Here is a 72,089-nt window from a genome sequence, read left to right as displayed (position 1 = left end):
ACACAGTGTCCATACCATATCTTAGATCTGACCTCTTGCTCTTAAAGAAAACAGTGTGAAACTGACCCCTTCCTCTTTAAGAAAAACACCGTGAAACATTTGAAACATGTGAAACGTGAACATGCAGTTAAATCTTAGTCCTGATCAGATGTAATACTCAACACAATGTTGAAGTGGAAACGTGAACATGCAGTTAAATCTTAGTCCTGATCAGATGTAATACTCAACACAATGTTGAAGTGGAAACGTGAACATGCAGTTAAATCTTAGTCCTGATCAGATGTAATACTCAACACAATGTTGAAGTGGAAAAATGTACAGCAAGGGGACTTTGCTTGGGCACAGCTGCTAGTGGAGTGTGTGTGTATACGGGACATATGCTAGCAGAGTGTGTGTGAGTGTGTGTGTGTGTGTGGGCCATGTGCTACTAGTGGTGAGTGTGTGTGTGTGTGTGTGTGTGTGTGTATTGAGTGAATATATCTGATATGCTGAAAAATGTCTATTAACTGTTCTTTTGTTTTAACATTTTACATTCATGTTTTAACCATATTTTGGCATTTCTTGAATGCTCCCAACACACCCCACACACAGAGATCAGGTATATCATACATTGAATTAAATTCAGGAAAGAATAACACAATTGCAAACAGTCAAGCCACAATATGTGTGTATGTAGTTGTAAAAAATAAAGAGTTTGATGTCCTTTGTGTGACTTTGGCCAGTGTTACATTTTGCACTAATGTGAGCTCCTGGGTTTCAGAGTGACCTACTTTTCATATGCCTGTCCAAAAGTCTCAGTCAGGCCTCTGATCTGGAACTGCCTCACCACATCAGCATAGGTTTTAGCTGCCAGCGGGTCTATTTATGTACTTCCTTTCTATCTGTTACTGACGCTTGCTTGCTTTGGGACTTTATCAGCCTTAGGAATCAGAGTGTGAAGTTGCATACATGCAGTTAGTTATACAACAGTAAAACAAACAAACAACTTACATGCATAAATAAACTTGAGGCACTTTGGAGCAGCCGTGGCCTACTGGTTAGCGCTTCGGACCTGTAACCTGAGGGTTGCTGGTTCGAACCCCGACCATAGGCACGGCTGAAGTGCCCTAACCCTCACTGCTCCCCGAGCGCTGCTGTTGATGCAGGCAGCTCACTGCGCCGGGATTAGTGTGTGCTTCACCTCACTGTGTGCTGTGTGTGTTTCACTATTTCACGGATTGGGATAAGTGCAGAGACCAAATTTCTCTCACGGGATCAATAGAGTATATATACTTATACTTACTTACACTGATCCCCCACTACATATGAGATACATGTTCGTCGCATGTGAGATCTTGCTCTTCATATTGTACACACTCTAACTTTACATACAAGATATTGGGCATTGTTCAGACTCCTGATTAGTGAATACTAATTAAACACTGACAGAGGGACACCCAACCACACACTGTTCTCCCCTCCAGGAAGCGCTACAAGTCTCTCCACACCCAGACTAGCAGGTTTAGAGGAAGCTGCAGCCTTGGTAAAAACCAACCAACTACCCCCCACCACCACCATGGACCACTTGATAGGGGCAACAAGGAGGTGACATTACCCTATCCCACTCATAGCATTCTATTAATATTTACAGAATGTACATATACTGTGCCTATACGTATGCAAACTAACATACTGCTCTACATTCTCTCTGCTATCACACTGTAGACTGCACTGGCTTACTTTTTATTACTAATTTTACTGTTTATACTCTGCTCATATCTGTACATACCGTACATCTTTCTATATTGTTCCTACGGCATATCCATATTTATTCTGATCTTATAATGTTACTTTTAATACACTGCACATATTATCCCTTGCCACTTGCGTAACTATGTACTACCACCAGATGGAGGCGGTTACATTGAAGAGGTAGTATGTACTGACACAAAGAGCAGAATATCAGTGCAATATAATATTTTATGATAATGATGGCTACTCACTCATGCCAATGCCATTCAGTTAATATCTAAAATCTGAAGTGAATTCTCTGTCAGCACTTAGCCACGTATAACAGATACTGAATGATTTATTTTTCTGTGACCACGTTTAGAGGGGTTTTTTTCCCCATCTGAATCAAAATAAAATTATATTCAAACACAATAGGGTAGGGGGTTTATGATGGATTTGAATAAGGTTTGAATTGAAAATAAGCAGAGACATCCTGTGTCCATGACACAGTGTCCATACCATATCTTAGATCTGACCTCTTCCTCTTAAAGAAAACAGTGTGAAACTGACCCCTTCCTCTTTAAGAAAACACCGTGAAACATTTGAAACATGTAGGGTAGTGGGTTTATGATGGATTGGTATTAAAAAAACAGTCCACTGCAGTGCTTATACAGTATGTGAATTTGAACAGTTAATTCAAACATATACCGCAACATGGCAGAGATATGTTATTCATCAGCTTCTCACAGAGCAGTTACAGAAACTCTTCTCAGAGGGAAATAAAAGCAAGGCATGCAGACAGTTTACTTGGTGCACACAAGACAGTAAATTGAAACTGTGAAGAACTTAAACAATTGTACCCCATGTGGTAACACTTTATAATAACTACACACAATTCATCATTTATTAAGCCTCTGTTACTTATTAGTTAATTGTTTGTTCATCATTAGTCATTTCTAATTTATCATCAGTAAAGCATTTGTTCACACATTTATAAATAGTTTGTTCATAGTAAATAAGTTTATATCTTAAATATGTTTATACATTGTTAATACTTAATAAATGATGCAATAATATGTTTTTGATTAAGTAATATTTCCATTATTTAACAGTTGTTACATACACATGCACTAATGATTAGTTAGAGTGAGGATATAATTTTTATAAACCACTTCCTAATACTATAACTAATAATTAACTCAGAAGTTACAAGTGGTTAGTTAATGATATTTTGTGAGCTCATCTAAAGTGAGGACGTTTTATGCCTTGCAACACATTTACAAATGAGTAATAAAGTTTACACTTGCATTTATTCATTTAGCCGACACTTTCACCCAAAAGCAACTTACCGTATTTTCCGGACTATAAGTCGCACTGGAGTATAAGTCCCACCAGTCAAAAAATGTTTCATGAAGAGGAAAAAACCATATATATAAATATATATATGTTGCACCTGAGTCGCAGGACCGGCCAAACTATGAAAAAAAGTGTGACTTATAGTCCGGAAAATACGGTACACATGTCAATGAAATTAAAGGGCAAGGCCACATTGGTGAACGCCAGGGTTTGAACCCCCAACTTTATGGGTTACTGCATGTTAACCCAGCTCCCTATCCACTACACTACCTCTGTCCAGTGATATTACAACCATCAATTCAAAAATATAATATAGATATGCGTGTTTACTATGAACAAACCATTTTTAACTGTGTGTAAACATGATTTACAGATGAGAATTAATGTAGGAATAATGCTTTACAAATGAAGAATACAGCATTTAATAATAGTTTACTGATGTTTAATAACAGTGTGTAGTAGAAGAAAACAGAAACTCTTGCATTGTTGTAGGGTTTTCTATCTGGGCCAAGGTAGTGTAGTGGATAAGGAGCTGGACTAGCATGCAGTAGCCTGAAAAGGTGGGGGTTCGATTCCCGGCTTTCACTGTTATGTCAATGGCCTTCAATTTAATTGACATGTGTACGTCGCTTGTCTGCTAAATCAATGAATGGGAATGTAATCTTTACAACTCATTTGAAAATGTGTTGCAAGGCATAGAAAGTCCTCACTTTAGATAAGCTCACAAAATATCATTAACTAACCACTTGTAACCCCTGAGTTAATCATGAATTATTACACGGCTCTTCATAGTGCTGCAGAATGCTCCATTCACTTCCCAACATTCGGCGGTCTGCTAATTCTGAATAACAGACCGTTGCTAAGTATAACAGACCGCTGTCAAGGAAAATGGGCTTTGTGCTTCTAAGTCAATTATTTCATATCACTACGCAAGGATTGGAACTTCATTCAAAAGTGAAAGCAGACGGTTGATCAGCTGTGTTCTAAAGAATGTTTGATTCAAGTTCAGCGTGTGTTGCGAACTATTTATTTCTCAGCAAAAGCCATGATGAAACGGTAACAAATAGGCTATAGCCTAGGCTATGTAGGCTAAAGAATCATATCGTGGGGAGTTTATTGTGTCGTTTTGGTAAGTAGCCGTGTAATAAGCGGGATAATGTATAGAACGCCGGTCATTGTCGGGAGATAGGTCCCTTCAGGGCGGAACAAGACCCCTCCGCTGCGCGTCGGAGTCCGGTTCGCCCTGTCGGGACCTATCTCCCAACAATGACCCGCGTTCTATACATTATCCCTTACTTATAGTATTAGGAAGTGGTTTATAAAATATATCCTCAGCCTAACTAATCATTAGTGCATGTGTATATTGCATAATTTATTAAGTATTAACAATAATTCATAAACATATTTGGTAACGCTTTAGAATAACATGTGCTTATTCGGTATTAACAGTGCATAATAAGCAGTTAACAATTCATTACTAACAGTTAGTTAACTGTTGTTATCCTTTAATAACATTAACTAACTGTTAACATGCAGCTTGTAAGTGATAATAAGCAGCCTTTTAAGTTACTTACAAGCATATTTGTTAACAGTTGTAAGTGTTAACAGGCAGCTTGTTAATGCTTGTTAATGGTGTATAAGACAAAGAGGTGGATAACTAATAGGCTTATAAGACCTTTCTTACCTATTTGTAGTAAATGTTGCAGCCCCCCAATCTAAAGCGAGGACCATGTAGCCTAAAGTTCCACAAGCCCAACCTTCTATCTCTCTATACTGTATCTCTCTATCTAGCTTGGTTTAGCTGTGAGAAATACAACTTCAAAATTGTTGCAGTGAGCAGGAACCACTCTCTGATGCAGGAGACCGGGGTTCGATTCCTGCTCACTGCAACAATTTTAAAGGTGCATTTCTCACAGCTAAACCAAGCTAGATAGAGAGATAGAAGGTTGGGCTTGTGGAACGATAGGCTACATGGTCCTCGCTTTAGATTGGGGGGCTGCAAAATTTACTACAAATAGGTAAGAAAGGTCTTATAAGCGTATTAGTTATCCACCTTTTTGTCTTATACACCATTAACAAGCATTAACAAGCTGCTTGTTAACACTTACAACTGTTAACAAATATGCTTGTAAGTAACCTAAAAGGCTGCTTATTAACACTTACAAGCTGCATGTTAACAGTTAGTTAATGTTATTAAAGGATAACAACAGTTAACTAACTGTTAGTAATGAATTGTTAACTGCTTATTATGCACTGTTAATACCTAATAAGCACATGTTATTCTAAAGCGTTACCACATATTTTAGATATAGGCTTATTTACTATGAACAATCCATTCATAACTGTGTGTACAAATACTTTATTTATGAGAATTAACATAGGAACAATGCTTTACAAATGATGAACAAAGCATTTTGTAATAGTTTGCAACTGGTTTATAATAAGAAAATTATTTCATTATAAGTGGTTGTTTCATTACTTATTAAGTATAAATCATGTACTTACAAAGATATTTTTTGGATAGGCTTATTTACTATGAACAAACCATTTATAATTGTGTGAACAAATGCTTTACTGATGATAAATTATGTATGAACAAGAAATTACTAATGATGAACAAACCATTAACTAATAAGTAACAAAGGCTTAATAAATGATTAATTGTGTGTAATAATAATAATAATAATAATAAGCTTTATTTGTATAGCACCTTTCATACACAGAATGCAGCTCAAAGTGCTTTACATTTGAAGCATGTAACAAAATAATAGTCAGTCAGTCATTATCAATCACATTTCTTCATTGCTGGGGCCGTTTATGATCCACTCAGCAACATATCAAAAATATAGAAAATGACATGTCATAAGACTGGCAGCCTTAACCCTCTTACCCCCCACAAGCACGCCATATGGCATATGTAGTTATTATAAAGTGTTACCAACCAGGTTTACAAGCATTTGAAATAATGTTTAACCTCTGAACAGTATTAAGATGCAATATGAGAACAAAAACCATGGCAGGCAAATTAATTAAATTCTCAAAAATCAAAACTCATCACATCACGTACAGATATGCAGATATAATATTCATACAACTTGTACAGCATAAGGATCAAAACAGAAGAACAAGTGCAGAATAACTGGATACAATAAATACTCAACAAAAATGTATAAGATGCAATTTGCCACTGAACAGATTCACACTGTTATGCCAATACACTTAGGGTGTGGATTGAAGTTCTGATAAACACCATCAGGTTGAGTGGTGTTGGGGTTTAGGCTCTGATAGACTGCATCAGGTTGGGAGGTGTTGGGGTTCAGGCTCTGATAGACTACATCAGGTTGGATGGTGTTGGGGTTCAGGCTCTCGTCATCCTATAAGACAGAAATAGATCAATATCAATAAGACACTAACAATTGCCAATCACAAAATGTCCCAAAGCATTTTACAGAGTAGTGTTACAGTAATGTGCACATTATCTGCCATCCACACTTTCCCTTGGTATCTCAGACTCACACATCCTCTTTTCTGTCTGCAAGCCTGCAGTATGACCCTATAATGTCTGAAATGACCATAGCAGATGTAAGACTTGCTGACTCCTCAGACATAATCAAACGCATTCACCTGTCTGTTTGTGTCTGTGTTGCCCGACTCCAAGCTGGTGATTCTGACCTTCCTCCTGTGGGAATTAAACAACAAAAGTAATCAATGTAAACAACATGTCGTCTATGTTAGCCCTCAACTATGACAGAGCCATTATATAGTGATGACATCAGTTAGGTAACTATTCAAGTGTCTGTCTGCAGAATTATTATTATTATTATTATTATTATTATTATTTGTTTAATTTATCAAGGACCATGTTCAATTTTAATTGAATTGAATTGTACTAGTGTTAGCCTCAGGCTAATTGTCAGGCTAATTTACATCTGCAGTCCCCTTCATGTACTCAGTCAGTGTGTCTGTTATTTACCTCCTCCAACACACAAAGCTAAGTCCAAGTATTAGAGCCACAGCAGGCACTTTCAGAGCAAAGAGAGCAGCTCTATGCCATCCAAAGCCTTACAAATCAGAACAAAACAATATGAAGTTGTAATTCTGTCTGACAGTATATTTATGAATGATTTGAGAGCACATTTTAAGACTCTAATTGTGTTATCGATCTAGTAGTAAACAACCCATACTGTACCGGGAAAATATATTTTAACTGCATGGGAGTTCTGACGGGATATTCTGTTTTTGGCCTCACAGTGGTAAAGTCCAGCAGTGGTGGTGGTCAGAGTGAAGGTGATGGTCTCCCCTGAGCCTACTTCAGTAGTTTCATCTCCAGTCTGCCTGTACCATCTGTAGCTCTCCACTGGTGGGTTGGCATCACTGCTGCAGCTCAGTCACTGAACTTCCTTCTTTTAAATCACCAGTGTGATAGAGGGATGCTGACGTCCCTTTTGGTGGGTCTAATAGAGAAACAAAAGAAACATAGATTTGTTCCTCCATTTGCAGTATCAAATTCAATCGATGTATTTTCACAGTTTACTCACAGAGAACATCCAGATGAATAGCTGTTGAATCAGAGTGGCCATGCGTGTTCTGAGCCTGACAGTAGTAATATCCAGTGTGTTCAGAGCTGACTGCACTGATGCTGTAAACCTGCTGTGCTGCTATCTTTGACTCGGCTGTGCCATTGTTCCTGTACCAGCTGCAGCTCTGAACTGGTGGGTTGGCATCACTGATGCAGGTCAGAGTCACTGAACTGCCCTCCACTATTTCACCAGAGGGGATGACTGATGCTGAGATGGTACTGGGAGCATCTACAAAAGTCCACAAAAGAAAATATCTGTATCAAACTAATGAATGAAAAAAAAAATGCCCAGGAATTAAATATTTCTGCTGACCGTAGCTGTCCACTGGTGGATTGGCATCACTGCTGCAGCTCACAGTTACTGAAATGCCCTCAAGTATCTCTCCAGCAGAACTGACAGCAACTGAGCTGTTCTTTGGAGGATCTATGGAAAATGAAAAGACATTTAACAGTGTACAGTTAACGGAGTGTTTAGAGACGGAGTACCTGGTGAGATGCCCAGAGTGTGTGCCAGAATCGTCAACCTCTCCCAATGCTGATTGGTCCATCCCTTTAATAAACATTGTGATGTTTTATTTGCTTACTATCTATGGTGTACCAGATAATTACAGCAAACCATGCCATTAACAGTGCTTAGCGATGTTATCACAGGGGTAAGAGGTGTTATTATACCTAATATGTACCTTGTTGTTGTGAATATTTTAATGTTGAGTAATTACTGTTGAATACTATTTAAATAATATTTGGTATAATGCACAGCCTTTCAGTTTGTGAAAAAGAGGACACTTGAGCGTTGGAAGTGGGTTAGTGTGTCACATGTGGCACCCTCTGCCCAAGCAATTACTAGGCAGCCTGCAGAGAGGACGTACTGAACTTGGCAGCCTGGTGTTCAGAGAACAACCTGGCTCAAATCAGCAAGAAAACCCAGGAGATCATTGTCGACTTCAGAAAGCACAGCACGGACCTAGCCCCAATTTACATCAACGGCGAGTGTGTGGAGATGGTCCACACCTTCCGGATTCTCAGCGTACTTATCTCCGCTGACATCTCCTGGAAAGGCAACATCACAGCGGTCATCAAGAAGGCTACACTTCCTGAGCAAAAAACATCATCATCATCAGCTCCCACCTTGGCTTTGATCTGTGTAACCTGTTGCCCTCAGGGAGGCACTACAGGTGCCTCAGAACAAGGACTGTCAGATTTAACAACAGCCCCCCCCCCCCCCGAAAAAAAAGCCATAACCACTCTGAACTCACACATACACTGACTTCACAGTCTAACCCCCAACCCCTGGACTTTCTTCTACCCACCTACTGTGCAATATGTAATATGTAATACTATTGATGATACTGTGCAATTTTACTACTGTGCAATATCTGTGTACTGGCAATATCATTAATCTCATTAATCTCATTGTCCAATATCCATTACTCATTGAATATGATCACAACTACCGGGCAATGCTCAGATAATTTGCAATAACCCACACTGCATATCACACTGTATTTCATGTTGTTATATTTATTTTACATACATCCGGAAATGTACATCCGGAAACCCATGCTAAAATAAAACTCGGTAGCCACAAATTTGATCGTGTTGGTATGAATATATGTTGTAGTATGCGATTACTACAGTGTAAAAAATATACTAATGTCTTGGAAATGTTATATTAAAGGGCCGATAGTTATTTTTCCGGTTCCAACTGGTCCGAGCCACTCGTTATTTTCCATAGACAGTAAATAAAAAGATTTTTCCGCTATTCAGAGTAGCATATAAGAAATTGGTCATTATACTACTTATTTACTTGCTTCCTAAAATCCTATATTTCACAGAGGCCTGGACGTTATTAGATCATTAGATATGTTAAGATAAAGTATCTTTAGACATTTCTCTCAAATCCCATCAAATATACTTACCTCCTCTTATAATGGTGAATGTGAGAGGTAGAACTAGACAGTGCCACATTGCAACCATAATTGTCCCCAATGCTGCTACCGGTAGCCTGCAAAATATAATGCATTATACAATATAATCTTTGGGGTTTTTGTTTGTCTGTTTGCCCCATGATTCACACTAACTCAGCAGGTACCACTTAACAGCCAGAATTACTTGTTCTCTCACACCAACTATGAGACTATGAGTCCTTCCCATATGCTAAGAGCCTGTCAAACTAAACCAACGAGCAGGAATCACAGACCTAGTCTCAACCAGACTCAAATGTGTCGAACGATGAAATGAGGGGGGCAATATCCAAGACATATTAAAAGCACTCCCAATGTATCTAGATTAAATCAGATTAGATTAGATTGGATTAGATGAACTTTATTGTCCCAGAAGGGAAATTTGTCTTGGGCATGCAGTGCTCCAGTTGCTTACAATACAAAACATACACATAGTCCAATGCCCCATACCACATAGAAGGCAACAGGAATGGAGTAAGCACAGCAGACATTGGAATCAGTACCTCAATCTCTAAGCAGAAAAACACACCCTTGATATAGCATAGTCCCTTTATCTCCCCAGATATTGGCATGGCGCATATTCTGATATTGCACATTTCCCAATATTGCACATGTCCCAAGGTATTGCACATTTCCCAAAAATGCTTAAGACCCCCTATAGTCAAAAATAAAATAACTTTTAAGTTCATCACAATTTTAAATTTTAAGTTCATCACAATGCCTGAGTCAATTTTCAGCAGTGAAACCATACTTATAAAAAATATTGCACAAGATTTACAACATTATAAAATACATACCAATTTCCAGTAAACTAACTATAGTGGCATCATCAGAGAATTTTATAATGTGAATTTTTGGCTGATTGCTTCGCCACTCTACCCTATTAGTATATAGGGTAAACAAAATAGGCGAGCACACAGCACCTGGTGGTACCCCAGTACTGCGTGATCTGGCATATGAGAGTGCATTGTTGACCTTCACTTGTTGCACCCTATTTGTAAGGAGAGAGTAAAACCAGATAATACTTGATGTACTAACTTGCATATTAGTAAGTTTCTGAACCAGTAGATTAGGACAAACAGTGTCGAAACCAGCATGGCTGGCCCCCACTAGGATGACCAGGGGAACCAAACCAAACCGGATAAAACCTAAGGACGACCCATATGTCAGTGATGGAGTTACAACGTTGATACCAGCCTATGCAAAGCGCACCGATGCAGCCAGCACATGTTCAGCAAACAGCAGCTCTGCCTCAGAGTGGGATGTTCTAGCACCTGCCCCACTTCTCAGTTCACAATATGTTCATATCTGGGTTAAATGCAATGCAACTGTTTCCTGTTGCTCAGCCCTGCCACAAGCACCCGGACAGAGTTCAACACAGCCATGGTGGATGCTAAATGGCTAATCAGAGTTCAACACAGCCACGGTGGATGCTAAATGGCTAATCAGAGTTCAACACAGCCACGTTGGATGCTAAATGGCTAATTAGAGTTCAACACAGCCACGGTGGATGCCAAATGGTTAATCAGAGTTCAACACAGCCACTGTGGATGCTAAATGGCTAATCAGAGTTCAACACAGCCACGGTGGATGCTAAATGGCTAATCAGCTTAGCCCTCATGTTGTGTTTGTTTCATGTTCACTATAGTTTTGTGTTCCCGGTCAAAAATGACCACTGCATTATTTGTTATAAATCCATAGTAACACACATATTATCAGCTAATGTTGTGATAGACCTTTGTATAAACTTGTGTTCTATTAGCTATAACCAGACTTGAATTTCCATTTGCTATTTATGGCCTCCAGGCCTCTTTGACCTGAACTCATGACGCATAAAGGCCTACCCTTTGTACACAGGCACCAACATGACTCTGCTTTCGACATTCGATCACATTAAATTCCATTATTTTCCAAAATGCATTTTTTCCAATCTTTTCAACTCCACACCCGCATCAAACTCTGCCGCTGACACCTTGTTTACAATTCAGTTCCATATTTGTCTGCTCCACTTAATGAAGTCCACTACTGTGCAATATCTGTGTGCAATATCATTAATCTCATTGTCCAATATCCATTACTTATTGAATATGCTGAACTGGGCAAAATTCAGATAATTTGCAATAACCCACACTGCATATCACACTGTGTTTTCCGAATGCTTGTCAATTCAAAATTCCGGTAATATAAAACAAGTAGTTATAATTATAATGAAAATGCCTCAAGAACTTTATGAACTTAATGCCTGTACATTTCAGTCATGAGAAACGCTCATATCATATGTATTGTCAGCAGAATGACAAACAATACATTGTCTTCCTGTATCTTGTAATTAATAAGCAGTGTGGTCATGAGGAGATCAAATAAAACAATGCCTTGTTGGATGATGAGACTACTTATCAGTGTGACAGATCATTTTTTAAATACACCAGTGGCATGCTCTGCTAATTGGATTTGATGACCAATATCTATTATGTTGTAAATAATATCATATCAGTCACTTGTTGTCCTACCTTATGAACTTGAAGATGAATCTTAGTCCTGGTAAGACGTGCAGAACATGTCTTTCTCAACACGACGTTGAAGTGAAACGAGGTTCTTATATAGGCACTGTTGTTTTGCTGCAAAAAAACAAAACAAAAACAAACAAAAAATGCAGCCAATGAAAAACAAGAGCACTGTGTTTGAATCCTCCCAACACGCACACACACACACACACGCAGTCACGCACACACACGCACTCACGCACACACACACACGCACACACTCACGCACTCATGCACACACACACACACACAGGCACACACACACACACACACACACACACACACACACACACACACACACACACACACACACATATCAGGTAAGGTATCCATTGAATTAATAGAAGGGGGACGCTGTGGCACAACTGGTTACAGCACCCATACCATGTTTGTGTACACAGGCACATAACAGAGACTAAGAGACTTGCTTTCTAATGAGACACTCAAACAAATCCTCCCTAGAAATGCATGGGGTTAGTTTGTTGTCTACACATATACCGCCACTTCCGTGTCAAAAATGTCAACATGAATACATTGTGCCAATCATGTGGTGTGTTGTGAATACATTTGTGTCCATTTGTGTCCATATTTCACGATCCCATACCATCTCTCTCTCCCACTCGTTTCCTGTCATTCAATTCACTGTCCAAATTAAAGGCATACAAGCTCAACATGTACATGTATGTATGTATATATATATATATAAAACAAGCTATAGACCCTTTCAAGAGAGTTCCATTATCAGCATCATAGTTGGCCCCACAAGGCTTCCGTTTTAACATTCCGTTATCTTAATGCAGAGGAAGTAGATTGGGAACCAAATAGAACGTTCAAGCATTGTTTTTGTTTTTATTGTTGTAAGGGTCTATAACATGTACATGTGACTTCGACCATTGTGTTACATTTTGCACGACTGTGCACTCGCAAGTCTTTTTTAGGGTCAGAGTTTAATGTTCAAGTTGAAGTCAGGTCTATGATCTGAAACTGCCGCAACACAGCTGTGGTTTTAGATGCTAGTGGGTCTATTTATCTACTTCCTCTCTATCTGTTACTGTGGCTAGTGGATTGCTTAGAGGCCTTATATTATCAGACTGTGATATTAGCCTGCCATTCACTGAGTAAACACAGCCAGTTATACAACAAAAACAGGCAAATAACTTTTAAATAAAATGTGCTTGATCCCCTACATTCCCCTACAACACGAGATGCATGTTAGCTTGATCACCTACTACACGTTTTCGGACATTGATTTGACTCCTGATTGGCGGCCTGCTACATCATAGTATGAAGGAAGAGACATTTTGCAAGAGAGGCAGAGTGGGAGAAGCAATGGAGTTTGTGTCATTCGGCAGAGATGTAAAAGTCCAGCTTCCAAAAGTAAAAGTCCTGCCATGGTTCTACCTGTGAGCTTAACACAGGTGATTTCACTGATTAGCTGATCTACCTGGCTTAAGAGCTACTTAAAATTAAAATGATTAAGTGAATGTTTAGAACAGAAATGTGGCAGGACTTTTACTTTCTGAAGCAAACTTTCACATCATCTGTCATTCGGTTGCATGACATAAACAGAAACTTCTGCTGGTTGTGAGGTGCACAGTAATAGGCTTCTAGCATTTGACCACCAGATGGAGGTAGAGGGCTACATTGAAGAGTAGTAGGATGCTGACACAAAGAGCAGGGAATTATTACAATCAGTGCAATAAAAAATACTGTTACTCATTCATGCAAAATGTGATCCATTTCATATCTATAGTGTGAAATCAATTCTCTATCAGCACTTAGTCACAGACCAAATATACTGAACTATAACATCTTTGTTAGCCTTACTTTAGGTCATTATGTTTGGGAGATCATACCATTCAATTCACATTTAAACACAGATCCCCATTCATTTGTATAGGAGCCTGATCTTGTTACTGTGAAATAACTGACCAAGGACATTACCAATATGACTACTGGTTATATTCACATTAGAAATTGGTAGTGGGTTTATACTTGATGAAATAAGTAGATCAATAAAACAGACCAATGTAATGCTTTGTGAATTTGTGAATAAAACAAAAAAAAAAATGTATGCAGCAACATAGCAAAGCCGTATAAAGCATCAGCCTCTCACAGAACTGTTAAAGAAAACACATGCCAAAAGTGGCTAAAAGTAAGAATGTAAGATAATGAACTTCATGAGAAAGACTCATTTCACTTTTATTGTCCAGTAGAATGACAAGCAATACAAATGTATTCATGCAGTCTGTATTTATTCCAGTGTGGTCATTAACAGACTTGGATTGGATGGTCAACAAGATGCTAATAACGCTGGAACAATGCTCTTACAGAAACTGTGGTTTTAAAGTGAAAAATACAGCCAATGACCAGCAACAGCACAGTCACTGTCTCTCACATGATTGAGGATGTTGTTTGCTCTTTTTGTATTATTTTAATTCTTATAGTAGTATCTCACAGTCATAATTCAAAACATATTAAGCTATAACAATATAATGATGTTATATTTTTTGTCACTCGTCCCTCAGTGGCAGTGGAAATGTTTCGGGCTGTTTTTTGATGTCCTTCATGAACAGTGCATTTGGCCAGTGCTATGCTGATGTGGGTGTCTGAAGGAGTGTCTAATCAAGGCCTATAAGAGCCCGTGCAGCAGCGTATGTGTTTGTAGCAGCTAGTGTGTCTATTTCTGTACTTCCTCTATCTCTCTCTCTCTCTCTCTCTCTCTCTCTGTTCTTAAGGCCCATTCACACCAAGAACGATAACTATAACTATAACCATAACGATAAAAGCGTTCACACTGAACAACGATAAACAAAGTCTCTCCTTGTGTTAATAAATGTGACGGCTAAAATTCGATGGGTTCTGATTGGCTATTAGCATTTTATCGTTATGAAAATCGCTCTGAAAGTGATCCCCAACGATATCGTTCTTCATGTCGTTATCGTTATAGTTTATGTGTGAACGTCGTCATTCATATTAACGAGAACGATATTTATTTATAGTTATCGTTATCGTTATCGTTATCGTTCTTGGTGTGAATGGGCCTTTAGATTGCTATCGCGCAGTGATCATAGCTCTCACACTCAGTGGGACAAACGTGGGTGGGGGGAATGACTGAACAGCACTCTCCCACATCCACGGATGGTGTGCCCTTGAGCAAGGCACCTAACCCTCAACCTCTCCCTGAGTGCCAGGACTAAATAGATAGATAGATAGATAGATAGATAGATTAATGTCATGTTTGTATGTGGCGTCCCTGGCTACTGGTTAGGGAATCTGACTTGTGACCAAAGGGTGGCTGGTTTGATCCCTGACTGGTGGGACAAACGTGGGTGGGGGGAATGACTGAGCAGCACTCTCCCACATCCACGGATGATGTGCCCTTCAGCAAGGCACCTAACCCTCAACCTCTCCCTGAGTGCCAGGACTAAGCCTGTCCACTGCTCCGGGTGTGTATGTGTGCTCCTAGTGTGCTCACTGCTCTGAGAGTGTGTTTGAATGGGTGTACACTGTGTGTGTGGGTGTGTTTTAAACTACCCCCGAATGGGTAAAATACAGACAACAAATTCCTTGTATATGCAACTATACTTGGGCAATAAACCTGATTCAAATATAGGCCTACATGTATCAAAAGGCATTATGTTAACTGTTTGTCATTGACACATATGCTGCTATAAAAAAAGACTTCCTGTAAGCACAAGCGGTAGGAGGCTCTTTTCAGTCAGCCTCCTGACCACAAACCACAGAGTAAGGGGGTTTTCGCACTTGGTCCCTTTCAGCCTTTTAAACAAACTCAGATATGTGAACACGCCAAACAAACTCAGAGCCCTCTAATGCAAACCAAACTGAGACCATCTCAGGAGGTAGTCTCAATAGGTTTTTTTTTTGAAGTCCACAGCACGGATCTCATTACCTGTGCATTGTGAACACATATCGCTCTGGGTTCTACAGTTCTCACCAGAGGAGGCCCTCAATCTGGAGAAATTTTGGCAAAGATAGTCCAGATGATTCCACAGCAAATAGCCCCCTTGCCAAATGCAAATGTAAATCAAGTTTCTAGGCCTACACTCACGTATACAGTACAAGGAATTTGGTCTCTGCATTTATCCCATCCGTGAATTAGATACACACAGAGCACACAGTGAACACACAGTGCTCACCATTTTTCATGATCTGCATGGGTTGAGCTCTGCACAAGTTTCAATGGCTCTGTGGGGATCAAGGACTAGCGTGTGAACAATCTAAAAGCCTGCTGGAAAAACCTGAAAGCAAAGGCGAAAAAGACACTGCCAGGAAAGAAGGGACAATTTTCTCACAAAAAACACACATAGAGCAACACACATCAAGGAACAAAGGTGAGTGCCTAAAATTGTCGCTCGCTGTTTATGTACACTGATGCATCATGGTGGACTATTAAATTTAATCACTGGTCAAGGTTTTTATCGTAGGTTAAAGTTTTAATCGTGGATTGTTAGGCCTAAACCATGCTTAAAACATAGCAACATAGCTCAAATTAAATTTAAATCTAGATATAAATCCTTGATTAGGCCTAAACCATGATTAATTTAATCCTTGTTGGTGCAACCCATTAAATACTGTTCATGGTTTGATGGTGATATCTGGAGTCTTACTTTGGATTAAAATTGTAATGTTTCTCCACCCCCTCCATTTCTGCTGGTTGTTATGAGATACAAAGGTCTCCTTACTCAGCTTGTAATTGGTCAGATGTAAGATGTCTTTGTGGTTATCCTCTCAGACCACAAACTGGTGTAACTGGACTTCCCTTATGGTTGTTTTTCCACACTGCTCTAGATCATAGAGTGCTCCCCCTCTGGCTGCACAGGGGAACTGCAGGAAGATATCAGTACAATAACAGAGGAATCTGCTGAATTCATGTAGAGAGATAATCTTTATTTGAATTATTTCATGGCTTGACAGAAAGCATTCAAGTATAGCATCCAGTATTGTAGAAGTAACAACCACAAAATAAAAGCAATCATGTAGACTCTTATACCAAGTTTTACCAGTTTTGAATATATTTCATATTTTTATATATGAAACAAATCTACAATTTTAAATCATGTTTATCCCATATTAAAATGGAACAGCTATATGAGAACAAAACCCAATGTAAGCATATTAATGCTAACCTGACCCTCGCCAGATGAATTTCGCTCCGCCTAGCTCCACTCATCCATCTGGAACCGATCCATTGGAATGGTGTTTCAGAAGGCTGGGCCTAATCAAAAAATGCTTGCATATGATTGAATAAGCCACTTGTCCATCATCTATTGACGTGCTACTTCAACCACTCACATCGACAGTCTCATGGTCGCTTCTCCACTACGTCACATCTATGAAACTCCCGCCCTGCGTCCTGATTGGCTGAACCATAAAGTCGGTTGCAGAAATCACTCTCAATGGAAGAGGTCCCAGATGGATGTGAGTGAAGCTAGGCGGAGCTAAGCAGAACGAAATTCATCTGGCGAGGGTCAGGTTATATTAATGCAACAGTCATCAAAACAACTAAAGTACAGTAGTTGTAATAATCATACATCACACTTGCATAGCATAAAGATCTTAAGTAATGACTGCAGAATAACCCTCCTGGAATTAGAATACATTAAATATTCAACATAAATCTGACATTCAATGCCATTTGCCATAGAACAGTTAAAATTGATTAATGTTGCTGTGAGGGACCGAGGCGACCACCCCACGTTTAGGGAGGTGCGCCACTGGATTAGGTGGTGTTTAGGGAAGGCAGGAGACAGCAGTTCCGTACAAAAATATAATTTATTTAGTCCATCAACCAACAGGCAGATCCAGGAGCACAATAGGGGTCCAAAACATGAAATTCAGGGTTCTTCAGTCGACAAACAAACATGTACCATGCCATTAAACTAGGCACCTGGAACCTACTCTTTTTTTAGGCTCCCTGTCCAGACAAGGCAACCTTGCATAACTCTGGACCTCACATTCCAACCTTGCCTCACAACAAGCAAGGTTAACTTAATATTAAACAAACAAATAAACTCTATGACTTCCCTGATTTCTGGACCTCAAGCTTATCCGCATGTCTCCCTGGTTCTCCTGTGTATCCAGTCTATTGTATCTCTCCCGTGTGAAATAAGCCTGCCATTAAATAGGCTAGGCAATTACCCAATTAGGTCTGGGCTAAACCATTATAGGGAATGCAGGGGTGGTGGTGGTCTGTACCATTAACCCAATCACAGTTAAAATCTCCCAGTATAAAGACATGCATACACCTACATACACAAGACATAAACAGCAATAAAACAAACTGAGTGCAGGTGAGTGTTTGGCTGCAGTCCATGCAGGTGTGGCACAAGGCAGTTTTTCAAATGTTTGTCGTGGGGAAAAAGAGAGGATTCCCTTTTTCACAGTTGCGATTAATGTTCTGGGAAACATCATCGTTTTTGGCCCGAGTGGTCCACTACAATTGGTCAGGCACACTCACTAATATGCAATCCTGGCACTCTAGCTCTGTGACTCATTGGTGGTCCGAGCTGGCTGGAGTAAACAATCTCCATATTTAAGTATAAATACAAGCACTTGTCAAAGAGGAGGCTCGAAAAGAGACCTACAGTATGTGACCTTGGCTACAGTATTCCATAGTACGCACTATGCACGGCCCAGGGCGCATTAATTCAATCAAGACATTACACGTTATTGTATTGTTGTAGGCCTAATATTGAATGATTTCACGAATAAGGCCATGAAAAAATGTATGCACAGTGCATACAGGATTACGACTGCCGGCGGCCAATGTATCCCCTTTTTTCGCCAAAAGCGTAAAGTAAAATAATTAATGTAAGTAACCAATGTCAATATCAGACCATTGAAGACACGGCTGCCCAATTTGGGGCCCGCAGACAAAAGTTGGCCCACCATCAATTTGTTTTTGGCCTGCGATCTTGTCAGAATTTTATTCTGTCACAACATTCTATTGACTCAAAGACTGGTTGCAGTTCACTACCTGGCCACAGCACAGTTTAACATTGTTTTAGCTGGTGTGATAGAGGGGCGCTACTGAGCCTCTGTCAGCGCACATCCATAGTGAGGAGGGCCGAGGAGAAGTTAGTAGCTAAACTGAATTGTCCAATTGCCATTGCTCAAAATCAAATCCATTTGTATTAATATTTTGTTTATTACTTGTATTATGTGTATGGTCTGAATATTTATTTTATTATTCCTAAATATGTGTTCATCTTCAAATTTATGGAAACACATTGTGTTACACAAAATGTTTTTTGGTAAAAATATGGTTTCCATTTAAATTCCATTACTGGATAAAAAATGTTCTGGAAAATGTATCAATGCTGTGTTTTATATTAACAATTATTACCGGCTATTCATATTGATGGAAATAACTTTCTTCCAAGGGATAGAATTGCTCCATATGCTTTTCTTCAAAGATTTTGATTGCTTCAGATACACCATATATTTCAACGACTTAAAAAACATTAAAATGCTAGTTTACTTGGGTTGGTTGGTGGAATTGAAGTTCTGGTAAACATAATCAGGTTGGGTGGTGTTGGGGTTCAAACTCTGATAAACTGCATCAGGTTGGATGGTGTTGGGGTTCAGGCTCTGGTAAACTGCATCAGGTTGGATGGTGTTGGGGTTCAGGCTCTGGTAAACTGCATCAGGTTGGGTGGTGTTGGGGTTCAGGCTCTGATCAATTGCATCAGGTTGGGTGGTGTTGGGGTTAAGGCTTTCATAGACTAATTTCATCTGAAAGGCACCAGGCTTTTCTTCCTGACGATCATTCTCATCATCCATATCATCCTAAGACAAAGATAAAAAAAAAAATGCATCAATATGACACTATTGAAATACAGTGGATCAAAAGCCACCTCTATCCAAAGCAATTTACAGCACACTGCAGATGTGCATTTTCGTTCTGTTGTAGGATGCTGCACTGATTGCATGTATATAGCTATTTGAATTTACTATACAAATTGAAACCATCCAGAATATGGACCCCTAGAGGCTTAAAAAACACAACATATGTACGGCTTGCAGTCTTCCCCTTTGCGCACATGCAAACACGCACGCACAAACACACACACACAGACACACACACACACACACATTAACCTGTATGTTGTTGTCTGTGTTCCCAGAGTCACAGCTGACAGTTGTTGTTGTTGTTGTTGTTCTCATCCTGGGGGAAACACACAACACACACGCACGCACACACACACACACACACACACACACACACACACACACACACACACACGGTAGGAGGTGGAATAATAAAAGGACTATCTGGTTTGGATGACTGTCCATTATGGCAATATACAGTACTAATGCCATTATATTGCTGTTTTGTAAAAATATTCACAAATAATAAAATATTATTTCAGCTGATAAGAGCTGCAAGCACACAAAACAGCCAATAGGGGCATAAACGCTCTTGAAGATGAGTTCTGTTTGTGCGCTTTGATTTTGTTTTCTTGACCCCAAGTTTTGCTCGCTCGTGTTGATTGTGACTTTTGACTGTTTGGGGGAGGGGGTCAAGGGAGGCGCTGGCCCTATTGTGATTGATCATTTTCCACACAGGCCTCTGTGGACTTTGATTGACAGCCATTAGGAAAGCCCTGGAAGTAAGTAGATCTTCAGCTCACAGCTCCATAGAAATAAATTGATTCTGAATAATGACTTTCAATCTTGTATGTTCTGTTTTTAACATGTATGCAAGCCAAAGTTTGATATTAGTGAATTAGGATCAAGGTTGTTGGTGTCAGAAGGCTATGATGAAATGAAAAATGACCAATCACAAGAGGGGCAGTGGTTCCCTCCCCCAAACTGTCAAAATTCAACTTGTGCAAGCAAAAGCTTTTGCTTTATTCAGGAGAGTGAGCAGAACTCACCTGTGAGAGTGTTCAGTAGGGCCTCCAGTGTTTTTTTTTTTTTTGCCAGTGAAGCTGCCAGTACTGCTCTTGGCTGTTTGTAATTTGTACGCACAGTTAGTATCTGCACATGTGGAATAATATAATTTGCTCACAAGGATGGATTTATTAAACTCAGGACATTTTCCATCATTGCATCACCATAGTCCATATTCAGCTTTCAATTTTCAGAGATAGAAATTTGTGGCCCCAGCTGTGGCGCAACTGGCTGGGGCACCTGCACCGTAACGCCGGCGACCTGGGTTTGATTCCCGCCCCGTGGTCCTTTCCGGATCCCACCCCTGCTCTCTCTCCCATTCGCTTCCTGTCACTCTCCACTGTCACTATCATTAAAGCCATAAAAAGGCCAAAAAAATATATACTAAAACAAAAAGAGACAGAAATTGTTTAATCTTTTTCTCAGACTAAATTTGCTTCCTTTCAAGGTTGAATTTTCCCTAATTGTTTTCATTGTGAGATTACAAAAGATCAGCAAAATATTCTTTTTTTATACCTGTTTTTATTCAACTTGACAAAACCTGACCAAATAAGGCAATAATTCTGGACGCTACTGTATTACTGCATGAAACGGCAAAGTGAATCAGTACCTCAGTGATGATCAGTACTGACCTGATCCAGACCAGCACACAGATCAGAGCTGCAGCTCCACAGACTGAGACTCCTGCTACTATGTACAATACTCGCTTCTTTGGAGAGACTAGAGGAATGGAATTAGAATAAAACAACACCCAGTGAGTAATATCATTATGTAGATTCAATTATTTCACATACTGTACATCTGTAATTCCTAAGTAACTCACGTATGACATTGAGTTTCACTGGAGTAGATGGATGTCCCTCATGGCCTTTTAGAGCACAGGAATAATCTCCCTCATCTTCAGTACTGACTCTCTGAAGAATAAGATGGCTATTGTTTGTTTGTTTACCAGGTAAATCTCGTCCATTCTTTCTCCATATCACTGTGGGTTCATGTTCGCATTTGGCATTACAGTTCAGCTTCACCTCACTCCCTTCAATCACTGGTTCAGGAAACTGGACGGTCAGGTCTGAGAGGTAAAAAAAAAGAGTTAGTAGCATGTACTTTACTGAATATGCCCAAGTAACATGCTATGATGAAGGCAAATGAAAATAAACATTTGATGTTAAATCGTAAAAGTCTCACCTGTGACGGACAATATTACACCAGAACGGCTCTGCCATCTCTTTAACTGTTTGTTATTGTTTTTCTTTCCACTAAAATCTATACAATAAAAAGTTGGATATGGTTATATTATTTGACATAATATGTTACTGGATATACTACACAGGTGTATACTGTATATGCCGCTGCAGCTCCTCCAAGGAACGTTGTCCATCTTCAGCTCCATCTCACCTATGCACGGGGTCAAGAAGAAAAGCTGCTGGTAAAATATGCAGGAGAACTTTTGGTGTGTGTGTGTGTGTGTGTGTGTGTGTGTGTGTGTTTCTGAGTGAATGTCAAGAGTGTGAAAAGCCAAATTTGAGAGTGCACAGGGTTCAACGTGCAAATGTGGAAGATGCATGTAATACATATAATATTTTTTTCTATTTAATGTGCCTGGGTTAATTGTAAAAAACATGGTGTGTTGGTGTGTTTGAAATAGTCATGTAAGAAATGTAGAGTTGAGGAGTGTGTAAGAAGTGGAGAGTCTTGTAGGAAGTGGATGTATACACCAAATTACCTGTGAGTATTTTTTTTCTTTAAAATACACATTTCAAATGCATGGAATCAGCTACTCAATTGTCTTGTATTCTGAAATAAAACAAAAATAAAAAAAAGCCTGAGTGGTGAAAACTTGAACCCCGTGTCACCGCGCCTACACCTACGACAATCCAGACATTTTTCATCTGTGATCCCTGTGGTAGATTTTTATGAAGATGTCATGTCTTGACTTGCCAGGCAGCAGCCGAGAGATATATGTTGTAAAAGTTCATGAAGAGTTCATGTGCTGCCAGGTGGCCAGGCAGAGGTTGGGGCAAGATGTCATGCATGTGCGCGAACGTGACACAGGCCTACTGGGGATTATTTAATAATTTTTGTGGCAGCCCAGTGAGCTCATCTGCCTATATGATTTATTGAATATACATTGATTGGATGAAAAAGGGTCTGCCGATTACATAGGGGGCAGACACCGGGCCAGGGTTGGCCATAAGTAAAAAAGGAGGTGTTTTTGACCACATATAAAAATCTTTCCCCCAAGGGAGCAAACTTCAGAACGTGCGCACCTTCTCCCCAAGGCCTGGGTCGTGGAGTCTCTGCTGCAGAGGACATCCATCATTCGCAACTCCTGCCTGGCGACACTTAGTCTCTGTGCATTCAGAGCTGTACCCAGGAGGACTTGTGAATAAAAGGCCACAAGCGGCCACTTCTCATCAGACCGTTCTTCACTGGTTTTTGTTCAGAGTGCTAAGTTAGAGTTAAGAGTCAGTGATTTTTTCCACGACATCCCCCATGGTGGAACAATCTGCCAAGATCCATCAGAGCAGGAGTTTCCCTCTCTATTTTCCAAAAACTCTTGAAGACACAACTCTTCCTCTGGTGCGCGTCGGGGCCGTTTTAGAACCTCAGACGTGCATTAATTTATGTGAACCAAATGCCGTGTCGTCCATTATCCCTTACGTAGTTGTAGCTATAAGACAGTGTACATAGCCCCTCCCCCACCTCCCCCCATCATTCTAAATAAATTGAAGTTCTCTGTTCACTGCTGTAGTGAGATTTCATTAATTTTTGTTGAGTGTGAAATGATGGGACGGGGGTAAGTAGTGGAGAAAGCTATCTGTGGTGGAGTTCACACTCATGTACACCTGGGAGATCAGTGAAACCTTTCAAAATCATTATTTGATTGAGGAGATCTTTCTGGCATGCAAAATTTTGCATCAAACAATACTTTTCTGAAAGTTTTTTATGGACATACCTTTACAAATAATTGTGTAAACTACTCATTTTTTCTTCTATATTGATCTACTTTTACAAACAGCTTCACAATACCCGGTGCTAGGGCTCAGTTGTGTGGTTGTGGCTAGATGGGATACAGCTAACAACGGAAGTCACGTAACAGATAGTGAAATCTCCAGTGAAATCTCCATAGAAATAAACAGTATCAGGACAGGAAGTAACCTAACCCTAATCCTAACCCTAACCCTTAGCTGTATCCCTTCTAGACACCACCCAGTTGTGTTTCTTAAAGAGAAACTAAGCAGTTTTGGCAATTTCTTCCCTGTTTTCTCACTTTTTGCTTGCATGTTTCTCTGCAGAGCTCCCCCTACAGCTTCAGAGTATATATTTTATATATACTCCTCAAGCGGTCAGTCTCCTGTTTCCTATTTCCCTGTTCCTCCGACAACGGTTTACTCACTTTCTGCTTCTTTTCGCTGGCTCTGCCATGACAAATGCCTGACAAACTCCATCGCAACCTTGTTCTAGCCGGTGCCTGGTGTGTATGTGTGTAGTGCAGTAAAGCAATTCATTACATTGCGAGGCTGTGAGACTTCCAGTCTCTGAGTCCGGCAGCCCATCGGCCCAAAGTTGCAAGGGTGGTTTTTAACCATTAACCATTCCAATGAACCCAAAGATGTGAAGTTAAGGTAAATTAAGTTAAACAAACTGCATAGTTCCCCTTTAAGTGACTGAAGTGACTTGGAGGGCTGAAATGTAGTCCGTTCAAAGATGTTTGTAACCTGGTAGAAAGACAAACACAATATTCTAGCTTCTGTAACTCTGTGCCAGTACTTCACACAATTATCCTGTTTCCTAAGAACCTACAAGGTCCTAGCATTCTGAAGAGGTCAAGCATTTGATGCAGGCCAAAATAGGTTGGAACAGTGCCCTCAGTGCAATTTGAAAAGCCTAGAAATTACAAAAAACACATGAAGATAAATATCAAAATGCTTAAATGTCAACAGCTTAAGGGCCATATCTTGCACCCGGCGCAACGTGGCACAAAGCGTGACGCAAGTCTTATTCATATTGTGCATTCAAGTAATTGATGAAATTCTCGTCATGTACCCCTACTTCCATTGAACATTGCACCCATGGGTGTGTCAGTAATGAACTTGAATTTCCCCTTGGGGATCAATAAAGTATCTATCTATCTATCTATCTATCTATCTATCTATCTATCTATAAACGAACATAGGGTGTGGTCTGGCACTTGATCCAAAAATTGGTATCTTACACCTAAAATCATCACGCCACTGTTCAAGTAAAAACCTGTTCTATAAGGGACCGTTCGGTATTTATGGAATGGACCACAGGAGGAAAATAGGGGAGGGTCATGTCTTTTTATTCTTTGTTGAGGGGAGGGTCACCCAACTTTTTTTAGTCTAGGAGGGAGGGTCACCCGACTTTTGTATTCATGAAAACAGCAAAATTTGGCCCGTCGCCCAGGGCCTCGCGTCTAATGGACCTTGCACCTGGCCAAAGATGACATTAAGCGTTTATTCTTCATTAACGCCTATAGCTTAAGCAAAAAGCTTAACGTAGCTACTGCACTTAAAACTTAAAAAGATTGAACGAACCTTCCCGAACTTTGAAGTAATCAGTATCTGATCAGTAACTGGCATCGGGTGAACGAAGCTTTTCTAAGTCGAATAGGCTATTAAAAACTATTTGCGCACCTCCATGTCACAGGAGAGACTAGTGGGCTCGCCCTTCTATGAAATGAAAAAGACGTAGGCTACCTGCAAGCTGGCCTATGATTTCATTTGATGAGTTTGCGGCAAAGTAAGCAAGAAGATGTTTTTTTTCTGAGTCAGGATATGGCGAGTCCATGTCATTTATTAGTCCAATGTTAGCCTACAGACCAGTTTCCATAGTGCACATCTTATCAATAGTTTGAATGTGTATGTTTCTGCTCATTGACAAATAGCGTTCAGCACAATGATTCATGCCCAATTAATTCCGCCTGTTAAAGTGTTCACCTTTGTTACACTAGTTTGGTTTCGTGATGTAGCCTATGATAAACGGCTTATGGCCAATATGTGACTCAGCTAATGTTATAGGCTATACAATTTCCCCTCTTAAAGACAAGCTGGTGTAGCCTTTAGCCTACTATTAAAATGCACCCTCAGTAGGCTACGTGTAAAGTAGGCCTAGTCTATCGCATGATTTCATGCACGTAAGTGAAAAGGGCCTAGCACCTGTCAAGTTCGCACAGGGCCTCACACTCTCTTGCGACGGCCCTGCAGCTCCTCCTAAGACAGGGGAAAAAAAGTTAAAATACAGTAAGTGGAAAAAGTTGACAAGTAGGCTATGTTTCGGTCCCGGTGATTATTTATGAAATTGTGCAAACGACAGCCTTTTCAAGGCATTTTAAGGAAAGAGTTAGCCTAGAAATCTAGACGCACCCTAGCGGGAGCAAATTACATCAGCTTCCAGGGCTAGGAAAGAGTGGTAGCATGCAAGTTTCCAAATTGACCCAGTACAGAATGCATCAATAAATTGAAGGGGAGGGTTGTGCGTTTTTTCTCAATCACTTTGGAGGGTCATAGAAAAATGTCTTGCTGGTGAGGGAGGGTCACGTCTTTTTTGACTAATCAACCCAAAACTCCTCCGGTAGCCCCTTAAATAAATAACGAACAGTCCCTAATGCATATAAAGCACAAATGAATAAATGTAAATATAAGGATATCACGTTAATCTATTTTTATTATCAAAGGCTGGTTGTTAAATCATGACTCACCTGTGGCTATGATCCGTACTCTATATTCAGTGCTGTCTGTCATCTTCACTCCAGTGAGTTTTAATGTGCAGTTGTTCTTATTGTTGTTCTTATCCCAGTTGTACTTAATACGGTCTGTGTAAGACGGTTTCTTCCTGAGATCAACGGGTTCATACTTCTCTTTGGGGTGAATCACCCAATAGACATTAATGCCATATATATCAGCAGAGGGAGTAAGAGAGCAAGGCATGACCACTGATGATCCATTCACAGCACAGATGTGGCGATGAGTGATGTTGACCCAATCTTCTGTATTGCTTTTGCTCTGGGCATCTAAAATACAAATCATGTTAAAATGAACACTATGTTTTCATAGATGTCAGACACCACTCAGAGGTGACGTTGTTCAAAAGGGTTGTTCTTATGTTTCTCAATCAGTGTTTTGGGGGTAATATCCTTCAAACCAATGAGTTTGTCATTCCCTTTAAGAGCAAGCAGTGCAACATCAAACAACGCATTTTTACAGTCACCGCATTTGAAGGAATCTGCTTGACTGCAAGACTGTGTATGCTTTGCTCTTGCTTAACTAAAACCTGTGTGTGACTAGCAGAGTGTAGCCTATTATTTGAACTCATAGGCAAAGTGAAACTAACTTCAATGTGGTCTCATAGACAATGACAAAACAGTTCTACACAGTTATTTACTTTCACTATTGACTGACAATGGATTACAATCAAAAACATAGCCAGAAAAACACTTACCCCATTAGCCTGACTTAAACATAGCATGAGCAACACTTACCCCAATAATGTTTGCATGACTGAATAACAGCCTTAAAGATATGTATCCTGCAGACAAGTTGTTTGGGACTGGTTGCTGGCTGCTTACATCTCTTGGCAGAGTGTATTCAGCTGTGCGTTATATGTGCCTTTCACTTTAGACCAAGTTTATCTTGGGCAGTGGCGTTATGATTTTTAGAGGGTGTAAGAGATACACCCTCTAAAAATCATGCTTCAGACCCATTTTGTTAATCAACACACTCATATGCACAATGTTCAATTAAAGTGTGCAAGGGGTAAATGTAACATGCATCATTACTCATTGTTAGAGTCTCTTGCAGAGACTATTCAAATTGTGCTCTTGCGAGAACTCTGGATTTCCAGGGTACGCTTACAGTATATTTTCTTATTTTTTTAAGAAAAATGTACTCACCTTTTATGATGACAAACATGAAAAGCATATCCAGACAGTGCAAACGTCCAGTCTTCATCTTCCCAATGCTGTTACATGTAGCCTGCATGATGTTATACACACAAAATCTGCTTGATTTGCTGTACGTTCAATGTGTCTGTGTGTGTGTGTGTATGTATGTGTGTGTGTGTGTGTGTGTATGTGTGTGAATATAAGGAGAGAAACAAAAAAATAACATTTAAAAACTGTATTTGATATGCCCATTAACACTTTTAGAAAATGATATTCTACAAAATACACGATTGTTTCTTCAGTTAATTTAGTGGATAAATAATACATATCTGGCTAAGACTTACCGTGCTGGTTGTTGAGTTCAGTCAGACACTACTAGCTTTGAGCATTAATAGAAACATGCAGCTCTAATATATTCAGGCGCCTGTGGTCAACTGACGTACAGTTCAGTTTAGGATGTCATGACTTGCACAACATTATTTTGTACTTCCTGTTTTGGTTGAACTGAGCATACATTTGATGGACTTTTTGAAGGTTTGTGCAGCATTTGTCATATATGGCACCATTGATTTATTTGCTGATTTTCTCAAAAATGTGAACATTCATCAGCATGTGAACATGCTTATAATACCTGTCACTGCATTCTGTATCAAAAAGTTATCTCTCTCAAGCCCAGCTAGAATTTACAATGTGGGTGGGCCCAAAGAAAATCAGGTGGGCCATGCCCAAAACGCAGCTCTTACCAAAATAAGGCATTGCAACTATACTTGAATACACCACAATAACATAAGCCTTCTATTAGATTAGATTAGATTAGATAGCACTGTATTCATCCCAGGAGGGAAATTGAAAATGTCCAGTAGCTTACAAAAACACAACGACATAACAACACTTCCACTCATCATCATTCATACAATGGTATACAAATAGACATGAGATTGATAAATATATTAAGTGCATAAATAAAGATGAAAAAATAACTTAAAAATTGTCCATCTCACAGCATAGTCCAGTCGGGTTGCTGAGGCAAATATAGTGGGTGTATGATTATGGGCTGTATTTTGGGTCACCAGCGCATGGCGTAAAGTTCGTTATTCACCAGCGCGAAGTTGAATTCGTTATTTTGCACGTTTATTTTTTAAGCATTGCGCCCAGGGGTGTGGCAATTAACAACCTAGGGAAGGACCTGGCGCGTTGTCTAAAAATCGCTATCATACACCACCTAAACCTGGTCATAAGTCAATGGCGAGTTGTTCATATGCTATTTTAAGAGCGCATGTCAACAGTCATATTGGCAGGTGCACGCACCATCCTTCTATCATTCATGAACGCACACCAGTGCACGTCCATGCAAAGCATTACAAATTGCCCGATTACAATGGTAAACATAATTAGAATAAAGATATTACGAAATACTGTACATCTCATGATGAGTAGTTATTCACCATCATTTGCAAATTGGTAATGACGGTTAAAAACGATTAGGGGAGAGGCGAGAGACACGTATGGCGCACAGCTGAAGACGCACTGTCACGAGATATAAGCAACTCCTCTGCAGGATAAATGTTGTTTTATTCAGTCATTTGAGCAACATTAGGGTAAGTGTTGCTTTTTCCAGCCTATGTTTTCTATGGTAACCCATTGTCAGTCAATAGTGAAAGTAACTGCATATAACTGTCTTGTCGTTGACTGACTCCTTGGTGACGTTAGTTTCACTTTGCCAATGAGTTCAAATAATAGACGAGTGCAAATGCGTGAAGGCTATGCTAGGTTTTAGTAAAGCATGGTTTAAGAATGACTATTCCATACGGTCTCGCAAGCAGCCTCCTTCAAATGCGCCGTTGAATGCCAAAATACCGATGCATTTATTTGACATATCGCGCGTTGCGCCGTTAAAGGGAATGACAGATGTCATTCTCATTGGTTTAAAATGATGTTACGCCCCAAACACACCCATATGACTGATTAAAAGACCTAGGAACACCTTGTTACGCCATGCGCTCCACTTTTGAGAACGAAACCCCTCCCAATGTGAACTGGACATCCTACTAAATTTGAATAGACTTTTGACGAGTGACGATGCACTTTAGAATGTCATGATAGGGCCCTTTGTGTTACACTGAGATCCAGTAATTGAACCTGGGTCTCTGTATTACTAGGGTAGTTGGCTAACCACTACGCTAAGGATAGGACTCAGATGCAGAGGTACCGTAAAAAGTTGAAATTTAATAAAGCATTCCAAAAATTTCAGAAGATCCAGACAAAGGCTCAAAACAAAGTACAATCCAACTAAGGCAGAGCAGTAAGGCAAGGGGCAGTAAACCAAAATAAAAAAATCTAGCAGACAAAAGGTCCATGTAATCCAAAGGCACAAAAACAAAGTTCTTCAATACAAGATCAATACAACATTTAAATACACACACTAATATTAATCACATGATGGACAAAGATGAACTTCAGGTGGCAAACCCAAAATGGATGAACACATAACGAGAGGCAGGAAAAACTGGAGCACATGGCACATCAAAACACAGGACACATGAACACACAAACAAAAACACGAAAACAAGGTCATAGTGGCCACTAGAGGCCAGAAAAGTCCCAAAATCCTAACACTTTGGTTATATTGAATCACATTAGAATTTGGTTGTTGATGGATGGATGATAATAAATACTATTCAGACCAATGTAATGAATTTATGTGAATTTGAAAAAGTTTATTCAGATTTATACAGTGACATGGCAGAGCAATATAAATAATAATACTATCATATTATAGAATTGCTGAAGAAAACTGGGGGGGGGGGACATACTACTGGCACAATATGGTGCACAAACATGTTAATCATGTTGTTTTTTATGGACTGGATGCAAGTCATACCTATACTATCCAAAAAATAACTCAACTTACAGCATACTTAATAATAATACCTGACACGTGTGTAGTATAAAGAGCTTAAACAATGATGGTAGAATAACCCCCTGGAATAATATAATTCAATAAATATTCAAGGTTATTCCACTGCTTGGTTGAATTTCCCATTGTCCTACGTAATTTAGAACGACCATTAACCGTATGTTATTTGCACACCTATGAAGTAGATCCATTTTTTTGGCCGTATCACACTTGTATATTAATTCGCCAAACTCGTTAAGTTTAAATGAACTGTCACGTTGCATCCGAGCTGTAAAATGCAGACGTTCAGAACATAGCAACATTGTAGCATATGATGGAGGTGGCTTTTAGCTAGATGGATGACAGCAGGCTAAGTAAAATAGCGATGTTTCAAAACGAAAGTTCATCAGAATCTTGGGATACGCCCGCTTGACAAGCCTCCGCTTCGCGTCGGGGCCGTTTTACAACCTCGACCGTGCATTAACTTCTGTGAACAGACCACCGTGTCGTCCATTATCCCTTACATAATCTACTGTATGACATTTGCCACAGAGTAGTTATAATGGACAAAACAGATTCACACTGAAATGCCAATTCACTTAGGTTGTTTGGTGTTGGGATTCTAGTTCTGGTAAACGTCATCAGGTTGGGTGGTTTTGGAGTTCAGGCTCTTATCATCTGCATCAGGTTAACCTTAGAACCCTAAGCTGTTTTTAGGGCATTTTCACTACCTTTATTCATAAGGATTTATTCTGGTCATTGTAAGTGCCACACACACATATTATATATTGTTTTTTTTTTCAGCAGAGTCTAGGCTATCCAGATCTGCTGATTTTATTTTGATTTTTAAGGAATTAAAATATAAAAAGTGTATTATAAAAATTCTTATATTTCGACATGTATCTCACCACAGCAAGCTCATAGATCTACGTGCATTTCATGTTTGTGTAGGGCAGACTGTCCTGAATAGGGCAATATAATTGCCATGTTGGAGGGATACTCTAGGGCTGAGCAATTTACAGAAATATGTGGTGTGTGATTTACGGAAATAAATGCCATTTTTTATTTAGTGATGAAAAATTACTTTTCTGCGCTCCATGTCTCTGACACGAACTGATCTGACCTGACTTGACCCAAGGTTGCGTGTTAGCCTGCGTGCCTATGGTGTATGTACTCATAATGATTCTGAAACTTTTTACTGCATTGCCATGAAGAAAGTAAATGCAAAAAATGTGTTTCTTTGTTGAACAAAGTAATAGGTGCGCAGGTGAACGCAGAGACGTATAGACTGTAAATATGATGCAACTTGAATTAATTTCATGATTTTTTTAAATTTTCATACTTGAGTGTGTATTCTCTTTGGAAAGCCCCATTTCTGCTGTCATGCAATAAAGGTTTCATCTCGCTGCGATGAACAGTTCCGGAGCAATGTAACAGAGAAGAAAGGGTGTGTTTTTTGACGCACTTTGCGTCAATCGGGTTCTAAGGGTTAAGTGGTGTTGGGATTCAGGATCTGATCAATGTTGTGTTGCATAGTTTTGGGGTTCAGGCTCTGATAGACTGCATCAGGTTGGGTGGTGTTGGGGTCCAGGCTCTGATAGACTTCAACATGTTGGATGGTGTTGGGGTTCAGGCTCTGATAGACTGCATCAGGTTGGATGGTGTGGGGGTTCAGGCTCTGATAGACTGCATCAGGTTGGATGGTGTTGGGGTTCTGGCTCTCGTAGACTGGACTCATGTCAACGGCTCCAGGGTTACCTCCCTCAGGATCATTATTTTTGTCCACATCATTCTAAGACAAAGACAGAAATAGATCGATATCAATGAGACACTATTGCCAATTAGCACAATTTTCCAAAGCATTTTACAGAGTAGTGTTAATGTACAGTACACCTTCATCTGCCATCCACACTTTCCCTTGGTATCTCACACATGTTCTTTTTGTCTACAAAAATGTGACCCTATGATATCCAAAATGACCATAACAGATGTAAGAATTGCTGACTCCACCGACATAATGAAAGACATTCACCTCTGTGTTCTTGTCTGTGCTGCCCAACTCAAAACTGGTGGTTCTTACCTTCCTCCTGTGGGAACATAACAAAAGTAATGAATCTAAGCAACATCCTATCTTTATTAGTCCTCAACTATTATACAGCATTGAAATCAGGTATTCAAACGAGAGGTCACTGTTGTGTTGAAAGATACTGCTCTGCTGAATGTGTCTATCCGAAGAATTTATATCACCAGTCAAAGTTGTTGTTTATTTACCTCCTCCAGTAAATGAGGCCGAGTCCAAGTGTCGTGATCACAGCTGTTGTGATCACTAGGCCCATGAACACAAACAGAACAGCTCTCTGCCATCCAAACCCTAACACATGAGAATAAAGACAGTAAAAATGTACCACATGGAAACTATGGTTGGGTATTGTTTGTGTTTTATCTGATACAGATACTTTTCAAACAGTGCCACTGCCTGAACCAGTACTTTGTTTTTAAACAAAATGCCCAAAACAATGTCAAAAACAAGACGCATTTGAACATGAAATGTTACTATATATTTACCCTTTTATCAATATATGTAGTTTATATGTAGTATTTTAAGGTGTATAAGAAGTAAACGTTTAGAGGCAATTAGTCCATTAATTCCTTATAATAGGACCTCTCGAAGGCTGTTATCCCACTTATCACCTTGTTGCCACTATAGGCAATAGTCATGCCTGTATAGCACACAAATGAAACAAGCGGTTCCATTTAAAAAGAAGCCGACTTCAGTTTGTTGTACAACTTTCTTTGGTCTTATAACAGTGATAGCATGGACAGTTGATTCCATTGTTGTGAAGCCTGTTTCAAGGCTCAATCGTGGTCCTACTATGGTTGTTATTCCGTAAGCATTGATAAGCATTGATATAGAACGGTGATTAAATAGCTACCCCACCAATTAGAAAAGAGTATTTCTTCTCTCCCGGTGATAATTAAAGTATAACCTTCTGTATATATTCAGTAAACTATACATTTACCAGAAAGGTAATATTAGAATCTGCTAACTGAATAAAAATGAAACAAAAGAATCTTTCATGGCCCCAGCAGTGGCGCGACTGGCTGGGGCACCTGCACCGTACGCCGGCGACCCGGGTTCGATTCCCGCCCCGTGGTCCTTTCCGGATCCCACCCGACTCTCTCTCCCACTCACTTCCTGTCAATCTCCACTATCCTATCTAATTAAAGGCATAAAAAGCCCCCCCCCCCCCAAAAAAAAAAAATATAGAATCTTTCATGCAGCCTCCCACAGATCAAGTCTATAATTAGACTTTTCCATCTATAGATAAACCTTTATGTATTCCTATCAGTACTGCCAAGTATAAATCAATTTAGTGTATCTCTGTTCAGTACACAAAAAGTAAGATATACGTATACTTAGTTTAGCATAACTAGACGGAAAGTACACTTCCATAAACTTATTTTTGCTAAGGTTGCCAAACCCTAATTGTAATTCTGTTTGACAAAACGCTGTAAAGTAGGATAAGTAGGATCAGGTCACAAATGTACCTGCCGTATACACTTTAACTGCATGGGAACTGTGAGAGGCAATTCTATTTTTAGCCTCACAGTAGTAAAGTCCAGCAGTGGTGGTGTTCAGAGTGAAGGTGATGGTCTCCCCTGAGTCTACTTCAGTAGTTTTATCTCCAGTCTTCCTGTACCAGGTGTAGTTCTCCACTGGTGGGTTGGCATCACTGCTGCAGGTCAGAGTCACTGAACTTCCTTCTTTTAAATCACCAGTGTGATAGAGGGATGCTGACGTCCCTTTTGGTGGGTCTAATAGAGAAACAAAAGAAACATAGATTTGTTCCTCCATTTGCAGTATCAAATTCAATCGATGTATTTTCACAGTTTACTCACAGAGAACATCCAGATGAATAGCTGTTGAATCAGAGTGGCCGTGCGTGTTCTGAGCCTGACAGTAGTAATATCCAGTGTGTTCAGAGCTGACTGCACTGATGCTGTAAACCTGCTGTGCTGACACGGCTGTACTATTGTTCCTGTACCAGCTGTAGCTCTGAACCGGTGGGTTGGCATCACTGCTGCAGGTCAGAGTCACTGATTTTCTTTCCAGTATTTCGCCAGAAGGACTGACTGTTGCTAATGTATTCTTGGGACCATCTGTTTAATAAGTCAACAAATGACAAGACCAACATCAAACCAAATCAATAAATAAATGAATAAATAAACTAGATGTACCGCAGAGTGGTACAAAATATGACCGCCGCCCAGTCCAGCACTTTTTTTCCACAAAAATAAATCACGCTGAAAGGCTTACAGTATATGATTCTAACTGTCTCAATAAATTGCATTATCCACACTCAATTCTCACTGGTATCTGCTAGACAAGTACCAAAACATGATTAGTTCATAGATTTCACATGTAAAATTCATTGTATACAACCCCATCTCCATCTTGCCTGTTCATAATTCTGAGAAATGTGTGTGCATGTACATGTTTATGTTATGTGTGTGTGGGTGTGTGTGTGTGTGTGTGTGTGTGTGTGTGTGTGTGTGTGTATGTGTGTGTGCCTGCGTATGTGCCTGTGCATGCATGCGTACATATGTCTACTGTGTGAGTATGTGTCATACGTATGATTACTGTGAATGTATGTGTGTGCGTGTGTATCTGTTTGTTTGGGCTACAGATCAAAACGAAAACAGGAGGTTCCATGCTATCCATGTGGGGTTACATGCCCACCAAGTTTTGTGTACCCCGGTCTTACAGTGTCCCGGGAATCCTTGACGGAAATTTGGACATGCGAAAAAGAAAAAAAAAAGAAAAATCTGACTAAACCTATATGACCGCCGCTTCGCTGCGCGGCGGTCATAATAATAGGACTACAGCTAATTTATAACTCAAGCAAATTGTTTTCAATTATAACATATCATTGCACAAATTAAGTTCAACGGTTAGATTTATCTGGACGTGTTTTAAGTTGGCTGCAGCCTTTAAATAGGCTAATGATTTTGAAATGATTTGAAACCGAACTTCTGTGGTCATATGCATTTTACATAGGCAAGCAGGACAATTTGAGAGTTTTTGACTACATGGAAACTATACAAATTAGTGTCAAGCACGGTTATGTTTAGCCTAGGCCTACCATTTGCATTTATTTAAGTTATGAACATCAGACGCTTGAGTGAAATCTCGACCTTATTAGTGATTGATAGGCTATCTATCAGCCTATAGGCGCTGTGTTTAAGCAGGCCGTGAACAAAGGGTTAACTTATAACCTAGGCCTACAAGTCGAAAACAGAAAAATTGTGATAATATAACGTTAGCTAAGTTAGTTTGCCTGCTAGCTAGCTTATCAGTAGGCTATACAGTCTCTCAATGGGATTTTATGTGATCTATAATTTACCAGTAGGCCTAGCTACTTCTGTCTAAATAATAGGATTTACCTCTCCTTATTCAGTGTAAACTTGGAAAAAGATCAATCGGGCCTTTCACACTGTCAGTTCTTGCAGTTCATTACCGAGTAAAAAAAAAAAACAGCTGGCAACGTTAAAAACAGTTCTGATGGGCTCATAGAATTGGAACTGTATATGAAATGTTGCGCTGAGCTTACCAAAATGGCGCCCTGTCGGGCTCAGAGCATACTTCATGCCTATGACGTAACTGATCTATCTTGCTCCGCTCTAGAATCTTTGGATAGAACGACTGGCCTTTGGCCGTAGCAACCATCCATTTAGAACTAGTAACGGCAGTTTGTCCTGCAAGTTGAGAAATTAGTTGATATGTGTCGGAAGAAATTAGTTCTACAAACAAGACAGTTTTAGCGGTTAAAACGTTTAAATTGTAACAGGAAATGAACACAACGCAAGTGGCAACAGTGGAATAAGCGGGATAATGGACTCCACGGTGGTCTTTTCACAGAAATTAATGCGCTTCGCGTCTGGGCCGTTTTACAACCTCGACCGTGCATTAACTTCTGTGAACAGACCACCGTGTCGTCCATTATCCCTTACTTATCAGTTCCTGCTCACGTGACTACATGGCTCATTGGGCCAATCAAAGCTCATCAATGCAATGCAGATACAACATTGTACATAATGTCTTTTAAAGTTTTGAATACTCCCCTCCATAGCATAATTAAGTCCCTTTTGATTGCTTCTGGTGGAAATTAAATCCTTCATCAACCAAGACGTCCTCAAAGCCTGCTTTGATATACTGTCAGTTGCCATTTTCCATAATGTATTTCTAATTAAGTCTGGTTTGTTAGTCCGAGTTTCACACGGTAACAATGGAGGGTGGGGCTTAGCGACAGGTCATTTGTCAGAATAAAGTCATAGTGAAAGTATGTCTATATGCTTGTGAAAAGGAATGGGTATGGCTTAATACACACACACACACACACACACACACACACACACACACACACATGAATACTCACACATGACATTGAGCTTCACTGGAGTAGATGGATGTCCCTCATGGCCTTTTAGAGCACAGGAATATTCTCCCTCATCTTCAGTACTGACTCTCTGGAGGAGAAGCTCAGAGTTGCCTGTTTGTTCACCAGGTAACTCTTCTCCATTCTTTCTCCATATCACTGTAGGCTTCTCTTTCAATCTGCAGGTGGTTCTGCAATTCAGCTTCACTTCATTTCCCTCAACCACAGTCTCAGGAACCCAGACAGTCAAGGCTAAGGGGGAAAAGGGGAAATCATATAGAATTGTTTTTTAGAATGTGTAATAACCAAAAGTTATTTGCACACCTATGCAGTAGCTCTAGTTTTTTGGCCGTATCACACTTATATTAATTCACCGAACTCTTGAAGTTTAACCTGTTGAGGAGGAGTACTGTCACAAATATGTGATGAGACGCAGCTGGTCCCCAGGGAGTACGTTCACAAATATGTGATTAGAATGTTTGCGAAAAAAAGTTCTGACTATGACGCAACAATTACCCTCAGTGACCAGAGCCTTATAGATAGATACCTTTATATGGCTCTGTCAGTGACTTTTCTGCCAATAAACAATTTTAAGAACACTAGAACATTTGCATAGAATTCTAGAAGGAGCCATGAAAATAATTCACTCTCTGGGGAACAGCATTTTCTCAACCTTTCTGTACTTTTGTACTACCTCTCTGGACTTTTACTGCCAGCCAGCGCCCAGACTCAAGCTCTGACGTGTGGGACCCTTACAGCATACACACGTGCACAGAGTTCCTCCTCTTATATCATTCAATTGACCAATTCTTACACATGGCACCTTTAAAGAAAGCAACATTGCTTTAGTCAAATTCTGTTATTCTTGCTGTATATATGTTGTACCAAAATGTAGTTTATTATCAAAGTGAAATGGTTGGTGGCATAAGTCAGTTGGTTTGTTAGTTTGAGTGCATAATTGAAGTATTGTTTTGATGAATGAAAGTCAATGGGAGCCGTAAATCGCTAAATAGCGGTCACCAAAAATATTTTGGCGGATAGTGTGACGGCGGTGTAAAGCCATGTGTAACTGATAAATCAGGACTGATTCACCTGTGACTGACAATCGCACTGCAGAGCAGCTCTGCCATTTGTCTCTGCGGCCCGTTATAATCCTTGCTCTGTATTCAGCATTGTCTGTCAACTTCACGTCAGACAGTTTTAATGTGCAAAGGTTATAGTTGATCTCGTCCCAAAAGTACTTCACACGGCCTGCGTAAGACGGGTCCACAGCGAGATCAGTGGGTTCCACATTCTTTTTGGCATTGATCAGCCAGAAGATATGAATTGCATATTGACCAGCAGGGGGAACAATTGAGCAGGGCATGACCACGGAGGATCCAGTCACTGCACATATGTGGTTATAAGGGAGGACTATCCAATCTCTTTTAGGGCAGGCACTGATGACATCTAAAAGATACATTATATTAGATGAAATGTGAAGAAAATGTGTTTCAAATGCACATAAGATGACAGATACCACATACAATCAGAGAGTGCATATTTCCTCTTTGCACCTATAATAACTTTTAAAATATTTGTAATACATTTGTCTCATCCTTATTCTGTTAGCCAAATACTGTAGTGATCTTAGTCCAAAATCTGTAGATATGTTGAGACAAAGCATCTTTAGACATTTCTCTCAAATCCTATTAAATAAACTTGCCTCCTCTTATGATGATCAGTGTGAGAGGTAGAGCCAGAGAGTGCCACATTGCAGCCATAATTTTTCTCAATGCTGTAAGATATAATACATATAATGTATGATACAAAATATCATAGACATTTCTTTTCTGTCCCATGACTCAAATTAATATTTTCTTAGTAGGTACCACCTAACCACCTATTGGGTTGGCAACACTTCTTGTTCTCTCACACAGACTATCCTCATTAATTCAGCTAGAGAAATGCTACAACACACAAGGTTCTAATGCTACAACAAAACAGGCATTATTTTGAGGTGGCAGGCAGGTGGTTTGTAACATGTCCTTGGCAGCAGAACGAGCAAGTGAATGGTTGTGGGCAGGCTTGGAATTTCACCATTCTGGGGGCAAGGCCACTTGGCCTTCAGTTGGGCATATTTGGTGGGAGGCAAAAAGGCCACATGTCAGTGCACCAAGGCCAAAGTTAACTAGTAGGCTGTAAAAATGATCAAAGTTGTATTTAGCCTATCCACTGCACCTGCATCATTGTATGAAACATTACAAAAACATGAAACATGACATATTACATAGAACTGTAAATCATCTGATCATCTAATATTTACAGATATCAAGGCTATATATAACAATTATTTTATATTTGGCCTGTTATGAAATCATGTATTGAACAATTTAAGCACAGCTTAGCTTTAAGAAACTCAAATAGCCTAGATGCATGCTTAGTATTTTGTGATCATTAAGGCTACTTTCACAAAATCTTAGTCAGCTGTCCTCTTAACCAATATCTAGGCGATATTTCTAACATTTATTTTGTATTTGGCCCGTTATGAAATCATGTGGAACAGTTTAAACACATTGTAAAACTTAAAGCCCAAACTTGGAGACATCGATGCATGTCGAAATTTACTGCAAATTCAAAACTGGATTACTCTGGAACGGCTAACTGTACCGGGGATTGCTTTACACCTTTGTGTTCGGTAAGGTCTGCTGTTTATTCTGATATATGGTTTGTCATGTGTTAAAAGAAGGGTTCGTGAAGTATTCCACCGAGATGAATGGGTAGGGAGATCGTGGGACGCAAAACCTTCAGTAGAATGTATGATTAAATTGAATTATATTATTTACTTTTCTCGCGAACCGTTCAACACAGCCATTATCGGCTAACATCGTTTAAAAGCTGAGGAAAAGCTTTTTCATGTGATACTTGTGATGTCTGTGTGATGAATAGGCTACTTAGCGAGTAGTTCAACTGAGAAGAATGGGTGAATTTGGACGCACTTTCTTTCTTGCGCTGTCACTTTCCCCACTGAGTAAAAGACTAAATTAATTTGCGCTGTGAATGCTAAGATTATTTTGACAGGCCACAGGCTAAATAAAATTCGCTATTAGTAGGACGCAAAGCAGAATATTGAAAGAAGGGGGCACCAAGGCCACCGTGGCCTGCAAACCTCTGATTTTCAAAGGGGCCTCACGGCCAACGCAAGGGGCTAAGACGGCCATGGCCGTCGTGGCCGCCGTGAAATTCCTACCCTGGTTGTGGGTAAGGAGAAGTTACCCTTCCATGGGACGCAAGCTAAGGTAAGCTAACGGGCTCATTTGTTTTGTATTTGTGATGGACTGCAGGGTTGCCAACTTTGGGTGTTTGGCTGGAGTGAGATTTTGTAAAATCATAGTGCGTGTGCGTTAAATTTTTCCCTAAACCTAATTTAAAAAATATGAAATATGAAATAAAATATTTTTTTCCACCTACCATTGTGGCCGGCGGATTCCAAAATCTACCAGCCACGTCAACGTTTTTACCAGCCACTAGAGATACAGTATGAACATTTGATGAAAAAACATGACCAAAATGATCACGGTTATTATGACTGATGATGATGATTATGTCATATAGGTTTAGTCAGATTTATTTTATTTTTTTTTTCGCATGTCCAAACATCCGTCAAGGATTCCCGGGACACTGAAAGACCGGGGTACACGAAACTTGGTGGGCATGTAACCCCACATGGATAGCATGGAACGATAGTTTTTTGTTTTGATCTGTAGCCCCCCCCCCCCCTGGACTGGACCCCCCAAAAGGAGGGTAGGGCAGACACAGTTTTCTGTGAATATCTTGAGAACTGTAGGGCCTAGGATGACCAATTTTTCCGTATGTTTGCCTCCAGGGGCAGTGTTGCCACAGTTACCTTGAAAAAGTAATCTGATTACTGATTACTCCTTTAAAAAGTAACTTAGTTACTTTACTGATTACTTGATTTTAAAAGTAACTAAGTTAGATTACAAGTTACTTTATTAGTTACTTTCAGCAGCTGCCGACAACACCCCCACCGCCTCAACATAAAAGGGTAGACAGGATCCTAGGTTCCTGGCTGGCTGGTGGGTGGGGGGGCTGTCAGTGATGGGAGAGTGGGTAGAGTGTTCAGCATCCTGATTGCTTGGTGGATGAAGCTACTTGCAAGTCTGGTGGTGCGGGAGCGGAGGCTCCTGTACCTCTTTCCAGAGGGCAGGAGGCTGAACAGTTTGTGTGCAGGGTGGGTTGTGTCCTTGACAATCATTAGTGCTTTGCGGGTGAGGCGGGTGGTGTAAATGTCCTGCATGGAGGGGAGTGGTGCTCCAATGATCCTCTTAGCTGTGTTAACAATGCGCTGGAGGGTCTTCCTGTTCTGATCTGTGCAGCTTCCGCCCCACACTGTGAAGCAGCTGGACACGATGCTCTCGATGGTCCCTCTGTAGAATGTGGTCATGACGGGAAGCGTCGCACTTGCCTTCTTCAATTTGCACAAGAAGTAGAGGTGCTGCTGGGCTTTCTTCGCCAGTGATGCTGTGTTGGTGGTCCAGGAGAGGTCGTCGCTGATGTGCACCCCCAGGAATTTTGTGCTGCTCACTCTCTCCACAGCATCTCCGTCGATGGACAGTGGTGGCAGTTGTTTGTGGCCTCTCTGAAAGTTGAAAACAATCTCCTTGGTCTTGCTGACATTCAGCAGGAGGTTGTTGTCTTTGCACCATTTAGCCAGCAGGTCTACTTCTTCTCGCCCTTAGTGATGAGGCCCACCAGTGTTGTGTCGTCCGCAAACTTCACCAGATGGTTGGAGCTGTGAGTGGTTGTACAGTCATGTGTTAGCAGTGTGAAGAGCAGGGGGCTGAGCACACACTCTTGCGGGGCCCCCGTGCTCAGGGTCAGAGTGCTTGAGGTGTTGTTCCCGACACGTACTGCTTGTGGTCTCTGCAACAGGAAGTCCAGCAGCCAGTTGCAGAGGGAGGTGCTGAATCCTAGCTTGTCCAGTTTGCTGATTAGTTGTTGTGGTATTATGGTATTGAATGCTGAACTGAAGTCTATGAACAGCATTCTCACATATGAGTCTTTATTGTCCAAGTGGGTGAGGGCTGGACGGAGGGCAGAGCAGATTGCATCCTCCGTGGATTGTTTGGCTCGGCATGCAAACTGGAAGGGGTCCAGGGTGGGGGGTAGGGTGACTTTGATGTGTGACATGACTAGCCGTTCGAAGCATTTCATGATTATGGGCGTGAGTGCTACAGGACGGTAGTCATTGAAGCATGACGGTGATGATTTCTTTGGCACGGGTATGATGGTGGCAGCTTTGAAAAGTGATGGGATGACTGCTCCAGAGAGGTGTTGAAAATGTCTGTAAAAACATCCTTCAGCTCTTCTGCACAGTCCTTCAACACTCGGCCTGGTATGTTGTCTGGGCCTGCTGCTTTGCGTGGGTTAATGGTGGCTAGTGTCCTCTTCACGCTGGCAGAGGACAGGTACAGGGGTTGGTCGTGGGGGGGGAGGTGGGGTTTTCTGTGGGTGAGTGTCATTTTGTGCTTCAAAACGGGCGAAAAAACTGTTCAGGTCATTTAGCAGAGAGGTGTTGTTCTCACAGCTCCGTGGCGCAGGCTTGCAGTCAGTGATGGCCTGTATGCCCTGCCACAGGCTCTGTGCGTCTCTGCTGTCTTTGAAGTGTGTTGTTATTTTGTCTGTGTAATCCTTTTTTGCCTTCCTGATGCCCTGGGACAGGTTAGCCCTCGCTGTTCTTAGGCCAGCTACATCTCCAGCTCTGAAGGCTTTGTCTCTGGCCCTCAGCAGTCTGTGGACGTCTCCTGTCAGCCATGGCTTCTGGTTGGCCCAAGTGGTGATGTGTTTTATTTCTGTAACATCATCGATGCATTTGGTGATGTAGGTCACAGTGTCTGTGTATTCCTGACAATGTGGTTGTTGTGGGTGGCAGCTGTTTTGAAAATATCCCAGTCTGTTGTTTCAAAGCAGTCCTGAAGTTGTGAGACGGCCCCCTCCGGCCACACTCTCACCTCCTTCAGAACTGGTTTGGTGACTTTTGCTCTTTGTCTGTATCGGGGCAGCAGCAGGATGCTAATGTGGTCTGACTGTCCGATGTGGGGGAGGGGTTTGGCTTTGTAGGCTTCTTTCTGTGGGGTGTAAACAAGGTCCAGGGTGTTTTGTTCTCTTGTTGGGAAGTTTACATGTTGGTGAACTTTAGGTAGTACAGTTCTGAGATTGGCACGATTGAAATCTCCAGCGATGATTGTCAAGGCATCCGGGTGTTCACTTTGTTGTTCACTGACGGCCCGATACAGCTTATTCAGTGCCATGCTCTTATCACTGTTTTTGTTGCTGGGGGATGTACACCACGACCAGCAGAATCGCGGTGAATTCCCTGGGGAGGTAGAAGGGTTGGCACCCATCATAAACTCTGCCAGTGGAGAGCAGTGTCTGCGTACTACCGTAGCGTATCGGCACCAAGCATCATGTGTGTAAACACAAACTCCTCCACCACGTTTTTTTTTGTCTGCTAGGACTCTGTCAGCTCGATAGCACGTTAGCTGCTCCAGATGTATAGCAGAGTCGGGGATGTTCTCGTTGAGCCATGATTCAGTAAAAACAGTCACGCAGCAGTTACTCACTGTCTTGTTTGCTCACTGTCTTAGCAACCGAATGTCGTCCATGTTATTGTCCAGTGATCTTACGTTCGCCAGGAATATGGATGGTATTGCTGGGCGAGTTGGGTTGGCTGCTAGCCTTGTTCCGACGCCAGCTCGCTTGCCTCTCTTCCTCGACGCCAGCCAGGTGAAGCAGACGGGTCCGATGTTGTGGTAGGCAGGCAAAGTATTCCCAGTTCTGCCAGTGTCTCTGTTTTTATGTCCAAAACATCGATACTGCTGTTTTCCTTCCGTATCTGCAACAGTTGCTGTCGGCTGTACATGCGTTTCGGCGTAGTTTCTCGCGATAAACATTCCGAAAAACAAATTTTAACAACAAAAAAACACTGCACATTCAGGAGAAGCAAGGAGTCGCTGCATCTACATGCGCCACTCAACAATGATGCGGCACTCAACAATGATAATGTCAACAATGTATAGCAGACATCCCAACCTAACCTACTTAGATACTGAAATTCAGATGTTTGTTCAATAATGTCTAGTCAGTACATCAAATAAGGAAGGCCTATTGATAGAAATTGTGATAGTAAAATATGTAGATTTTGGTAGTTTGGCCTTTTCATGTAGCCTTGGCAATTAGCCATCTAGTATAGGCCTGAGTAATATGCAAATTAAATTACACTTGTTAAACTCACCTCAACAAGTCTTTTGCAATCATTTAACCTGCCGTGAGCAATGCTAAAGTAACTGTTACAAACAGTGCAGTGTGCAAGACTATCATTATGTTTTACTCTTATGAGACACTTGGGTACACTTTTGTGTGATGTGAAATGGGTCTTAAATGTTCCTTTTTGAGGGGCACTAACTGCCATGACGCTCCTGTTCCTAGATACACTGACTGAACTGATTAATTAAGTTCGGGAGAAAAGAGATATAAGCCCACCTACACTGAAAACTGATTGGTTGATTTAGCAAAACTCTCTGCTCTTGGATGCGCTTCAGGCACACACGCACCACTCCTCTCTCTCTCCCTCTCCGTTGTGTGCGTGTTAAACTCAGATGCACACGCGATTTGAAGTCCGGTCTGGCTTGCGTGCTCTTGTTCGCTCCGGGAGGTAGGTTCCGGGAGATTTTATATAATTTGCGGGTGTCAGCAATATGTGGGGGACTCCCAAAACTTCGGGAGACTTGGGATGTCTAGCTAGACAGCACTTTGTCGACAGCACAGAATGTACAATGTACCTTAATGTTGTCATGTTTAGCTGCCACAAACTCAAAATAATGACTGTATAGATAAAATGTGCATCTCTCTCCTCCCTCCATTGTTGTTTACGTTTGTGTCGCTGCGTGGTTTTACACGTGAGTTGTCCTCATGCTGAAAACGTGAGCATAGCCTACATGACATTAATCCCCGAGACAAGAAGAAAGCAAAGATTATATCTTTTTACTATGGAAAATGACAAAAATAATCTGATTACTGGTTTGTAAATAGTAGCGCATTAGATTACTCGTTACTGAAAAAGTGGTCAAAATAGACTAGCATCACTTTCCAGGGGTCATGTTAACCCATTCCATATGCACACATGTGCATAAACAGATACACACGCACACATTCACAGTAATCATACGTATGACACATACTCACACAGTAGACATATGTACGCATGCAAACACAGGCACATACGCAGGCACACACACACACACGCACACACACACATAAACATAAACGTGTACGCGCACACAATTCAAGAATTTCTCAAAATTATGAACAGGCAAGATGGGGGTGGGGTTGTAGAAAATGTATTTTACATGTGAAATCTATGAACTAATAATGTTTTGGTACTTGTTGTCTAGCAGATACCAGTGAGAATTGAGTGTGCATAAAGCAATTCAGTGAGACAGTTAGAATCATATATGCCTTTCAGCGTGACTTATTTTTGTGGAAAAAATGTACTGGACTGGGCGGCGGTCATATTTTGTACCGCTCTGCGGTACATCTAGTTATGCAAGTGCTTGGAGCGTCTAGTGTGCAGAGAACTAAAACTGCAAACGTCTGAACCCAATGGACCCCATGCAGTTTGCTTATAAAGCTGATCGAAGTGTGGAGGATGCCACTAGCCTGACGAGCCAGACCCACATTAAAATGTAGGGTCTGGGCACTCACCTTTCACAGTGCTTAGTCCGAGGGGCGGGAAAATAATTGGTTGTCTTTCAAATTCCCTCTGCACGCAATAGGACAGCGCTATGAGTCCCATGCGCTTCCCACCAGCGAAGCTAGTTGGCTAGTTCAAACTTTTGCCAACTTTAATAAAAACTTAACTCATGTCACACCTTTCGCCAACAGCAACATCCATCTTATTTGTTTTCAGGTAGCAGGGAATTCAAGCCAAACCATTGCAACTCTGCCATCAATCATTATGTTAAGCCCACCTAACGACTCTATTAGGGGTGTAAAGATTAACCGATACGTATCGGTATCCGTTTTTAACGTGTAAGATACGGCTACATCGATATGTGAAGTCCCGTATCGGAATACAACTGAAATGAACCGGTCGTTATATCGATTTACTTGTTACAAATCGGTTCATAACCTTTTCTGCTCGCTTAGACTCTGATTTACGTTGCAAGCAGCGCGTTCATCCCACTTCCTGTTTTGAAACTACACGTGGCACGGATTTGTGGGTAATGAAGTTCGTTTTGGGCTACACTCATTGCCCAAAGTAGTCAAAGAACTTCATTACCCATACATCTACTGCAACTTAAGCACGTGACAACTCGCACTCTGTCGGTGTTTGACAGTTTTACTCTTTTGTTTGTCAAAATCTAGCGCGGAATTAAACACTTACCATACTATGGCATTCCTAAACGGCAACGATAGTCTGTAGAGTAGCCTTACGTTTGATGAAGGGATTTCCTTAAAGTTAAAGAATAATTTGACCCTTGCTGCTAAAACGATGTAGGCTACAAATTATTATTATTTTGCTCATATTCACTCAGATTTTATTTTGGTATTGTCTTACCTCAACAATGGGCTACAGCTCATTGAAAACAATCAGATATAACTCTAGAAAATCTATAAAGTCTATAAAAATTTATTTTTATGTTGTATTTGGCTGCTTTGTTTGGCTTAAATGACTATTCTTTTTTTCATTTCAATATAGTATATGATAAACCTCAGTTTAGATAATCATATTCACACATTTGTATTTGCCTAATTGACATGACCATGATAATTGATAATATAAAATTAATGTGCACCTTAAGCAAATGATAAAAAATCTTTCAGAATGCTTTCCATTCTTCAACTGCATCGAACTGCATCGAATCGCATCGCATCGAATCGTACTGAATCGTTTTTTATGAACATGTATCTTTTCTTGTATCGAATCGTGCCAATGTATCTAGATGTGAATCGTATCGTCTTTTACATGAGAGATTCACACCCCTAGACTCTATACATGATTTGATTGGCCTGATAGAAGTTTAATTTTTCGAGCTCACAAGCCAACGGAGAGTTGCTAGACCGCTAGGGTGAGTCTAGATTTCTAGGCTAGGATGCCACTCTCACTCTTCTAGAAAAATCACAGTCACTTAGACAAGGCCAATACACTCATCTGTGTACTTTTTATGGACTTCTCCTCTGCATTTAATACTGTTCAGCCCCATCTTCTGCTGGGGCGCCTAAGTGCCCTGAAGGTCGGCCATAGTCTCATTCTATGGATTAGGGAGTTTCTGAGCGTCTCTGACTGTCTTGTCCTAAACACGGGTGTGTTCTGTCCCCCCTTCTGTTCTCCATATATACTAGTGTTGTCACGATACCAAAATTATGACTTCGATACGATACCTGCCATAAATATCACGATGCTCGATACTGAAATGATACTACGGCGAAATCCTAAGATATCTGCGGGGCGGTGGTAGTGTAGTGGTTAAGGAGCTGGGCTAGCGTGCAGTAGCCTGAAAATTGTCGGTTCAATTCCCGGCTTCCACCGTTGTGCCCTTGAGCAAGGCACTTAACCCCAAGTTGCTCCGGGGACAATGTGATCCCTTGTAATATAGCTGACATATGTAAGTCACTTTGGTCAAGAAGTGTCTGCTAAATGTAATGTAATATCTGGAAAAGAAACATACCTCCTCCAAGTGTATTGAGTCATTTCTGTTGAATTCGGTGCACTTTTGTAGTGTGCAGGTCAATTCTGGGTTCTAAACTTCCTACATAATTATTATTTTTATAGTCAGTAAAATAGTAGGCCTACTTTGTGTGGTTAAGTCCTTTATCTTTTGCTATAGTTCATTTACATTGTGTTGTGTTTTGCCAATAAAGTAGCTTTAAATAGCCAAACTAGGCTAGATCAAGGTCAGTGTTGAAATTACTGCATGCAAATCACTGATCTTGAGCCTAATCTTTAGGCCATCTGATGTACAGTATAGGCTTCCCTAGGCCTTCCTGTGTTCATGGGATTTCTTTGACAGTTGCAAAGGAAAAATGTGAGGATAGTCTTCTTTGCGCCCAGTGTACAAGTACGACGTTCCAACCACTCAGGTCTTCGTCAGATAGGCCTACACCATTACCTGTTGCAATATGTCTGTGTGCATTCCTACATTAGCCTACGTCTATTTCTTTGATAACATGATTTGCTACCACGTAACAATAAGCCGCTATTATTATTAGGACTCAACACGCTTTGGTGGTATGCTGTGGGCTTTAATTAGCGCATTTCGGGTAGCCTATCCTACATCTGGGCAATACTTATTGAACAAATTGCAGTCTACATGCCATGACAAATATTACCAGTAGTACTGACCGAACATGAAATAGATTGTTTACAAGTTATGGTAATGTTATTCTGGTGTGAACATTGCACTTTCATCACGTTAGCACCCTATAATTACAGCTCGTTATGTCTCGTCAAAATGATTACAGCTCGTTATGTCTCGTCAAAATTCATTGATGAAGGAAGGTTCGCTTTATCCCAGAAAACCATACTCGTTTCACTTAGGCTAGACTAAAACAGAAGAGAAGAACATGGCACTAACCATGTAGTCGTGTTTTCTATAGCATATTCGTTAACCTCTCGTTCTTTGAACAAAAATGTTGTGATATGTCTGCGAGGTGTTTAGCCAAGTTCCATGCGTAGCCTACTGCTTCTAAATGACTTTGAAACATATTTCACAAACTGGCCTCTGTGTACCTGATGGCTTGCCTTCACTATTCGCGATGTATCCGAAATAGTTGCAGATTTCACTTCACCTTTTGTTTTATCCACAAGGCCGAGGGCGGTCGGCAAAGAACTACTGTATGTTGACGTTGCCTGCGCACTCACTCACTCAGAGCTGCCTGCTTGACACGCCTACTTGCCTAGATGCGTGCAAGGAGCAGTGAGAGCAGCAGTTCACGCAGACACAGAACGTTAATTTTAATAAAGTATCGATTCTAAAAATGTTGGAAATCGTATCGTTTTTTGCGTGAAGGCATCGTGATACCTTTTTAGTATCGATACACCGTGCAACACTAATATATGCCGACGAGGTCAACTACAACAACAATGACTCTATACATCTAATCAGATATGCAGATGACATGGCCTTTGTGGCCTGCCTACAGGATGCCAACAGCCCTTCCTACTTTCAACACATTAACCATCTTGTCACCTGGTTTGACAGCAGCTACCTTGATCTGAATGTCAGCAAGACCAAGGAATTGTGCTTTGGAGGAAAGAGGGGAGCAGGCAACAGAGGACCTAACTTCATGCCAATCAACATGAAGGGGAAGGATGTGGAACAGGTCAGCAACTTTAAATACTTTGGGACAATCATAGATGAAGATCTTAGATTCCAACCTAATGCAGACTACATCTATAAAAAGGCAAAACAGCATATCTCCCTCCTCAGGATACTGTGAAGCTTTAACACCAGCAAGCACACCCTGACCATGGTGTACAGGTCAGTCACTGAGAGTGTTCTCACATTCACCATCACCTCCTGGTATGGGAACCTCTCAGTAAAACAGGAACAAGCTGGCTCAGGTGATAAACCAAGCCAGCAAAAATTCAGTGGACTAAAGTTTCTATCTATCTATCTATCTATCTATCTATCTATGCCTTTTTTGGGTTATGAGATTGTATGCCACAGTACTTTATCAGTACAACAAAATATAATTTAAATACACAAATGCCATTTTAAGCTTATTGGCTTTGATGACCAAAGTATAGTATGTTGTAAATCATCTCATATTAATCATTTGTTGTCCTACCTTATGAACTTGCAGATAAATTGTTGCCCTGGTCAGATGTGCAAAGCTGTAATTCTCTGAAACAACAGTGAATCATTTGTTGTCCTACCTTATGAACTTGCAGATAAACTGTTGCCCTGGTCAGATGTGCAAAGCTGTAATTCTCTGAACAACAGTGAAGTGGAACAAGGCTCGATGTAGGCGCTGTGGTTTTACTCCACAAAAAAAAGCACCCAATGAAAAACAAGAGCACTGTGGTTGACCAGGGGGCACTGATGCTGAGTGAATATCTCTGACGTGCCTAATAGCATTTATTAACTTTTCTTCTGTTGTTTTTCATTCATTTTACATTTTAATTGTATATTGGCATTTATTGAATCCTTCCATCACACACACACAGATCAGGTCAGCTATACATTCATTGAGGTTCAGAATGCTAAAAAAGTTGGACTTTGGGCATTGTCACATTTTGCATAAGGCTTCCAAGGGCCACTATTGCCAGAGTGACCTACATTTCAAATGCCTGTCTGCAAGTCTCCGCACGACAGGTCTGTCATCTGAAACTGCTTCACCACGGCGGAATAAGTGGTTTTAGCTGCCAGTGGGTCTATTTCTGTACTTCCTTTTGTATCTGTTACTGACACTACAGTAGTACATTGCTTTGGGGCTCTATCAGACAGTGATATTAGCCATAGCAATCACTACATGAACATTAACCAATTATACAACAGAAAACCAAGCATACAACAGAAAACAACCTAACTGAATAAGACACTATCTTGTACTTGATCCCCAACTACATATGAGTTGCCTATTAGATTGATCACGTACTACACATGAGATGCATGTTAGCTTGATCCCTACACATGAGATGCATGTTAGCTTGATCCCTACACATGATATGTATGTTAACTTGATCTCCTACAACACATGACATGAGATGCATGTTAGATTGATCACCTACAGTACTACACATAAGATGCATGTTAGCTTGATCACCTACTACAGATAAGATGCACGTTAGCTTGACCCCCTACACCACATGAGATGCATGTTAGCTAGCCTAGAAATCTAGACGCACCCTAGCAGCATCAAATTACATTTGCTTCCAGGGCTAGTCTAGCAACTCTCCGTTGGCTTGTGAGCTCGAAAAATTTAACTTTTATTAGGCCAATCAAATCATGTATAGAGTCTTTAGGCGGGCTTAACATATTGATTGATGGCAGAGTTGCAACGGTTTGGCTTGAATTCCCTGCTACTTGAAAACAAAGAGGGATGTTGCTGTTGGCCAACAGTGTGACACGAGTTAAGCTTGTTTTAAAATGGCAAACGTTTGAACTAGCCAACTAGATCCGTTGGTGGGAAAACGCATGGGACTCAGCGCTGTCCTATTGCGTGCAGAGGGAATTTGAAAGACAACCGATTATCCCGCCCCTCGGGCTAAGCACTGCGAACGGTGAGTGCCCAGACCCTACATTTTAATGTGGGTCTGGCTCGTCAGGCTACATGTTAGCTTGATCTCCTACTACATTAGACGCATGTTAGCTTGATCACCTACTACATATAAGATGCATGTTAGCTTGATCACCTACTACACATGAGATGCATGTTAGCTTGATCCCTACACATGAGATGCATGTTAGTTTGATCCCTACACATGATATGCATGTTAGCTTGATCTCCTACAACACATGAGATGCATGTTAGCTTGATCTTCTACAACACATGAGATGCATGTTAGCTACACTACACATCAGATGCATGTTCGATTGATCACTTACTACACATGAGATGCAAGTTAGCTTGATCCCTACACAGAAGATGCATGTTAACTTGATCACCGACATAAGATGTGCGTTAGCTTGACCCCCTACAACACATGAGATGCACTTTAGCTTGATCACCTACTACACATGAGATGCATATTAGCTTGATCCCTACACATAAGATGTATGTTAACTTGATCACCGACATAAGATGTGCATTAGCTTGACCCCCTACAACACATGAGATGCACGTTAGCTTGATCACCTACTACACGAGATGCATGTTAGCTTTATCTCCTACTACACAATATGCACATTAGCTTGATCTCTACACATGATATGCACGTTAGCTTGATCATCTACAATACATGAGATGCACATGCTCATCTCATGTGAGAGTTTGCTCTTTATGTCCCTGGACTGATTGCAAACAATCCAACATACTGTACAAGGCATTCACTACATACTAGTGACAAAGGAGATGCATTTTGAAACAGAGGCAGAGGTACAGTAGGCCCTCTGCTGGTAGTGCTTCCAACATTTGACCACCAGATGGAAGTACAGTGCTATATTGAAGAGTAGTGGGGTGCTGACTGGTGACATAAAGAACAGTGAATTATAATAATAGAACAGCAGGACAATAAAACATACACTCACTTACGCCAATGTGATTAGTGTCTAATCTAAAGTGAATTCTCTGTTAGCACTTATCCACAGACCACACTGAACTCTTTTTTCCTGAGCACATTTATAGGGGATGTTTTCTTAATTAATAATAAAGATACATTCAAGCACATTGGAATTTACCAGTGTGGTGGTGGTAGCGTAGTTGTTAAGGAGGTGGGTGAGTGTGCAGTAGCCATAAATAGTTGTGAGTTTCATTCCCAGCTGCCACCGTTGATCTCTTCAGCAAAGCACTTTATGATGGATGAGTGATATTAGAAAATGTCATACGGTGGAGGTCTGCTAAGCTGATACACATATTGCCCTTGAACACGGGTTTACTTGTAATATCACATAGGGCCATTGTGTAGTTTAACTAGCTGACTTTGCTTTCAGGTTATGTTGCAGACCAAGGTTTCAACTAAATATTAGACAACAAAGGTTAGTAGTTTGGATGTGTGGCCTCGGTCAATATGTAAGGGTATTAAAATACACACCACTGCAACGCTTACTTGTTCATTTGAAAAACAGTTTATTCAAACTACTACAGTGTCATGGCAGGGCCATACAAAACACCATCAAGACAACTTTCAACTTAGGTTGAACTTTTGTCTAATATTGAAATGTAACAACTATGAGAGCAAAAGCCATGGCAAGCAAATTAATGAAACACTCAGCAAAACATCATTCAGCTATATACTGTAGTTATACAGTATAATAGTTATATAATAATCATAATATACTTGAACAGTATGAAGATCTTAAACAAAGACCACTGAAACACTACATAATAATAACTTCGAATATCAATTCAGAAAAATACAGTATATGACATGCCATTTGCCACAGAACAGTTAAAATCAACAAAACAAATCCACAATGAAATACCAATTCACTTAGGTTGTTTGGTGCTGGGATTAAAGTTCTGGTAAACATCATCAGGTTGAGTGGTGTTGGGGTTCAGGCTCTGATCAACATCATCAGGTTGGATGGTGTTGGGGTTCAGGCTCTGAAAGACTGCATCAGGTTGGATGGTGTTGGGGTTCAGGCTCTGATCAACATCATCAGGTTGGATGGTGTTGGGGTTCAGGCTCTGAAAGACTGCTTCAGGTTGGATGATGTTGGGGTTCAGGCTCTGATAGACTTCATCAGGTTGGGTGGTGTTGGGGTTCAGGCTCTGATAGACTTCATCTGGTAGGGTGGTGTTGGGGTTCAGGCTCTGATAGACTGAACTCATGTGGATGGCACCAGGAACAACTCCCTGAGGATCCTTCACATTGTTCACATCATCCAAAAACAAAGGCAGAAAAACATAGATGCCAATGAGACAATTGGCAATTACAAAATGCTCCAAAGTATATTACACATTTATGTGCCATCCACACGTTCCCTTGGTATCTCACATGTGTTCTTTTAGTCTACAAATGTATCACTAAGTAAACAGTACAAAGCATTTTACATTGTAGTTTTAATATGTTCATCAGTCATCCACACATTCCCTTGATTTCACATCCATACTCGTTATGTCTACAAACATGTATGTAAAGCTTGCTGACTCCACAGACATAATCAAACACATTCACCTGTGCGTTCTTGTCTGTGTTGCCTGACTCAAAGTTGGAGTTTGCCTTTCTCCTGTGAGAACAAAAAAATGTATGTAAGCAACACGTTATCTTAGTTAGCCCTAAACCATTTTTGGAACAATGACATCGTACGAGCAGGTCTGTGTGTGCTTTGTCAAAGGCTGCTGCTCTGCTGAATGAGTCCATCTGCAGAATTCATTCTCACAGAGCAGTTACAGAAACTCTTCTCACAGGGGAGATGAAAGCATGGCATGCAGACAGTTTACTGCTACAATATGGTGCACACAAGACAGTAAATTGAAACAGAAGAACATTAACAATTGTAAACCATGTTTACAACCATTTTAAATAATGTTTAACCTCTGACCAGTATTAAGTTGCAATAACTATATGACAGCAAAAGCCATGGCAGGCAAATTAATTTAACACTCATACACATCAAAACTCATCACATCACCTACATATATATACAGTTATAATAATCATGCAACACACTTGCACACCATATTTTAAAGACTGCAGGAATATGAAAACAATTTTGGACACAAATCTAAGAGATGCAAGTTACAATGGACAAAGCAGATTTACACTGAAATGCCACTTGACTTGGGTTGTTTGGTGTTGGGATTGAAGTTCTGGTAAACATCATCGGGTTGGGTCGTGTTGGGTTTCAGGCTCTGGTCAACTGCATCAGCTTGGGTGGTGTTGGGGTTCAGGCTCTGATAGACATCATCAGGTTGGGTGGTGTTGGGGTTCAGGCTCTGGTAGACTGCATCGGGTTGGATGGTGTTGGGGTTCAGGCTCTGATAAATGTCATCATGTTGCATGGTGTTGGGGTTCAAGCTCTCGTAGACTGAACTCATCTTGACAGAACCAGGGTTTCCTCTCTGATAATCATTCACATTGTCCACATCACCCAAAGACAGAAATAGATAGATGTCAATGAGACCTTAACTATTGTCAATTAGCAAAGGGTACAAAGCATTTTACAGTGTAGTGTTCATATACATGTTCATCAGCCATAAGTATGTAAGGCTTGCTGACTCCACAGTCCACAGACATAATCAAACACATTCACCTGTCGGTTTGTGTCTGTGTTGCCTGTTGACTCAAAGTTGGTGGTGGCCTTCCTCCTGTGAGAACATAAGAAATGTAATGTATGTCAGCAACACGTACAGTATATTAACACCACACTGTGTATGTGTATGAGTATGTGTGTGTAATGTATGTCAGCAGCACATACATTAACACCACACTGTGTATGTGTATGTGTGTGTAATGTATGTCAGCAACACGTACATTAACACCACACTGTGTATGTGTATGAGTATGTATGTGCAATGTATGTCCGCAGCACATACATTAACACCACACTGTGTATGTGTATGTGTGTGTAATGTATGTCAGCAACACGTACATTAACACCACACTGTGTATGTGTATGAGTATGTATGTGCAATGTATGTCCGCAACACATACATTAACACCACACTGTGTATGTGTATGTATGTGTAATGTATGTCAGCAGCATGTTATCTTTTTTTTAGCCCCTTAACCATTTTAGAACAATGACATCATACGAGCAGGTCTGTGTGTGCTTTGTCAAAGGCTGCTGCTCTGCTGAATGAGCCCATCTGCAGAATTCATACATGTATCACCAGTCGGTGTTGTTGTTTATTTACCTCCTCCAGTACATGAGTCCGAGTCCAAGTATTATGATCACAGCTGGCACTAGGCCCACAAACACAAACAGAGCAGATTTCTGCCACCCAAACCCTTACAAATGAGAAAAATATGGTACATTCAGTTTGACAGAACATTTAGAAATTGCCAAAATAATTGAATGATTATGATTATGGTACATTATTTATTTGATATGATTAGAATAAGATATGTAACAGATCTCCAAAAAATGCCAATTAAATATTTCTGCTGACTGTGTTTTCTACTCACACTGAACATCAACCAGGAAAACAGCAGTAGATTCACTGCTACCATGTTGGTTCTGTGCCACACAGTAGTAATGGCCAGTGTGTTCCGAGGTGATCTTGTTGATTCTGTAAATCTGCTCTGATCCCACCAGAGATGGCGCTGTTTCACTCCTCTTATACCAGGTGTAGCTCTCCACTGGTGGGTTGGCATCACTGATGCAGGTCAGAGTCACTGAAGTGTCCTCTAGTATCTCACCAGCAGGACTGACAGAAACTGAGGGTTTCTTTGGAGGGTCTATGGAAAATATTCAACATATTCAATTCAATATTCAATATAAAATGTGTCAAACAATCTCTTAAATACCTCAAGGATCTACCATGCATTGTTCAAAAGTAATGGCTGTATTTTGTTCCACAAGCCCATTGGTAAGACCCCCCCACACACACACACACACACACGCCCACACACGCTCACACACACACACACACAACACTGCATTTGATCAATGTACTACTGAGTAACTCTGAATACTCACACATGACATTGAGCTTCACTGGAGTAGATGGATGTCTCTCATGGCCTTTTAGAGCACAGAAATAATCTCCCTCATCTTCAGTACTGACTCTCTGGAGGAGAAGCTCAGAGTTGCCTGTTTGTTCAGGTAACTCTTCTCCATTCTTTCTCCATATCACTGTGGGTTCGTCTTCCATTCTGCATCTGATTGTACAGCTCAGCTTCACCTTATTACATTCAACTACCGTCTCAGGAACCAGGACAGTCAGATCTAAGTAGGGAATGTAAAGTTATAGAGTGAGAGGTACAGTATGTGACAGGATTTGTTCATATAACTTGTCTTGATGAAGATGAACATGAAAACACAACAGACTTGTTGAGTCACAGCAGACTCACCTGTAACTGACAATTGTACAAACGCATGACTCAGCCACTTGTCTCTGTTTGCTATAATTCTCACTTTATATTCACCACTGTCTGTGGTCTTCACTCCAGTGAGTTTTAATGTGCAGCTGTTCTTATTGTTGTTCTCATCCCAGTAGTACTGAACACGGCCTGTGTAAGATGGGTTGCCATAGAGATCAGGGGGTTCAATACGCTCTTTAGGTTGGACCCAGAATATGTTAGTAGCAAATTGACCAGCAGGGGGAGTAAGAGAGCAGGGCATCTCCACAGATGATCCAGTCACAGCACAGATATACTGATTGGTGAGGGTCACCCAGTCTAGTTCAGAACATGCATTGAGGGCATCTAAAAGACAATTTATATAAAATATGTTTATGTAATATCTCTGACAGATGTCTGTTTAAAATAATCAGTGTTCAATCATAACATATTCATAAATCAGATTAATCTGCAGCTGACAGTTGTAGGCTACAAAAGAAAGGCTTTTATAATGGTGAAAACTCATGCAAACACTGCTTGTTGAAAACAAATCTAGCCTCTAAACCTCTAACGGACAGTTGTACAAAAGAATGACTGAGCCATCTGTCTTTGTTACAATCCTCACTTTATACACAGTGCTGTCTCTCAGCGTCACATTGCTCAGTTCTAAGGTGCAGTTGTTCTCATTGTTGTTCTCATCCCAATAGTACTTCACTCGGCCTGTGTAAACCCTGGTCATAGAAAGATCAAAGGCTTGTGCTCCAACCACCCAGAAGACTTCAGTAACCGTATGACCAGCGGGGGGAGTGAATGAGCAGGGCATGACCACTGATGATCCAGTCACGGCACAGATGTAGTTACGAGACAAAGTTTCCCAATCGTCTGAACCACTGACACTGACGATATCTGAAGATCAACAACATTATTGTGATCATATCTTCCCGATGGCAAAATCTTTTTTTATCATAAGGTCAACATTTTCTTAATATTTTGAGTGAAATCTACTTACAGGCCATGATGACCAAAAGGAAAAGCAGACCCAGAACACGCAAAAGTGCAGCCTTCATCATCCCGAATACATCCACACATAGCCTGCAAAATGTGATAGATTAGAGAGTACATCATTGACCTATTTTAAGAAATGTGTTTTGACACCCTGAGTTTTTAATAGAATGAGAGGGTGAGGCAGTCGTTGTCACCACCACAAACACTGTGATCACAAACACCTTTGTAACAACTGCTAATTTATTTGGCCAAAATTAAAATACAACATTACTAGACTATCTTGCATATCAGTAACATCAGTATAACTCAGAGTAAGTAACACTTAGAAGAGGAAATCAAAAGAGATAGCAGGACATAGAAAACAAAGTGAATATGTTTAGTGCTAGTCAGGCATTGTATTTTCTTTTTGTTCCAGACTGTTAAAAACAATGTTTGTTGTGAGAGGGAGTTGGGCAAAGGGAGAAACTTCAATTCAAAAAGATTACTTTCAGATTATTTTTAAAAGCTCTGCAAGAGATCTGGGAGAGACACTTACTGTGGTCCGTTGCAGGTCAGCTTATAGGCATCAGGCTCAGCAAAGAGTGAAAGAGGAATCTCGCCAGCAGTCCCACAGTAATAGCTTGCTGACTCTGGTGACTCTGAGTGATGATTTTTCTTTACCATCATGGCATGTGTCAGCAAAATGGTTGTAACTGTATCAAAGTGTTTTTCTTTTTTCGTTTTACAAAGGATTAGTTTGGATAATTTGCTTATGGACTACTTTTAAAATAAATTGACTTTATGTGCATTTTGTCATGCTGTGGTCTCTCCACCCATGTCTCTATACATTGACACAGAAGTCATGTGAAGTCAACAGAACTGATGTTGATATCGGAATGCACAATTTATTTTCAGCTTTTTATCACCTTTTTATTGAACAAATCTGACAGCTGTCTTAGTTTCCATTTAGCTTCAACTTATCCTTCAGGGATAACACTGTTAGGAGAAGGACATTGTAAGAGAAAGAAGGTGCCGCACACTCAGAGTTCATGAAAAAATAGCGTTTCGGCCTACAAGGCCTTCATCAGCGATCTGATGAAGGCCTCGTAGGCCGAAACGTTATCGACAATCAATGATTGACAATCAACAAGCAGGGATGGATTACTGCATCGGCCTACCGGGCCTAGGCCCAGGGGCCCAAGAGGTCAGGGGGCCCTGAAGCCCAAGCATTTGTATGGAATCATTGCCTCATTATTAACAAATCAGGATGTAGGCTATGAATCTGATTGAATTTAGTATCGGCCATCCCCAAAATGCACCAGAATACAGGAAATCACATCAAACACATTAAAGAAATTACCCCAAACCCCCCCTCCCACATATACGACAATAACTGGGGGGCCCTTAATACATCTGGGCCCAGGGGCCCGAAAGTTCATAATCCGCCCATGTCAACAAGCAGGGACATCAATGGATGATTAGAAAATGAATGAAATGTTTTGTTTTCTAGTCCAATGATGACACACAAAAACAGGGATTTACATGAAATAGGTAACTGGTGGTTAGTACAAAGTAATGAAATGTATTTTGAGTGAAATGAATGTTGGGTGAAATAAAAGTGTTGTTTGGATGGTGCCTTTGAGTCACATGCTGGGGTCACTGGTGCGTGCTGCTTAATTACGTTACATTTAATGTTTTAAAATCACAGAATTTCCATCTTCCAGCCAAGCGATGACGCACCAAAACAGAGATTTTACATGAAATAGATTACTGAAAAGAAATATCAACATGCATTTTGAGTGAAATGAACGTGGGCTAGAATAAGTGTTGTTTGGTGTGCTGTGGTCTCTGCCTTCACCCTCAGGAGAGTGACAGTGAGTTAATGAGGAACTCGGCAGAGAACGTCCATGTGGTTTGCAGTAGGTGAGAAACAGAACACAGCCGTCTCTGTGAAGTTCCTCTTTTACTGCACGTTATTTTAGATGTGCACTTTACTGTTTATCCTAGCACACACGGAGAAACACACACACACACACACACACACACACACACACACACACACACCAACTAGACTCAGAAAAGCAGGACAAAAAGAGGCCACAATGAGACTTATAGTCCTGGGGTGCTGACAGTAAAAGCGTCAACATTATATTCCACAACGTTAACAACATTAAACAGTGTGATTGGTGTGAATGGAAAGGACAATTGCTCAATGTAAGACAATGTTCATACTCTCATTTGACTTGAACACATTTTCTGTGTCAGGTGTATGGATGGGCTCCGTTGGGTGTTCATTTCCATTTAGGCGGTTGCCGTGCTGCAAGCTCGACCCAGCTCCAGAATAGAAGGGGCACTTTTCTTCACTTGACGTGAGCAGTTCTGTGCAGAAACACATTTTAATTTTTAATGTTTGTGTTCAAAAGGGGAATGTGAGGGCCGCATGTGCACTCTAAACACTCCTTGCCCGCATCGCTAACTCTAACGTCCACACGGGAAGGGCGGACCTTACTCACACGTAACGCCCAACCAACAGCATGCAGCAATTCAGCAGTCATGTGTCATGATGTCTTTGTGTCTCTTTAGTCTTTTATAGCAGTAGATACATAAATACAAAGGGCTGATAAACACATTGTACCTATAAGCTCCTGTGTGATGGAAAATAATAATAAAGAAATGGGGAGGGGGGTGAGCAGAGGAGAACAGCAACTAGATTCAGAAAAGGTAGACAAATAGAAAATAATGGCGCTTAAAGTCGTTGGTGGGGGGCATAGGCGTACATACATAGACACTAGGTGGTGCTAAAGCACTAGGAAGTTTGCCCTTTATCAACGAAAATGCCCTTTTGAAACTTGTTTTTTTATTATTATTATTAATATTATTAAGATTTTACTGAGGTCGGTTTTGAAATGATCTTTTGAAAACCTGAGCCATTAAAAACGACTGAAACAATGCCCCGAAATTAGCTACCTCCTTGCGCACACCCAACCAGCAGTGGCGGATTTAGCAAATTGGGGGCCCAAGGCGAAGGTATGTATGGGGCCCCCCCATCCGATCTTTAAAAGAGAACAAAAAAAAATGTAAACTACCGACTGAATGGTGGATGGGCAGGTAAAGCTAATCTACGGGAAAGTAAAGGTTAGAGAGGAGAAAAAAGCCTACCCCTTTAAACCCTGCACTTCTTTACTCCAAAATGAAGATGGAAAGCAGAGAACACACAAAGTGTAGCACTACACAAACTAATAGTCACAAAAGCACAACAGAGAACTCGACCCCCCACCACCACCTAAAAAACCCTTGTGATGGCCCTTTAATTCCCCTTCACGCCTGTTTGCTTTTCTCCTACTCATATTATAGGCAACTTCTTGAAATCATTTTTAGTTTTAATACTTATATATTAATTGGTAGGCCTACACTTTACATTTCTGTAAGAAATGCAGTCATTTCCAACCTATTCCCAACTGCTGCATCTGCTTTGCACTGCATAACATCTGATTATAATTTCACCATAGGGTAGCCTACACAATTGTAGGCAATGGCTATATTTTGGATATATTTTAGGCTATATAGGCTTAAATGTCACTCGGACAGACCGACAGAATTGTTTTTTTTTAGGCTAGGCCTACTCCAGCCGACAGTCTGTCCTGCATTGACAACATGCTACATAGCCTAAACAAATGTTATAGGCCTAGGTTTCTACTTTTTTTTTACTTGTATGCTCGATTTTGAACTATCTACTTTGTGAATGAAGTTGTAGCCTACTTTCCTTTGTTCAATGTGCTTGTTGAACGATGCTGGCAAGCGTGTCCCTGTTTCCCTGTCATCATGTCATTGCTCTCGTCTCGTTTTTGCTGAACCTTCCAGTGACGTTTTCTGAGCTGTTAAGATTTATAGAACCTACTTCCTTGTAATAACATGGGCTGATACCACATAAGCCAGTCTTAACTTTTATTATCGTGGGGTAGCTAACGCTTTGGGCGAATTCGCGATGTAGGCCTAATTAGGCCCAAAACTTAATCTAACGACAGAGTCGCTAAATTGTCAACACTTTCCCAGTCGTCCTTTGTGGACGCACGTTACAGACTAGTCCATTTCATTGTGGAAGTAGGGGGTGTATAGGCCTATGTGTAGGGACATAACCATGAATTGGACATTTTAATTACTACGTCAATTAAGTATTTCTTAAGAATATGATTACAATTTACCATACTTTTGAAGCGTTCATGATGATAAGGGTTTTTTTTTTTTGTTTTTTTTTAGTTTGGTTGGGGGCCCCCCTGCTAAGACTACTGGTAGGGGGCCCCAAGCAGCCGCCTACCTATGCCTCTATGTTAAGACCGCCACTGCCAACCAGCCTATCTCTCTTCCTTTGTCACGTGAACTCGCGCGGTCGCGCGCAGGGCACGCCAAATGCGCAGCACCATAGCAGTTCAGTAAGCGTCTTCAGATAGCAGGCATGGTCGCTGACAGGCTGCTTCTCCCGTGCCCCATCAGCCAGGTAACATACAGATCAAGCAAAATCTTACAGTTTGCCCTCAAAGTCCAACATGTAATAATTTTGTTGTGCAGTAAAATGTCTCATTCAGCACCAAACAAGAATTTTTGCCGACTGGTCACCTGATAAACTAGTTGGTAGATGAAGCTATAACGTTTTACGCTGTAGCTCAAATCAAGATAACGTGACGACCACGATAATTTCGGTAGATTTTGCAAATTTATGTGTTAAGAAGAACGTTTTCTGTTGTATATGTTTTGTTAGGCAACATGTATTAACACATTCATTTGTGACAGAAGAAACGGGAAGTTCCCCATTACCTGTGAAAAATGTCCATCTGCATTCATTTAATGACAACAGTCAGTAGCCCACTATAACTCCTTCTCGTACTGTTTGGTCTCTTTATATATATATTTATATATATTTTTATTGTCTTACAGATCAAGTAAAATCGTACAGTTTGCCCTCTAAGCCCAACGTGTAATCATTTTGTTGTGCAGTAAAATGTCTCATACAGCATCAAACAACTAAGCATTTTTAGCCGACTGGTCACCTGATAAATATGGGGGGTTTTTCCTGCCATTAATAAAATTAAAATGAAAACAGTGAAATTAAAATGAAAAACTCGTTTTGCCATTTAATTTTCAAAGTGTCAGTGCTTTTCATATCACTGCATTTTCATTTTCCAACTAACATTTTCATTTTCATTTTTGGCAGTAATATACCAGGAAAGGTAATGAAAATGAAATGACAAATAGACATGTTCAATTTATTTTTATTTTTGTCACAAATTTATCGCGTTTATCAGGAAAATGAAAAGCCAAATGTATATATTTCATTTTATTTTTAAATTTGGCAGGATAATTGCACTGACACTTTGAAAATTAAATGGCAAAACGAGTTTTTCATTTTAATTTCACTGTTTTCATTTTAATTTTATTAATGGCAGGAAAAACCCCCCATAGATAAAGTTGTTGTAGCCCAAGTCAATGACAGATAACGTGAGGACGACCACATAAGCTACAAATAATTTCGGTAGAGTTTGCAATTGCAAATCTATGTGTTAAGACGAACGTTTTCTGTTGTATAGGTTTTGTTAGGCAACATAAATTAACACATTTTGGTCTCTTTATTGTCTTAATTGTATATTGATTTACTAATTGCAGCACAAGTCAAATTTCATTCAACATGTGCGTGTAATTTTTTTTTTTATAATTAAGTGTTCCACGTGCCCCCCCCCCTCTCCTGAGCAACTGCCCCCCAAAATGTCTGTGCACGCCACTGGTGGGGGGGTGCTTACAGTAAAAGCCTCAACATTACACACAATATTAACAGCATTGAACAGTTTAGTGTGATTAGAAAGAGAAAATGCTCAATGTAAGATAAGGTCGATACTTTCTCTCTCTCTCTCTCTCTCTCTCTCTCTCTCTCTCTCTCTCTCTGTCTCTCTCTCTCTCTGTCTCTCTATCTCTCTTTCTCAGACAGAGGGAGCCCTCTACTGGTCATAAACTACAAAACATATTAAACTTCTGTGACCAGAAGCAATTTCTCACTTTCACCACCAGATGGAAGGGGACACTGCCAGTGCTGGAGGTCAGATGGTGTAACACAGAGGATGGATCCCAAAGCGACTTTCCATGCGGTCCTCCAGCTTGTGCTATAATAATTGTGAATAGTCCATGTTCACATGGTATTAGTAGGCTTTGGTATAAGTTCATATTCTCTGCAATTTGTGTGTGACAATGGTTTGTTTATTCTAGCCTGAGGTGATGCGTTGCCGCATCATCAGTAATTGACGTCTATTACTGTGAAGTGATGTGTGAGTGGGCAGGGCATCTCTGTCTCTCTCTCTGTCTTAATTCCTCCATCCTCCATACTCTCCTATTTTGAGAATAACCATGAACACATATTGTTTTTTTTACATTTAATGTAACAGCTATAGGCAATATCTACTTACTTATATTACACAATACATCAAGCCTTAAATGCAGACATTGATGAGTCAGCTCCTCAACACGCCACACAATAGTTGTAGTTCTTGTATGAGAACTGCTTGTTGATATAGATTGCATTTTGCCTGCCATTTTAATCAGGGTGTAGAGGGTTAAAAGTGTTCCTCATTTCACGTCTGGGGGATTTCCGTTATCCCACTTTTTTCTGAAATGTAATATCTCATATTTAAAGTGTTTGCATCTCTCAACTCAGAGTGTCAAAGGCCATGCCTGTCCCCAAGCTGACACTTCATGTGAGGGTGTGTGGTCTCTCCAGAGTCAGACCACACACACTCCCTGCCCTCATCCAATAGTATCTGGCTGCAGAGCTGCACACATGTACTTTAGCAACCGATTAACTTTCATCCGAGTGAACAAGAAATACACTCAGTACAGTTAAACACACAGTTGAATTAATTTTATTCATGAAATAGTGGAAAACAATTCAGTACAAAAAAAAGAGTGAAACTATATTAGATCTGTAAATGTATAATTAGTAAATTTAAGAAGATCAATATTGTGATTAGATATAGAAAGACTAACACACTAATATTTAGAAAAAGGTAGAAACACTATGGGAACTCAGCTATGCTGCTTGGCTCTCAAAAATGTAGAAACACAATGGCTTGCTACACAGCCTTGCTGCTTAGGCCCTAATAAAAAGAGAACATCAGCTGATTTAGTCAGGCTTCCCTAGGCTCTTGTTTTCACACTGCTGTAGATCACGGAGAGCTCCCCCTCTGGTTGGTCAGGAGAACTACAGGAAGACAGACAGTACAATGATAGAGAGGATTTGTTTTTTATTTTATTTATTTATTTATTATCCAAAAATGTACTGAGTATAGTTTGAATTTACCCCAATATAGCATCTAGTATTCACAATGAGTAAAAATGACTGCATATTAAGACGAAAAGGTTTTCTAGGCAGGTATTGACTTGGGACTATATTGGGGTGAAGCACAGACACTGCTACTTGGGCACAGAGATTATCCGTGCTGTGGCTAGTGAAACAAGGTTCTCATGCGTTGCGTGACATCTCTGTAGCAGTGATTCACTCCAATATAGTCCGAAGTCAATATCTGCCTAGGAGATCACCTCATCTTAATCTGCATTGCCATTTATACTGGTTGTGAATACGCAATGTATGCACAGAAACAAAAATGCCTTTTCCCACTTATCTAACTCTAGGGGAGATGGTGAATAATCCAATTTCATAAATCGGTGGTGTGTTCCTTTAAAGTCTGATTATAGTGTTTTTTTCTGATCCTTGAAAGTCATAGACTCACCCAGCTCCGGCCTTCTTGAACTGGACACTGGCGTAGTGGACGTCATCCCCCTGAGTGCCTACAGCTACAGCTCCTGCAGTCTGTCTGGAGCGTTTGGGCTGGACACTGGCGTACTGGACATCATCCCCCTGAGCTCCTGCAGTCTGTGTGGACTGGATGTTGGAGTAGTGACCATCATCCTCTGCTCCTCCTGCATCCTCAGCACTGGGGGGACCTGTTGCTCTGCTCTGACCTGACTTCAGGAGGTCAACATTGGAGCACTGAACATCCTGATCGTGAATATCTTTGTCATGCTAGTTAGAGGTGAAATGTATCAGTCAAAGTAATTGTAACATTAACAAACATGGATCAGCATAAACACTGCCAAATTGAGACGTTTTACAAATAATATAATTTAGATATTTTACAATGATATAAATCACCTCACCTCTTTCTTGCTGGCTTGTGTGTTGGTCTTGTGGTATCTGTTAAAATGTGATGAATTAACAGCATATTAATGGATCACATAGCAAAGTGTAAGTGACCAGTAAGTACCTCATGAGGACCAGTACTGACCTACGCCAGACCAGCACACAGATCAGACCTGCAGCTCCACAGACTGAGACTCCTGCTATCACATACAGTACAGGACTACGGGCTCCTGTGAGGGACAAACAGATCCATTAATGACTCAATAGTCCCAACTAATCTTGGTGCAGAAACACAAAGGGAAAGTTAAATACCCAGGTCTGTGACTGTGATGGACACAGCAGATGATTTCTCAGCTCCATATTTGTTCCTGGCCACACAGTAGTACTGTCCTCCATCCTCAGATCTGATGTTAGTGATGCTGTACTGCTGCCCTGATCCTACTGGAGTGGACTCATTCAGCTTAAACCAGGTGTAGTTCTCCACTGATGGGTTGGCATCACTGCTGCAGGTCAGAGTCACTGTACTTCCCTCATGTATCTCACCAGCAGGACTGAGAGAAACTGAAATGTTCTTAGGAGAGACTGCATGAAATACAAATAAAACAATACAAATGAGCAATGTGATACAATTACTTCACGTATATTGTATATCTGTAATTACTGAATAACTTTGAATACTCACACATGACATTGAGCTTCCTTGGTTTAGATGGATGTTCCTCATGGCCTTTTAGAGCACAGGAATAATTTCCCTCATCATCCTTTCTGACACTCGTAAAAAGAAGCTCAGAGTTTTTAATTTGGTCAGGAGGTAAAACTTTTCCATCCTTTCTCCATATCACTGTGGGGTTGCTTTTCAATTTGCAAGTGTAACTGCAGTTCATCTTCACCTCATGACCCTCAACCACTGGCTTAGAAACCAGGACAGTCAGGCCTAAGAGGGAAAAGTGGAGTTATATAATAACATTTATGTTACTGGATGACAATGTAGCATGTCATGATGAATGTTGGTGAAAACATCATGAAAATCGTGAAAGACTCACCTGTGACTGACAATCCTACACCATGACTCAGCCATTTGTTTGTGTTGCCTGGTATATGAATACAGAAGGTAAGATTGAAATCAGATACATTCAGCCACTTACTTTTTGTTTACATGGTCCACTGGTACAGTAATCCAGTAAGATTCAAGTTGGATAAAGTAATTTGATTAAATGTTACTGGAAGACTACTGTATATTCATCTTTTTAATATTGAAGGCTGGTTGTTAAATGATGACATACTCACCTGTAGCTATAATCCGCACTTTATATTCAGTGCTGTCTGTGGTCTTCACTCCAGTGAGTTTTAATGTGCAGTTGTTCTTATTGGTGTTCTTATCCCAGTAGTACTGAACACGGCCTGTGTAAGATGGGTTGTCATAGAGATCAGGGGGTTCAACACGCTCTTTGGGGTTAATCACCCAGAAGACATTAGTCACCGTGTGACCAGCAGGGGGAGTGAATGAGCAGGACATGACCACAGATGATCCACTGACAGCACAGATGTGGTAATGAGTCATGTGTACCCAGTCTTTTGTGTTGCTTGCACTCTGGGCATCTGAAATATACATCATATACAATTGAATGTGGACACATTTATGGACACTTAATATGTTAATTTCATATTTGCACAATCATACAGAAATCCACACACATTTGTTTTCAAGATGATTGTCTCATACAGAGATGAAGAGAACAAGTAGATGATATAACATTAATCAAAATGCAAAATCTCTTTCTTTTCTTTCACACATTTACTATGAAGATCGTTTAGGTAAAAAAAAGAATGTTCTACTGTCTTTATCTTTTGTTTGAAATGTGCTGACCTTTTATGATGACAACCATGAGAGGGATTACCAGAGAGAGAAAGAGTCCAGCCTTCATCATCTGTACAATATTATAATCACACAAAGGTTTGCTCCTTTGCACAATGTGTGTGTGTGTGTGTGTGTGTGTGTGTGTGTGTGTGTGTGTGTGTGTTTGTGTGTGTTTGTGTGTGTGTGTGTGAAATATATAGAACTCAAATGAAACATTTAAAAATTTAATTTGATCAATGCATGCCCATTAACACTTTTACAACTTTACCATGCTATAAAAGACAAGGCTGCTTGTTAAGTTAATTTAGCAAATTAATAAGACACAACTGGCCCTGAGACTTACCGTGCTGCTTGTTGAGTTCAGTCAGTACTGTGCATGAGGAACACTAACAGCAGCTCTGAGCATTAGTAGAAACATGAAGCTCTAATATATTCAGATGCCTGTGGTCAACTGATGTACAGGAACAAACTATTTTTAAAATGCTGATGTCATTATCTGGAATGACACAATTTTTTGTACTTTCTATTTTTGGTTATTCTCTAAACACATGTTTGATACCATTGTTGAAATAATTATCTTACATGTTGCAGGATTGTTTCATTTGTTGATCAAGTAAGGGATTATTTCAAAGATGTGAATATGCATGTGTGTTTTTCCTGCTCTGTGCATCGTGTTTTCTGGGGCATCGTCTATGTTACATTCTCTGAACTATCATCATACTCTAGGCACCAATAAGGTATGTGGGACCATTATGTTTTATAGGCTAAATAATGATACTTCTTATCATATTGTATCTTATGATAAAGGGTGTAGGCTTGATCTTAGCAACATGGACACAGCGCTTCTTATCATATTGTAGCTTATGATAAAGGGTGTAGGCTTGATCTTAGCAACATGGACACAGCGCTTCTTATCATATTGTAGCTTATGATTAAAGGTGTAGGCTTGATCTTAGCTTTGGTATGGACACAGCACACAACAACATGGACACAGTGCTGTATGTAAATATGTGAATTCTATCTATCCAATAAAGGCTACAGCAGCCAAACATATAACATTGAAATTGAACATGTGGAGAACGACATCACCAACCAACCACACAAGTCACACCTTTGTCTCCCTCCAGACAGTTATTTTTATTGCAAAGTTAGATTTATTCACTATTCTATCCAATAAAGGCTACAGCACCCAGATAACATCACCAACACACAACCACACGTTCTTCCCTCCAGACACCCAGTGGCATCAGAGGTGATGGGTCTGCACTTGCAGCTTTCACACTGTTTTGCAGTTTGTGGGAGTATGTGTTATGCCGAGTGTGACATGGAATTTCTCAGAATTTTCTAAAAATGTTCAAACATTTGTGTTTGGATATAAAAAGTACACAGTTGACAAGCACTACCAAATTAAATTCAGTTCTACTTACAAGTTGTCATCCTCTGGGTCTTGCATAGGACTGTATGTTGTGTGGAAAGGGTCTATGGGATCTGTGTATTCACTGCATAGATTTATACACACACATACACATTCTCCTTTCAAATACTTACAAAAGTTGTATAGATGAGCTACCTTTCTATGGAAGGAGGAACCATCTGCATCCAGTTTCCACGGTTACCCAGGTTTGAGTCAAGACTGTGGTAATTTGATCAACCCAAGTTCGTTGAAAACAATGAAGAAAGGTCATCTCACACACAATAATGCATGTATCAACCCAGAATGGTCCCTACAAGAGTCTTCAATCACCTTCACAGTAAAGTGAGACCTCTGCTGGACATAAAATGTAAGAACACAATCCTCAGTCAACAACAGTCTGAATATAGTTTATATAGTAAGTATAAATACATTTTTGATCCCTTGAGTGAAATTTATTCTCTGCATTTAACCCAATCGGTGAATTAGTGAAACACAAACAGCACACAGTGTACACACAGTGAGGTGAAGCACACACTAATCCCAACGCAGTGAGCTGCCTGCAACAACAGCGGCGCTCGGGGAGCAGTGAGGGGTTAGGTGCCTTGCTCAAGGGCACTTCAGCCGTTCCTACTGGTCGGGGTTCAAACCGGCAACCCTCCGGTTACAAGTCTGAAGCGCTAAACCAGTAGGCCACGACTGCCCCAAGGCGTCACGCATTTTCTGAGTCCTGATAGGTGAACTACATCCTAGCGTGAAGGATGAAACACTTTGGAAGAGAGGCACCCAACCACAGACTGTTCACCCCACTCCCCTCCAGGAAGCGTTACAAGTCCTTTCCGCACCCGGACCAGCAGGTTCAGAGGAAGCATCTTCCCCTGCCGCTGTCACCCTACTGAACACTAACTCTGCACCTTGACGACCCCCTCACCACCACCACCACCACCACGATGGACCACTTGATAGGGGCAACAAGGTGGTGGCATAACCCTATCCCACTCATAGCTTTCTATTTATATTTACATAATGTACATACTGTACCTACACGTATGCATACTAACATACTGCTCTACATTCTCTCTGCTATCATACTGTAGACTAGCCTGACGAGCCAGACCCACATTAAAATGTAGGGTCTGGGCACTCACCGTTCGCAGTGCTCAGTCCGAGGGGCGGGATAATCGGTTGTCTTTCAAATTCCCTCTGCACGCAATAGGACAGTGCTGAGTCCCATGCGTTTTCCCACCAGCGGAGCTAGTTGGCTAGTTCAAACTTTTGCCAACTTAAAACAAGCTTAACTCGTGTCACACTGTTGGCCAACAGCAACATCCATCTTCTTTGTTTTCAAGTAGCAGGGAATTCAAGCCAAACCGTTGCAACTCTGCCATCAATCATTATGTTAAGCCCGCCTAACGACTCTATACACGATTTGATTGGCCTGATAGAAGTTTAATTTTTCGAGCTCACAAGCCAACGGAAAGTTGCTAGACTAGCCCTGGAAGCAAATGTAATTTGCTGCCCCTAGGGTGCGTCTAGATTTCTAGGCTAACTGTAGACTAAACTCCATAATCAACTGTACATATCTGTCTAATACTGCACTGACTTACTTTTTACTAGTCTTATAATGTTGCTGTTAATAAACTGCACATATTATCCCTTGCCACTTGCTTAACTGTATACTACCACCAGATGGAGGTAGAGGGTACATTGAAGAGTAATGGGGTGCTGAAAAAAGAGAATTCTAATAATGAAATATCAGTGCAATAAAACATATGGCTACTCACTCATGCCGATGTGATTCACTTCATATCTAAAGTCTGAAGTGAATTTTCTGTCAGCACTTAGCCACATACAACAGATTTTTTTTTATAGATATATTTTTTTCTCTGACCTTGTTTAGAGGGGAAATTTTCCTCTTTATCAAAAAAAGTTATATTCAGGTACATTACAATTGAGTAGTGGGTCCACTGCATTCAGTTTACGTCTAGCCTACAATATGGTGCACACAAGACAGTAAATTGAAACGGAAGAACTTCAACAATTTTAAACCATGTTTACAACCATTTGAAATAATGTTTAACCTCTGACCAGTATTAAGATGCAATAACTATATGACAGCAAAAGCCATGGCAGACCAATTAATTTAACACTCATACATATCAAAACTCATCACATCACTTAGACACAAATCTTAGAAATGCAAGTTGCCACAGAGTAGTTACAATGGACAAAGCAGATTTACACTGAAATGCCACTTCACTTGGGTTGTTTGGTTTTGGGATTGAAGTTCTGGTAAACATCATCAGGTTGGGTCATGTTGGGTTTCAGGCTCTGGTAAGCTGCATCAGGTTGGGTGGTGTTGGGGTTCAGGCTCTGGTCTACTGCATCAGGTTGGGTGGTGTTGGGGTTCAGGCTCTGATAGACATCATCAGGTTGGATGGTGTTGGGGTTCAGGCTCTGATAAATGTCATCATGTTGCATGGTGTTGGGGTTCAAGCTCTCGTAGAGTGAACTCATCTGGACAGAACCAGGGTTTCCTCTCTGATAATCATTCACATTGTCCACATCACCCGAAGACAGAAATAGATAGATGTCAATGAGACCTTAATAATCGTCAATTAGCAAAGGGTACAAATCATTGTACAGTGTAGTGTTAACATACATGTTCATCAGCCAT

At 40.6% G+C, this 72,089-nt stretch overlaps 3 protein-coding genes across 3 annotated transcripts; all 3 read right to left on the bottom strand.

Moving 5' to 3' along the window:
* Window positions 1-30,237: 30,237 nt before the first annotated feature.
* Window positions 30,238-38,750, bottom strand: LOC143123444 (sialoadhesin-like). The gene is made up of 7 exons (XM_076284885.1): window positions 38,401-38,750; window positions 37,309-37,560; window positions 34,772-35,032; window positions 34,421-34,687; window positions 33,143-33,242; window positions 32,904-32,958; window positions 30,238-32,663 (listed from the first exon to the last, which is right to left on the bottom strand). The coding sequence occupies exons 1-7, from the start codon at window positions 38,672-38,674 to the stop codon at window positions 32,361-32,363; spliced, it is 1,512 nt and encodes a 503-aa protein (XP_076141000.1). The 5' UTR covers window positions 38,675-38,750; the 3' UTR covers window positions 30,238-32,360.
* Window positions 38,751-53,422: 14,672 nt separating this feature from the next.
* On the bottom strand, window positions 53,423-55,014 carry LOC143108317 (uncharacterized). The gene is made up of 3 exons (XM_076271600.1): window positions 54,740-55,014; window positions 54,152-54,203; window positions 53,423-53,838 (listed from the first exon to the last, which is right to left on the bottom strand). The coding sequence occupies exons 1-3, from the start codon at window positions 55,012-55,014 to the stop codon at window positions 53,461-53,463; spliced, it is 705 nt and encodes a 234-aa protein (XP_076127715.1). The 3' UTR covers window positions 53,423-53,460.
* Window positions 55,015-64,948: 9,934 nt separating this feature from the next.
* On the bottom strand, window positions 64,949-68,055 carry LOC143117607 (B-cell receptor CD22-like). Its single transcript, XM_076279279.1, has 9 exons — window positions 68,011-68,055; window positions 67,431-67,742; window positions 67,187-67,234; window positions 66,826-67,077; window positions 66,456-66,725; window positions 66,289-66,373; window positions 66,161-66,197; window positions 65,734-66,026; window positions 64,949-65,204 (listed from the first exon to the last, which is right to left on the bottom strand). Exons 1-9 carry the CDS (start codon window positions 68,027-68,029, stop codon window positions 65,141-65,143), a joined length of 1,380 nt encoding a protein of 459 aa, XP_076135394.1. The 5' UTR covers window positions 68,030-68,055; the 3' UTR covers window positions 64,949-65,140.
* Between the last annotated feature and the right edge of the window lie 4,034 nt (window positions 68,056-72,089).

Source organism: Alosa pseudoharengus, unplaced genomic scaffold (assembly GCF_046254945.1).
Source record: "Alosa pseudoharengus isolate Yale_2024_CS ecotype anadromous, Long Island Sound unplaced genomic scaffold, YU_APseudo_1.1 YU_APseudo_1.1_scf_1, whole genome shotgun sequence".
NCBI classification, from domain to species: Eukaryota; Metazoa; Chordata; class Actinopteri; order Clupeiformes; family Clupeidae; genus Alosa; species Alosa pseudoharengus.
Note: the sequence above shows the minus strand (reverse complement) of the source record. Positions and strands in the feature narration are given on the sequence as shown.

Excerpts from the sequence above, each read along its gene's own strand:
- LOC143123444 (XM_076284885.1), bottom strand. The coding sequence starts at position 38,674 with ATGCCCTGCTCAATTGTTCCCCCTGCTGGTCAATATGCAATTCATATC. Across the intron at positions 37,561-38,400 it reads AGTGCGATTGTCAGTCACAG|CCTTGACTGTCTGGGTTCCT; the intron begins GTGAATCAGTCC and ends TTTCCCCCTTAG. Across the intron at positions 32,664-32,903 it reads GCACAGACAAGAACACAGAG|AATGATGTGGACAAAAATAA; the intron begins GTGAATGTCTTT and ends TCTTTGTCTTAG.
- LOC143108317 (XM_076271600.1), bottom strand. The coding sequence starts at position 55,014 with ATGAGTTCAGTCTACGAGAGCTTGAACCCCAACACCATGCAACATGAT. Across the intron at positions 54,204-54,739 it reads AAGTCAAGTGGCATTTCAGT|GAGAAAGGCAAACTCCAACT; the intron begins GTAAATCTGCTT and ends TTGTTCTCACAG. Across the intron at positions 53,839-54,151 it reads ACACAGACAAGAACGCACAG|GATCCTCAGGGAGTTGTTCC; the intron begins GTGAATGTGTTT and ends AACAATGTGAAG.
- LOC143117607 (XM_076279279.1), bottom strand. Across the intron at positions 67,078-67,186 it reads TGTAGGATTGTCAGTCACAG|GCCTGACTGTCCTGGTTTCT; the intron begins GTGAGTCTTTCA and ends TTTCCCTCTTAG. Across the intron at positions 66,027-66,160 it reads CACAAGCCAGCAAGAAAGAG|CATGACAAAGATATTCACGA; the intron begins GTGAGGTGATTT and ends ACCTCTAACTAG.